Source organism: Notolabrus celidotus, chromosome 21, assembly GCF_009762535.1.
Source record: "Notolabrus celidotus isolate fNotCel1 chromosome 21, fNotCel1.pri, whole genome shotgun sequence".
In the NCBI taxonomy this organism is placed as follows: Eukaryota; Metazoa; Chordata; class Actinopteri; order Labriformes; family Labridae; genus Notolabrus; species Notolabrus celidotus.
In genome coordinates, this window is record NC_048292.1 from 5,318,690 (window position 1) to 5,370,422 (window position 51,733).

Below are 51,733 nucleotides of genomic sequence, written 5' to 3' on the forward strand. Positions count from 1 at the left end.
AATTTTTCACTTTAGTTTCAACATCCAAAATGTTGTCTTTATCATTTTTTAGATTAAAAATAGACTTTAAATGATTTTCAATCCATCAGATTCTGCTTTATTATCATTTTACAGCATCCCAACTTTTCTAGAATCAGTGTTGTGCATAAAGGAGTGATGGTTTAACTCTACATCTTGTTCAGCTGAGGCAATAAAAGATTTATGGGCTTCTAAAGACCGGTCTAAAAAAATCCACGTGTCACTGTAACACTGTATATGGTAATTAAATCCTTTCACCGCACCTCCACCCATATGAAATATAATAAGGGATTAGAAGATAATAACAACCTCTCTGTCGCTCTAAGAAGTCAGGAAGAGCTACAATAAGAGGAAATCTGTACAGCATGCTGATCACCATGAATCACGCTCCCTCGAGTCGCAGCTCAGATTCTTTGCTTTGTGTGTCATGTGAATAATGTAACCTCTAAAACATGGTGTACATTGTTTGTGAAGATACAGGCCGGATAGAGACGGTCACAAGGTGTGATTTTCTGCGCTTTGTTCCAGGACTTACTCTGTGAAAGAACACCTTGTTGAAGAGAGTACAGCAGAACAGGGAGATTTCACATTTCTCCTGCGAGGCGGAGAGTCAGTGATTCTTCACGGTTATGATGGGAAACTTAACTAAAGAGTACAAAGTTCAAAAGAGGTTCAAAGTGAGTGGAAACGTCCCTAAAACAAAGATGTGGAAGTTTGTTTGTCTTGTGTTTAAACTGCACAGCTGCTTTTCTTTAAAGAGTACAAAAGGGACAATCTGGTGAAGATGATGCTGTCATGCTTCTATAGACAGCACATCCTGGGAATCAACAACGTATGGATGCATATGCTCCTCTCTCTCTGCACATATGGACATCATCTAACACATCGCCTCCAGCCAAACCACAAACCAAGGCTGAACTGCGGTGAGGACCCCACCCATGTTTGGGTCTCCCCTGTACATTTATTTTCTGCATGATTATGTTTCTGAGGTTGCACGCAAGGCTACCGGAGCAGAACCTGGTCTAGAGTTTGACTATATTCAGCTGTGAGCAGACGGACTCCAGTAAGGTCTGAGCACCGTATATGATGTTGATCTTAACGGTGTCCACACACGAGTCTGTGCCCCTGCAGATTCTACTTATATTTTATAGCATCATTGTGGTTTACTGGAAGTAGACTCCAATGCAGAGGTAGTCTGCAAATCCTAAGTTAGACATGGTGAATTCCCTCGAAGAATATTTTCAGGAGGAGGCGATAGAAACAGAAGAGTGGAAATATTTAGCAACAGGTTACTTTGTTTTTTCCAAGGCTTATCAAAACTGCTGCAGTAGATTCAGTTTGCTTCAGTGCAGCTGCCATAAAAGACTTACATTTACTAATAATTTATATTTTTCATAAAAGAAAACTGTTTCCATTTCTTCTTTTAAAGGAATCAAAACTCATCTAGAGACAGGCTTGAAGCAGGAACACTCCAGGCTATAAGCAGCTTGGGAGATTTATATTTAGGAGCTAAAGGGAGGATGCTTTGTTTGTAGACTACTTTATCAAGAAGCTGCTGTAAAAAAATATTAATAACACAAGATAAACATCCCAGGAATATATATCAGATCCACATTACACATTACTTAAAGCTGCAGTGAGGAACATTCTGTTTGTGCTGACTTTGGCGCCCCCTTGTGGACAAAGCCTCCTATCTCTTTGCATGCAAGCGTCATGCTTTCCAACAATTGCATCTTCGGTTATTTTAACACTCAATCACCAATCTGAAATATCTGCCAGGGAGGATGTAAGAAAAGCTGTTTCAGTAGCACGCAGATAATTAGCTTGACTGACGCCTACCCCCACACGTGGATTTAGACATTCAAAATAACAATGTGGATTTAACGAGGCCTTTCACTGATGGTCTTGTTTGCTTTTGTTGCTCATAGCGAGGTATCAATGTTAATTTTAGTCGGTTTCATGATCAGATAAAAAAAAATCCTCACAAGAGCTTTAAAGTCCTTTGAATTCTCTGTAACACCACTGAACATTAGTGCATACAGCAACACCAACAAACACAATCCATTAAAGGCACCGCAGAAAGCTTCTGTGGAAGAACAAAACCTTGAATCTGTGAGTGAAACAACCTCTAAGAGCTGAGTAGAGTAAAGAGAATTCATTGACCAGAACACAAATACACTAGCAGAGAGTATTTCTCTGTTACAGAAACGTTTGAAAGACGTTCATGGCCACCGCTGAACAGACGCAGAGTGTGTGAAAGTGAAGGTTGTTATCAAAGACGTTCTTAGACATGATAAAACATGTACTGTATGTAGCAGGGTCATTAGGCCTTCATCGTCAGAGATGTGCAGCTGGAGAATCATCACACTCTTCTTCTGTGAGGACTTTTCAATATGAAGTCTCTAATCATTCTGGAATGTCTCACATAGGAATTCTGCCTTTGCACAGACAAGATTTAAAGCACCATCAGAAATATTAACACCATCACTTCTGTCCTCCTTTCAGCCATCAAACAAATGAACACTTCAAATCACGATCAAATCTGACATGTCGATCCCGCCCGTTGTTGATATTTGGTCAGACCATGTTCAGACTGGATTCCACCCAGTCACTGCTCACTGGATCAGAACCAGTGTTGCCAACTCCTCGGTGAGAAAAGAAGCTATTGGCTGTTCTAGAAGTCGCTAAATGACATCATCATTTAATTTGCATGATTGGAATTGTAATGGACGCCACAGGAGAGACATGTAACGTTGAGGGAGAGACAGAAAGAGGTTAAAAAACACCATAAATATGTTTAAAACTCCACTAAGGAGCCAAAGTAAAACATTACATTTTTCAACCATAACATTATCAAGATGTTTATTGTATATAATCTACATTAACGATCTAAAAGGACCAAAAAGATAGAGTAGGCGGGATCAGCCAGCGGTGTCTTCGTACATGCGTGATACATTAACAGTCTGGATGCTGAGGGGTGAACGTCTCCTGCTCTGAATGCAGCGAGGAAGGACTCACAGCAGCATTCACTGCTCGCTGAGTAGAGTAAGAACATCACATGCTTTCACCTCAGTCTCCAAAAGTCTCCTTTAACACCAGAAAAAGGTGCTAGATTTGTCGCTACAGGGGTCTGAAGACTCTCTAAATATAGCAACAAGGTTGGCAACACTGGTCAGAACTCAGGCCCACAGCACACAACAAAAACAGCTCACTTTTAGCACATGAATCAAACTTACCTTATTGATACAGCTCCGTCTCACAGTCCCCATCCTCATCGTCTTCCTCATCGTCCTCATTATCCTCCTCATGTAGAAACATAACATCTCCTCCATGTTAGCATCCTTAGTGCTGTATGTGGCTCTCTTCCTCGTCTCCATACTCCATCTTCGTACTTAAATTGAAGCAATCATTAATCAGCTGATTAGCTTAGACACTCAAGAACATAAAACTTAATGTATTATAGTAACTCTGAAGTGCTTGTATGATTATGTTGTAATCACACGGCAAGCAGCAAAGGTTTAAATTGGAATAATGAATTCAGTTAGCTTCTTTTAAATAGGAATTTGAGACTGATTGGTTTTTAACTCCATGGATATTTCCCATTTTTTTAAATGTATGAAACTTGTACAAATAAAACATAAAAATAAACATTAAAAGAAGAAAAGTCAAATATAGCCTCGACCTCTGACCCCTAAAGCAAATCTTCGTCTGTCGGTCCCTGTAAGGACAACAGTCTGTGCCACTGTTGTGCAAGAGAAAAGCATTCGTTGGCTCCCAAACACGCCGACATGATGACATGAACTCATTGGGAAGACATTCAAGCCGCTCAGAGTCGTGCTGTTTATAGTTCTGCATCAGATTTTATGGTACGCGGTGCTGGAGCTCGTGTCGTGAAGCTGAGGGGGCGCGCAGGATGCAAATTGATGCAGTGAAGTTTATGAGCTGGTTGTATTTATGGGAAAGGCTGCAAGGACGTGCTGGAAAAACAGAGTGTGTGTTTCTGCTCTCACTCACTCCTCCTGGTATCATGATATATGTAGTGTCTGCAGTAAGCCCCGCCAAAATAAAAGCCCCCTTTTGCGTTTCAGCTGCTTCATATTGGGTGTTAAATGGAAAGTGAAGTGCACGGATGCCCTGAAGCCTCGCTGTGGGAAGGATCCACAGCGTGCTGAGTGAAAGTGCTCGATCAGGGAAAGAAGAGGAGCGAGTTGTCTGAAGAAGGACTGCTGCATAATGAATGAAGAGGAGCTTGTGGTCAGGTACACTGAGCTCCTGCAGACAGCTGTCACATCATGTGCTCACAAGAACTGGTGCAAGAAAAAAAATCAAACACTGCCCCTTCACCTGGATGTAAACTTCACACCTGTGTGGAGGATTTTAGATTAAAAACAAAGCTGGACACGGAGAGGAGAGTGGGGTTTACCTTCAACCAGAGGGTGGAAGTGGATCACTCTGAAAGACTTGAAGGTCTTTAGTTTGATTTTTAACTCACATGTCTGCACACAGCTTCAATGCCTGTTTGGTGTCAGGTGAGAGGAGGGGGAAACATTTCCTGGTTCCTACCAACCAGAGGTGAGAGAATGAGTCTAAGGTAAAGGAAAGGGAAGCTGACTCCGCTGGTTTTGTTCAGTATTTGCAGTTTATGATAAAGTTATTTAAAGACGTAAACATCACCAGCATTACCTTTTAAAGACAACACTGATAACTGATAATAACCTGCTCCTGACAGCTGATACATGATAAAATTACATCTTTTTTTACACATTTCTTTGTTAGAATGTTTAGTGTCTGCACACCTGAGGTCAAGAGGCTGATATGTAGTGATCAACGATGTATATATATTCATATTCTACCCTTATCATTAAAGCTGCTGTTGGAAATCTCTGCGTTTTCCAATGTCTTTGTATAAAGCAATGTTATTATTCCCCGAATTCATGTTTTGACAGAACAATCATAGCTAATCTCCAATCCTCTGTCCTGATTGGTTAAGGGGCGGCCCCACTACGTCCTCCGATTGGTCCGGCACTATCATGACTGCACACACTGATCTGTGTTGGGGGGCTAAGAGGAAATCTGGTTGGGAGGGATAGTGTTGACATTCGAAGTCCCTCTCTCTGAGGTTTACTCTGGGGGTACCAACAGCAGCTTTAACACACAGAAACAAAGATCAGCTCTGACTCTTCAGCCGTCATTTATTATGTCACTGTGAACCGGAGCTCTCCTGTGCTGCAGCAATGTCTTCTTCAAACTCAGCATCCTCACTGGACTGACATCAGGCGCCTCCCCGTCCCTGATGTTGTTGTGGATCAGACTGTGAATGTGTGCAGAGATCACATCGTACAGGGCAGGTAGGGATGCGTGTGCAGAGTAGACTCAGGATACTGTTCCAAATATCAGCTGCTGAAACCCTTGATCTGCTACTTGGAGAAAGGTGGATCATCAGGTGCTGTACTTTCACTGAGTTTATCATTCGTGCTTTAGCTTTAGGTCGTCTCTGATAAAATGTCTGCAGCTCTTAAATCAGTTAATGCTAGCTGCAGCTGCTACTGTTTCATATTCCTTCAATACATCTTAGTTGAAATGACAACTTTTGATGAATTAAAAGACTAATTGTGTTAAACTTCAGGACTTTTTTCCCTCCACTTTTAACACCTTTGACACACAACTTATAAATCACATTCCTGTTATCCTGTGCCATTTTCACTCTCTTGTCAGCTTGCTTCTTCTTCTTCTTCTTCTTGTTCTTCTTCTTGTTCTTCTTCTTCTTCTTCTTCTTCTTCTTCTTCTTCTTCTTCTGTTTTTAATGGTAGACTGCATACCTCCACATAGTCGGCTTGTTAATAGGTCAGTAAAAGCAGCTTGTATCGGTTGATTTCATCAGATAAAATTATATTATTGGAATGAAAAATAACAAATTCCTTTCATTGGGTCAGCACGAAATACTTTATGCATCTCTATACACATAAATATATATATATGTTATGTATATTATTTGTTCTATTTCTATATAGCTTTATCATTTATCCTACTGTACATTGTATGCACTTTATTTGTGTATATTTTTTAGAGTTATAAGTTTAATTCTATTGTTTATTTTCTTATTGTTAAATACTTTAATTTAGACTATTTATTTTTAGGCATCTGGAGGACTGCTCCTTCCAAATGTCACTGTAACACCGTAACAATGACAATAAAGATATCTTATCTGAGGATAAACTCTATCCAGGACACTCCTAATGTGTATTTGATGAAGTCAAACACATTACCGTTTGTCGTTCAGCGTCTGGAAACACAGATCTGTTTACTGCACCAGATTATCAAGCCAGATATTTCCATGCTTCAGATCGTCTGGCTGAACATTATAACCTCTTTTCTTTTCTGCTAAAACCATTTATTGGAAAAATCTTCCTCCAGCCCATTGTGTTCCTCCTGTAGTCATAATATTGCACAATATTGTGCAACTAAAGTATGGCAAAGCGACAGGTGATCGTCTGAAGACTGAAAGGTCTGGTGGAGTTGTCACACCGGTTTGAAGTTTCCCCTGATCCAGTTGGAAGTGTGTCAAAAAACGGGAAAGTGTCAATTTTCCACCCGCGGCGATGTGATCCAGCTCGAGTCTCTGACCTGGAGCTGGAGGCAGCAGAAAGTCAGAATGAGCAGTATGAATGAGGCCTTTGTGTTACAGACATGGCCAGCAGGGACAGTGTGTGTGTGCATGTGTGCATGTATGTGTGTGAGGGCGAGGAGGTCCGAGCTGTTTCAGGACGAGCGTAAAAACATGATTTAGTTTTTATTTCCTGAAAAAGTTCCTGTGAGGATTTAATCCACGAGAACAAACAACAACCTCACTGTCATCAGGAACAAACAGCTCATATGGAAATATATTCAACTTCATACTTTAAACCATCCGTCTGATTCTTTGTGATGAAGGTTCAGTGGCGTCTGATCGTGTGTGTGTGTGTGTGTGTGAGAAGAGATCCTCATGGTCACCCATCGATCCAGTCCGGTGTCTGCAGCCTGTGAGGTGTTTTTCTGTCTCTGCTGAAGTCAGCAGGAAGTTCCCACAGACCCACGGAGTGTAAACACAGCTGTCTGGATCCGTGTGTGTGTGTGCGTGCATGTGTGTGTGTGTGTGTGCAAGGAGGTAATTAAAGGATTGTAGGTGGGGCGGAAAGCGAGGGCAGTGAGGTCATAAGTGCAATTTAGATGTAGAGGGGGGAAGGTACTTTAACGGTGTGACACCAAACTGTGTTTGAGTTTGATGGATGTCCACTCTCCGCTCTCTTCTCCTCTTTCTTTAATATCTCTCCACTCTTCATCTTCACATCTATTTATGTTCTCTCTCTTTGTGCGACATCTTTTATATTCTACTCTTTTATTTTCCTAACAGACTCTAACATGAGTCACAAACCTCTGCTGCCGTCTCATGAAACTTGTCGGCCTGTGGTTTGAACATGTGTAGTCATGTATGCAATAATCTTCTTCAAGTTATTAAGTAGTTAAAATACTGCTGACACAGCAAATACACATCACTGTGGCTACCTAGAACATAAATTAAGCTTTACTGTTAGGCAAACTAGTAGGCGAGTACCAATATGTGCACAAAATGTGAAGGGTTTATGACACAGGGAAAATTCAGGGACAAAGTGAGAGACGTTTCTATATTACTGTAAAATGAATTATAAATTTAGAAAGACAAAAACTCTCTTTAGAGCTAAAATTAGAATATATTGATTCATATTGATAATATTGATTCTCTTTTTACACCAAATTAAACTGACTTGGTCCCAACATCTTTAAAGGTGACATATCATGCAAAATTGACTTTTTAATGGTTCTCTACCTGAAATATGTTTCCCTGGCATGTGTACAAACCCCCCGAGAATGAAAAAAATCCATTCTGCCCCTGTTTTGATTTCTCCACCTTTCTGTAAATGTGTGTGAAACGAGCCGTTTCAGACTTCCGTGTTTTTGTTACGTAACAACAATATCCGGTCTGTCACGGAGTCAGAGCTCGGAGCTTGTTCAGCCCATAGACTGCATAAAATACAACTCAACCCCTTCTCCGTTTTTCATTCCCTGCACACATGTGTGCTAACAAGGAGCTTAGGAGGGAGGCATGCTAGTTGTAGGCTGTCTTAATAAACACAAAGGTCGGTTTTACTCCCCACGTCTGCAGATTTGAAGATCTAGTGGATGATTTGTATTTATCATGGATAAGTGCTAGCGCTAGTTAGCATAGCCACATAGCTACATGTTCGTAGCTGTGTACCAAGACACACGTCTACATACTGACAAATAAAACAACAAGAAACACTAAATCTATGACCAATCGTTCAGAAAGGTCCTGCTACAGGCGCCTCTCCGTCAGGATCAGATTCAGAGGGTTGAAGTAACGCGATCTCTGAGCAGCCGTGTATATTCAGCCAACATGTAAACATTAGATCAACGTGCTGGACAGCCGAGGCACATCCACTTCCTGAGGGGGCGTGGTCAGAGAGAAAACAGACTGTTCTGATGAGGAATGAAGAAGAGGGCTTTTCAGGCATGCCAAAATCTGATTTCAAAGTGGTTTTTTTCAGCATAAACTTTAAAGACATGTTTTGGGGACCTCTTAGACCAATATATGTTGATGAAAAAAGCGTGATATGTCACCTTTAAGCTTTGACGAACATATCACAACTGCTAGAAAGCCGTTAGCTGAGCTTTAAGAACATTTCTAAAAGTAGTTGAAGATCCATTTGTTCAGACAAGCCTTTGTTGTTGTTTTTTTCTTTTTTTTTTTTTTTTTTTTTTTTCTCGTCTGCATATATATTTTGTGTCATGTTCGTCACAAACTGTCAAATATTAATGCAATTTATTCTTGCAGCAAAAGAAAAGAAAGAAAACATTTTTCTTCTGTGCTTGTGACTGTGTGCATGCGACCATCACCATCCCTCTTAGAACTCTGGCCTATCTTTTATTGACAGCTAATATCATGTTCTGTAAAAGAGGGCGTGCACACCTAGGTGGGCCAAAAAAAATAAATAAATAAGAGAAAGTAAAAGAAAGATTACATAAGGACATACAAAGGGACAGGGAAAGAGAAGGAGAGAGAGACCTAAGACACTTAGATGGAGAGGGACCATCTCACCATGACGCCAAAAAAAAAACTCTGTGCGGTGATACTAATGATTAAGCAACCCTTTGTTGGTTTTTATGTATTGTGTCTACTTTTATGTAATTCATGATGTGTCTTGTTTTTTGCTTTTTATTCTGTTATTGTGAATCACTTTGTTACGCCTGTTCTAGAAAGGTGCTAAATAAACTTTACTTCCTTTCTTACTATTTCTAAGCTGAATATTTCACATGAACACAATAAACAGTACTCTGTTCAGAGGCTCTGTTAGTTTGAACTGTTTGGGTTAACTGTCTTTGTCAGGATAAAACACACAGAGAAATATTGCTACACACCATTAATGCAACACTAGCATTTGAAGCTAATACTTTGTACTTGGGCTGTAGCAATATACCGGTATGAACGATACCTGTCCTTCTAAGAAAATATAGAATATTGATATTCTGCTGAAAAGAAGTTCACAACAACACAAGTCTAGTTCTTTCTCTGAGGGTCAGGACTGAACTTTGGAGAAAATGCCTTCAGGTTTGCTGCTCCCTCGACCTGGAACACCTTACAAGAGGATCTTAAACTTTGTGGTCTGATAACTTTGAATGCTTTTAAGCGGTCCTTAAATGACTTGGAGGCGGATGCATCTGTCTGCAGATTTTTTCTTTAAAGGCACTATGAGGAGTTTTTAACTGGCTGGGAAATGGACTGAACCTGATACTGATGCATCATTATGACCCTCAAAACCAAACAAGACCATCCACAACAACACTGATACCTCCTCTGTTGTCATTTTTAATGCCTGAAACTGTTCTGAGGGGGTAGGTGTCAGATCAGATGATTGACATCTTGCTTTAGAAACGTCCTGTTATGTCTATTTCCATGGCAAATAATCACACTGTGTGATACATTTGTATGTTAAACACAACAGGATGAGGTTATTGTCTGAAGATACAAATTTTGCATGTACAGGATAAGAGATAAGAGGTATCATGTTGTCCACAAGGGGGCGCCAGAATCGATACAAACCAAAAGTTCCTCACAGCAGCTTTAAATGTAACCCAACCGTTTCCTGGAGGTATTTGTTTGTTGTGTAGCTGTTGTATACGTCTGCTATTTGTAACTCTGTAACTGTGCTGCTGCCTATCTTGGCCTGGACTTTCTTGGAAAAGAGATTTTTAATCTCAATGAGCATTAAATACAACAAATTAAAGTTATTTACACTGGTTGCAACCAGAAAAAAAAACATGAAATATGAAAAAGAGGAAGCTGCAGCAGAAGAAGACTCAGTAACCAGCTAGCTAGTCTTTACCACTGTGTGTCTTCTACTGCAGCGTGAATCATGTCAGAGAAGACGATAGGGGAAAGCGAGGGACTCTACCTGCATCTAGAAAAGGTCCCCTCACCAGTTTGAGAGTTTTTTGGATTTCATTAAAACAGACGGTGTGTTTGTGGACGACGTGTAACTCAGAATGACACGCAGAAGAAGATGTTTCCGTCACAGGGCTGTTACAAGGATAAAACGTAACTCTGAACATCATAAAAAACAAAAGATGACATGTGAGGAAGTCAGTAGTTATGTGTCGACCTACCTTTGTCTTATCTTTCCTTCATTTAACTGATTGTGTCTTTAATTCCATAAGTTAAACTTTTTGATTTGTGATACTTTCCTCTTAAACTGACTTTCTGAGAGTCGTCGGGTTTCAAAGAAACACTTGTGGGAAAACTGCGAGGGAGTCAGGGGTTAATGAGCAGAGCCGGGCGTAAACAGGAGGGCCGGGCCCTGCCTGGAGTTCAGTATCAGATAAGAGACAGATTAGGGGAGTGACCCAGCCTACAGACAATACAGGACCTCACAAAACCCTGTGTGAATGTTAGAACAGCAGGGGCCCTTTACTGGAAGCTTTGGACGAAGCTAAAGAAACAAGAAGAGAGAAAACACATTTATTAAGCTGCTAGAAAATAAAGTCTGTGTTTTATTATCACTATGGAGGCTTTGTGTTAAAGTACAGAAAAATATGAGAATTTGAAAAATACATAAACTGAAACTAAGCTTATTTCTAGTCAAAAAAAATATTGTATTTAATTTAATTCAAACCATATTAAACTGACGAGTCCAAACATAAATTAAAATTAAAATGAGGCCTGAGTCGCTGTAATGAGTGGGAACATTTTTCTTGTTGAGTTTCTTGAAATGAGAATAATCTCTTAACTCAATTAGCAACAGGGAATTTTCCCACTCCACTGATTGATGATTTTTGTCTTTCCTTGCAGCTCAGGTTTCAATTCAGAGACACTCAGAGAACTACAGTTCCCATTATGAAACTACATCTTGAAACTTTTGGACCCCCTTGACTTGTGAATATTATTATCCTTCAAACTAAACACCCAGGCTTTTGCGTTTACTTTCAGCCTTCAAATCCAAGCAAGAAGACATCCCAGTGCACCACACTATGTGAACAAATACAGAGACCAAGGCCTGTGATTATAGGTTTTTACTACTAGATGATACTGCAATAGTCACATGGTGCATGGTTGCATACAATCAAAAAATATATATATTAACTTCCCTAAATCTGGCTGTTATGTTGCAGAAGTGAGTGGATATATGTTTTATATGTACACTGTTTTGGAGGAAGAGTCCACCAAATAATACAAATATATATATTTATATTTATATCAGCAGCATCAGACAACATGAAACTCAAAGCATGATGTATGAACTGCTGCTGATAAGTAAAATGTGTGGATTGTATCTGTGCAACAAGAAGCTGCAAGCGTTCCACTACAGAGGAAGCAGCATTGTGCTCAGTGCTGCCACCGCTGGACAAAGGCGGTACTGCAAAAACACTCATGTACTGTAGGAGCACAGACTGAGAGCAGTACAAACTACAGACCCCAGTTTCCCCTGAGTAGAGATTTTGGGGGTCAGAAACAGGCAGGGGGGACGTTGTATGGTTGGTGTGTGAGTGTGTAGCTGAAAGCCCCGTGCAGGAGAGGAACTGGAAGCAGGTGTTAGTGTAAGAAATGTGTGTGTGTTTCTGTGTGCTTGTGTGTGTATTTTGGTCTGTGGTCAGCAGTGGGGGTAGTGGTGTTTGCTTTATAGTCACCTCTGTATAATTTTGAGGCCATGGCTGTGCTTGAGTCACTGAAGGTGGGCAGGAAATGCGTCTTACTTGAAAGCGCTCTCTGTAAGTAGGAGAGGAGAGGCTGCTCTGAGGCTTGTTTTGATGCAAACAGAAGCTTAAGAGTCAGGGGGAGAGAGGGCAGAGGTCAGGGGTCAGAGGTCACGCAGAGAATGAGAAGTCGAGCTCCTTAGAAAGGCTCCTTTTGGAGGAGAGCACCTTTGTTTAGCAGGCAGATTTATTTTGGGAAGGAGAGCAAAGTGAGAGAGAGAAAGGTTGTCGTTTATAGAAATAAAAATCAAATCAAAATGACCCCCTCTCCTGTTCGTGAAAGCCGTTATCCTTAAAGTCCTCCCGTGTTTGTGCAGCTCTGCCCCTCGGCTCCCACGTCTCCCACGTCTCATCATCAGAGGGTTAAGGGATGGGAGTTTTTTTTTCTGCGTTCATACATAATGCATCATATAGCGTGTCTTATATAAGTGGAGTTGGAGACGATTCACTCCCACACCTCATCTCTTGCTGCAGAAAACATGGCAGCTCAGAGGAGGTTCAAGCCTACACCAACACACGCCAACACACACACACCAACGTACACTCTCAAGCATCACAAGCACACAAACGAGTGCATCTGAAACGGCAAGGCCCACACGCGTGAGGAACATAGACAGTATATACAGCGGGACAGCGGCCAAACAAACCCCTTACATAAACACACAGGGGATGTAAATGTCAGAGGGATGTCGTGCATGAAGCTCAGAACCGCAGCGTTTTCTCATTTACAGAGAATAAGGAAGAGCTTTGTGTGAACGAGAACTCAGGGGGAAAAACCCTAAAGAGGAGTCATGTGCAACTTATAAGCTCCAGTAATGTATAAATGTGTGTGAGCGCATAGGAGTGAATGTATGTGCACAATGAAAGTGAAAGGGGATGACATTTTTGGTTTGATTCCTGCAGCCTGGGAGTGTGTGCAGAAATAGAGACTAAAAAACAAAAGATTAATAATTTAAATGAGACTAGGAGGATAAAAACGGACAGGATTTTGTGTCAGGTTGGCGCCACTTTTAGCACGATTGGTTGCACCAAAACACTGGAGAGAAATATCTTCAAAAAGCATGCAAAATGTTGACATGCAACACTAAAAGCACATGCACACACAAACACATCTTTATATAGCTTTCAAATCTCCTTATTCCCTCATCTTAATGTGTGTTTTTATTTGAATGTGTCAGATAAATTATGCAACAAATGCTTGTTTCAAATATGTGTGAATATAAGCAGATCTTAAACTCCTGAGTCGGTATAAATGTTAATAACATGACCTCCATCATGCTGCTTATTATGCTGCTGATGGACACAGATATCAAACAGCAGGTATATATACTGCATCACCACAGCACAGCTCCAAACATGGCGTATACTGTACGTACTGTAAAACAAAGCACAGCACACAGTGAGTTACGTGAGGCGACGGCGCCCTCTGCCTGTTCACTGAGAAACAGCAAGGAACCAAACAGAAGATCACAACAAACAGGAGCACTACAGTTGTACTTATCGCTTTGGTACATTTCACAAATCATCCTCGTGCATTTGCAAAACAGTAAGTGCATTTCTCAAAACACCATGGATTACCTGCAAAAGCCAGTATCTTGCTCAAAATCCTTAGTTCATCTCTCAACAGTAAATATCTGTGTCAATGAACATGTCAGTGTTATCAGAATGACAAGTCCTTGTGTCATTGTGTACAGATAAGACAGTCAAACTGCTTAGTCATGTTGTCAATATGACAGTGTACTCTGGAGGGATGTTCTGATGTGAAAAGGGGCCCTCTGCACCCCTGTGAAGTTGTCTTGCAGTCCTATGTTGAAAAAAATATAGTAATGGAAAACACAAAATTGAGTAAGATAAAAATGTCACTGTATAAAGTATACTTAGTGTAAATTGTAAAATGCAAGTGGAATACTTTAATATTGTATGAAGCATTACAGAAAGTATACAGTATTACAGTAAAGTGCCCATTGTTAGATTGCATACCTGTTCTGTTGACAAAAAGTCTGAATGATGGAGGACACAGTTGTTCTCCCAACATTTGGCTGCACCCTTAGATCAGCCTCGGCCATTGTAAGCCCATGATTGAGAACGTGGTCTATAAGTGTGGCTCTTATCTCATCAGGACATATGTCCTCTGCCTCTGTTTAGCCTCCCAACTCCTCCACCACGCAGCCTCTCTTCTTCTTCTTCTTCTTCTTCTTCTTCTTCTTCTTCTTCTTCTTCTGCTGCTGCTGCTTCTCCTTCTCCTTCTTCTCCTCCTCCTCCTCCTCCTCCACCACCTCCTCCTCCTTCTCCTCCTCCTCCTTCTCATTCTCCTCCTTCTCCTTCTCCTTCTTCTCCTCCTCCTTCTCCTTCTCCTCCTCCTCCTCATTCTCCTCCTTCTCCTTCTCCTTCTTCTCCTCCTCCACCTCCTCCTCCTTCTCCTCCTTCTCCTCCTTCTCCTCATCCTCCTTCTCCTCTCTGGCTGTTGACCCAGTCCAATTCCTTGTCGTTCCATTGTCAGACGTTGTAACATTGTGTTGTGCTCCAGCTATATACACATGCCAGTTGATGGTTCATGAGATGCACCTTTGAGCTATTTCAGAAAACTGGTTGCTCATTGGTTGATCTAATGCTTCACATATTTCCCTTCCTTAGAGAAAGTCAAGATTCACCTGGGAGCAATTTATCAATTCAGGACAGATCTAGAGAAAAAGTCTGATGAAAATGTTCAGAAATATGACTGACATTCTGACAACATGTTCAACCATGTTGCATGTGAAGACTTGTGCGATGAACTAATGCCTAAATGTTGAGGAGGGTGAGACTATTCAACAGAGACCCATTATAATACATTTTGATCAACATGACAGAAGCACTTGATAATGTAGGAAACAGCAGAGAATTGTACGTAATCATTTTCATGGATGTTCCAAATCTTTTGCAACTTGTTCAAAGAAATGAGAGACTGCCTTTTTTGATGTGCACAAGTGATGCAATGATGTGAAGATTGAACAAGTAGTTTTGAGCATTTCAATTCTGATCTGAGAAATGTACCAAAGCGACTGAGAAAAACTGTAAAGAAGTGCAGGATAAAGCATCAAAACAAGACTTTAAAGGGGAACTTGTTTGTTTCTGATATGAGAAGTTGAGTTATCTGTTGTTGTGTGGAGGCGGAGGATTCTGTTTTTTAAAGGCATGAAACAGGACAGGACTGGAACAGACTCCACTCATTGTGGATGCATAAAATCAGTGTGTTCAAACAGTAATGGACTCAAACGCCCTGAACAGTCTGGTTTTATATATCTCAGTTTCTCCAGCATACATCAGAGCAGCCAGCAGCTCAGAGGCAAAGCAGTCTGACAGAAACCATCAACATGGCTGCAAATTGAACCACTTAGAGGCAACACCCCTCTGCACACAATGTTCCCAACGACTGTAACTACCTACAGTGATGCATGTGCACTCTGCAGCCTGTCAACAGCAGACGTACAGATGAGTGATGCAAAGTGTTTATAGGAATAAGGAGTTTATACTGCAGGGAACAGATTGAAACTGCAAACACAGCTGCATAGGTGTCTTAAAATAGGATGCCGATCAGATGAATCAGCTGTAAATAGATGGTGAAACTACAAACCTCAAAGTGCAGCCTGTTGAAGCGTAACACTCAGGTTTGCATAGGTAGCTCCCTGCATAGGTATGTTTGCATGTTTTTAGTTTCACTATTTCTGCAAAAACAAACATGTCTTGAGAATGGAGCTGCTAGCTTTGCTTCACCTTTGAGAATACCTTCTAAATTGTAGTCATGTTTTCCCTCAATGGACTCACGTTGGACTGAAAATGAGACAGGAAGTCACATTGAAGCAGCAATATCAGGATATGCAAACTATTAATTGTGCAAATTATGATCCAGAGCAGCTTAAAGCAGACACTTAAGTCTTTAACAGCTGATGATTAGCAAGTTAATGTTGGTATTAAATGTTCACCAGGTTAACCACAGCTGTACATGTACATGATTTTCATTATGTTGCGTTAGTCTGAGTGTCATGGGTCCCTGGGTAGATTCAGCATCGTCTTTAACATCTTTGAAGGCGTGGGTGTTTCCGTACTCCAGAACCTGCTTTTTCCTACAGGACATGTTCGGGTGATTTTCACCCTTTGTTTGTTTCTCTCTCCTGCAGCTGTTTGTGTGTCAAGGAGACTGTGCCTTCACCAGGGAAGTCTCAAATGTCCCAGGAATGGGTGGACCGAACACCAAGTTTCCAGTTTCATCATTTTACAATTTTTGGTCCCAAATTCCCAATTTCCAGTAATTTTGGAGCATTATTATAGGGTCCCCATATGATAATTTTTTTTCATTTTGTTAGACATGACAGTTTAAAATAAAAGAACACTTCCCTCATTTGTCATGTATTGTCATGTATTGATGACAAGTACTTTTTATTGGGTATATCATATCTTGTAAAAAACACCCAGTGTTAGTGATGGTGTTACTACTCATAGTGATAGTGTTCTAGAACAATGCATCACATATCTGTGTTTCACAAAGACATGACTCTCTATCAAGCTTCTGATACCAATAACAAAAAGAAATTAATGTTAAGCACCAGTACATAGAAGGGAATAAATAAGTAATAAAAAATAATTCTTCACTTCTTTTAATCTTATCAATCTTTCTACTTTCCACTTCTCATATTTGGAATACATCAGGAAGTTATTCACTACCCTTCATACCCTCAGCCTTCCTACACCAACTTTAGGCCTCACAAGACACACTTTTTGTTTTTTTATTTTTATACATGTTTATATATATATATATATATTATCTACTCATTTAAATTATTTTTTTAATAATTATTTATTAATAAATTATTTGATTTAATATTAACACCTTGACATTAATAATTAGGACACTGTCTTTCAGCGGTATCTGTTTCATTATCATTATTGATATAAGATATTTATTTAATTTAATTATTTATTTTCTCCCTCTTTAATTGCTTATTTTTTAAAGGTTATTTCTGCTCTATTTTTTTTATAAACATCAATTGTTTTTCTTTGTTTGTTTTTGTTGCTGTTGTTTTGTTTTTTGTTTTCCTGTTATTATTATTATCATTATCACTTCTTTGTCTGTTTTTTTATGTTTTCTATATTCCTGCCTTGTTTACTTGTTATTCTGTCTTCTATCACTTATAACAATAATAATAATAATACATTTTATTTACATAGTGCTTTTCAGAAACTCAAAGACACTGTACAACTGTTAAAATTAACACAAGCAAGGAACAAGGAACACAGATCAAACAAAACAACAAATCACAAATGAAAAGGTAACTTAAAAAGGTGAGTTTTTAAAAGAGATTTGAAAGCAGAAGGGTCAGAGCAGTTTTGGATATGTAAGGGGAGTGAGTTCCAGAGGATGGGGGTTGGCTATGGAGAAAGCTCTGTCCCCCCAGGGTTTGGTGCTTGGTTCTGTGAGGTGGAGACAGGAGGTTGGCATGTGAGGAACGCAGGTTACAGGAAGGAGTGTGATGGTGGAGGAGGTCAGTGATGTAGGAAGGGGGCCTGGTGGTGGAGGGCTTTGTGGGTGAGGAGGATGTTGGAGGACGGGTCACCATTTTCTTGTAAAGCACATTTCTTGCACAATAAAAAAATATATATTAATAATAAAAATAATAAAAAGACTCCACCCGTCTAGATGTAACAAAACTCTTTAATCCACACACGCACACACACATACTGTTTACTAACAACTGTATTTATTTTAAGAAATTATATTATTAATATGTTCATTAAATTAGGGCGATTCTTTTATTTGGACCCTCCTCTAAACAAGTATTTACAAATTTCACAGTGAATTTGGTACTTTTGGTTATAACATCATGAAAATGTGCATATTCAAACTGCTAATGATAATCTTCTCAAGATAAACTCTGAAAGGAAGGAAACTGAATCACAGAGCCTCAATGAACATGAAGGGGTTAATGAGATTAAGGCAGGGGAGAGGTGATGGAGATGTTTGACATCCACTTCAGTCAGTAACAGTGCAACGACGCGACACCGTCACAGTCTGCGGGTCGAACAGAGAGAGTGACAGCATGCAAACAATCAGACATGAGTCCCTTTCATCAGTGCGCTCTACCTACTCATTCATTTAAAAAGCACTGAAGACACGCAGCATGAATCCAAACAGAAGGAGACGTGCAAGAAGAGTCCCAGCTTCACAGTAAATTTCACGCCAGCTCCTCTTTCTGTGTCGTCCTCTGGAGAGATGGAAGTCTGAATAAAAGGCTTGGAGGTGGAGAGCTGTAAAAAGGAGAAGCACTAAAAGTCTCATGAGGACGGGAATGTCAGGAGGACAGGTTGAATGTGTGAGACGAAGGATCCGATCAGTCCTGCCTCTGAGGCACGCAGCCCTCCATCTCCAACACCTCGGGCCAGCCCTCGAACTTGTTGGTGTCTGCGCTGTTCTTTATGTGCTGCAGGGAGACACACAGAGAACACGTTTTAAACCAACGCTTACAGTCTGCAGCGTCACTGTGATCTTAGTCAGACCAGCCCAGGAGGCGGGGTGTGACATCCAGGTGAGGGGACAAATTAAAAGGTACAGAAAGAGGGGAATGTGTGTGAGAGTGTGTGTGAGAAAGGTTGGGCTGTTCAGTTTCCAGAGAAGCTCACATGATGACATCACTTTCAGGAGGATCAAACAAAGGCTGAGACCACACCTGTGGTTCAGGGTTTCCCACACAGGCAGCTCAGGTGTATAATGAGCCGACCAGTGATCCACAGTGTTCACTGTTAGACATCCAGACAGACGCCAGCCAAGATTTAACTGTTAGAGGATTCTCTCTGTTGCTGCTAATGTTTTACAAGCCTCTAGGTGTTGTAGGTATTGTTTCTTAGAACAATAGTTTAGATAACTTCAAGGACTACATTACAAAAACACAAAAAGTACACCCACACACGTCACATCTACCTGCTCATGTTAAAAAAATGCATGATGGGGCATAAAGTAAGAGAACAGGGCTGTGTGTTAAAAATAGAAGGGAACAGAGTGCACTATTTCTTCAAGCGCTACATATAATGTGGCAAACTATGCGCAGACCACCGGGTAATGTGGCTAAAATTGTGGCAAGCATTGTGTTGAATATTGTGGTCAATTAAAGCTGGGGTAGGTAGTCAGATTTAGATACACTTTTTGTTATACTGGTTAAAATGATCTTTATGTCCTGATGGCAATCAATACATAATGTGTTTTTAAAAAAGAGTGAAAAAAGCTGCTATCTACAGCCGGAGTAAACCTGGGAAAACACCAACCAATCCCTGCCATCAGGAGCCAAATTATGAAACCAATCAAATCCCGTCCTGCCGTTCTGCCCGCCTCCTGCAGAGTACATTTCCCCGGCGTGCACTCCTTGTCCCCTGCCTCCATTTACTGCCCCTCTCGCTCGACCTCGGGCCTGTCCCCTCTGACCCGATGAGGTCAGGACTGTCTAAAAAGCTCTCACTACGGGGGTAAAAGCAAAAAATCTAATGACATTCAGTAAGTCCTACAGAAAATATTATGTATTATAACTTTTCTCCTGATATCGTGTCACCGGTACAACTGGATAATGCTAGCATGACAGTTGAGTGCTAACAGCAGCCATGTTTGTTTTTGTTTTTAACTTTCACTATGAGAATGTTTTGGTGTTTTCTTACCGCTGAGTGAGACACGAGTTGAGGACCGGTTTTGAATCAGTCACGATCAAATGGTTTGTGAATCAGCGGCGCTCGTGCATGTGAGTGGGGGCGCCGTTTACGAGGAGCTCCGAGGGGAGAGGGGGGGAGGGGTTAGACGGGGTCCTGAGGAAATGCTGCATTCAAGTTCATGCTAGTTTTCCGTGACTACCAACCCTAGCTTTAAATACAGTACCAGTAAATTTGTTAAATTGGAGATACATTGCTTTAAATATCTGAACTTGTTCCTTCTAATAGATTGAAGGGACAGTTCTATGGAGGTAAAGGAATCTTTCTATTTTTGATTAACAAAAATCGAACCAACATGTCGAACCAGGAAGTCAAGCTGAGGGATAAATAACACATTAATCTGTTCTCCACATCATGACATTTTATTCTGACACACCAGGAAAAAGAATCCCAGGTCATGTTTAACCTGGAGCTTTTAATATTCTCACTGAGACCTAAACCAAACACACCTTCTCTAAATCCCTTTCTCTCGGTCAGTGCTGCAGGTCCAACCTGACACCTCATCATATGTCACAGGTAACATATCATTTAACAGGCCGCCTTTCTATAGACCCAACCTGGCTCACACACACACTCGCACACACGGCTCCTTTGTTTGGACTCACCAAACCGGTTGGATGTAAAGGAGGCTGAAAAACACCAGATTTAAGCATCAAAACCGCCCTGAGTAAATAAAACCTGGAGCTCTGTGCTGCACTTGTTTTGCTGATATTGAACGTGAAACCTACTTTGTTTAGTGAGACAATGCAAACAGAGTTTGTGGGTTTGTTACCTGCTCAAACGGACTCTTGGTCTTGATTCCTTTCCCTCCCACAAAGATCCAGTTATCCCTGAAGCCCAGATTAGTTATCGCCGTGCTGCCCAGATCAGAAACCAGCTTCCTGGCTTCATCATTGAGTCTACAGAGATAAGGAGATAAATATTACCTCATGAACACACCTGCAGCAGCACAATCAGAGTTAGAGATAACTGGGTTAATAATAGATAGAGGTGATAGAGAAGAAAGAAGAGTACTTTGTTGCAGGATCATCAAATGAGGCCATCATGACAACCGTCCCGTCTTCTATTTCCTTCAGGAACTTAATAAACGGAGCCACGTCTACACAGGAGGACAATCAGTTAACATGAAAAGTGTTTATGTTTATAGGAATGAAAAGGTCCTGGATCAAACTCACCTCCAGCCCACATGTCATAGAAGTCTGTCTTGATGACGTCTCCAGTTCTCCCTGAAAGAGAGAAAACAACGATTGAACACTTTCATTGAAACGTTCACTTAATGAGACTTCTGTTCAACATGACAGAGTGTGATTGGTTCATGAAGATTCTTAGTTTAACCTCTAGAGACCATCTCTGTCTTTATATCATCTAACAATAAAAAACCACCATGCTTCTGATTCCTTCGTTTAAAGCTCCTGTGAGTAACTTTTGGGTTTGTGTTGACTTTGGCGCCCCCATGTGGACAAAACAGTTGTTGCAGATTTTGTCCTGTGCACATGCAATCAGCATCAACTCTTTCAACGGTCAAAGGTATCACTTCTTGGGGCGCTGGTGGCCTAGCGGTCTAAGCGCCCCACGTACAGAGGCTACAGTCCTCGTCGCAGGGGTCGCCGGTTTGATTCCCGGCCGGTTGACCATTTCCTGCATGTCTTCCCCCGCTCTCTACTCCCCACATGTCCTGTCTCTCTTCAGCTGTCCTATCAAATAAAGGCTAAAAGGCCAAATCACTTCTGGAGGATTTTTGCTGGACATGAAAATGGTATTTCATCACCTGGTGTTACACCCTGCCACAGGGTCAGATAGAGCTGGGCGATATTGAAAAAGATGTTATCACAACAACATTTTAATATCAGTAAATATTGATAAGTATTACATACTTATCAAATCATTATTTCATTTAAATTTAAAAGGCAGATTGTTTTTCTCCTGAGTCAAAGTTGAAGAAACCAGATGGTTTGTTAGCTTGTATCTGGATTTAGTTCTCTGATAAACTTCTTGAATTCCTCATTTTTGCCGGTGGGGACAGGAAGCAGGTCTCTTGTGTAAGATGAGGCTTTTGTGAAGTCTTAGTTTGTAGATTCTTATTTGTCTCAGGTTGAGATATTTTTAATTATTTGATTTATATTTACAAGAAAGATATCTCAAATTGTATTCTCTGTCAGTTTGTAGAGTATTGTTTTGAGTAATGCACTCCCCCTTTAAGGTTTCTAAGGGTTACGGGCGGAGTGATATCATTTCCCACAGTGCAGTGAAAGCATCAAGCTAATTCACATTAGGGCCCTCTCTGTTTCCAGTGGTTTGGGGATGTAATTACAGGTTCAAATATATACATTTTTTTAATCACACATTTGTGTATTTATATTGTAAAAAATTATGTCGCAATAGTTATCAAATTATCACCCAGCCCTAGGTTCAGATGTTTAAAATAATCAGACAGAAATAGTAACTTTTCCTGTTGATGGTCTTGTTTGAGTTTTCAGGTCATAAAGACACATCAGTTTGGATTTCAGTCTGTTACATAGAAGCAAAGGGAGAGGTGGCACCAAATCCAGGACCTGAAGTACTGAGTGCTGGACAGAGACAGCAGATGTGAAAGGTAGACGAGTCCTCACACCAGAACCTGCTCCAAATATCATTTAATGAGAAGTATCACCAAGACGTTGTGCTATTTGGAGCAGCTTCTGGTGTGAGGACTCGTCTACCTTTAAAGTCTGTTACATACTCAGATTAAAACTCCTCACAGGAGCTTTAAACATCCGAACACTCAGGAGTGAAACTCAGCTGTGATCTCACATTAACTTTCAGCTCTCAAAAGAGAAGCGTGACTTAGAGGTGTGAAACTCAGGTTTGCATGTTACCGTTAACCAGGGCGATGTTGATCCCTCTGCCTACGTTGTTCTTCACTCCACTCATGAGCCTGAAACAAACAAAGGAGACGATGTTAGGTCAGCCTGTACTTCCACACAGGTTATGGCATTTCCTACAAACTATACAGAGCCACGTCTTGTCATTTAGCTTTAATAAGAGGCGCATAAATGTGTGGTAAGTAATACATAACATGGGGCTGGTGTATAAAGAGATAAAAGATTACAGCATAATAAAACTGTGCATGTTTATGGGACGACTTTGCAACACTTTGAATGTCAAATGTTCAACATGTCTCTGTCTGCAGGACTTTTAAAGGTTTGATAAGGTAGTTGTCTTGTTATAAAGTGATAAATTGTTTAAATAAAGTGTAGTAGAGATTGACTTCATCTTAATCTGTTCCTCTATTCAAAGATAAGCCAACAACCCGCAGACTAAACCACACACAGCTTCTGCTGATCTCAATAACCGGGCAGATAAAACACACAGAGGAACATGTTGTCATATCGAGCGCTGCGGTGAGTCACTTATGTAATGTTTGTTGAGCTTTAACCCCAACCAGGTAAATAAATGTTCATATGCAGTGATATCTCTGTCAAGATTTCAGATTTCAGATTACACGTCGTCACTCACAGCTTGTCCTCCAGACACATTCTGGGCCCGACCACGCTGGCAGCTCCGCTCGCCATCTTGAAGGCGAAGTGACCGATTGGACATGCTTTGGACAGGCCGCATTTATACCTGAAGGGCTTTGTCGCTGTGAAACAGAAAGTTTAATTTAAACACCAGGAAACAGAATAAATCAGGGGACGTGTAATGCCTTAACACCGTGTATTTTAAAAACTATGTTAACAGTGTTTTTTTTAATTTGTTAGGAAGTCAGATAGTGAATATATTTCTTCAACTGTGTGGTTAAAATGATGCTTTTCAAAGTATGTTGGCTGTATTTTTAAATAAATGCAGAATCTGCAGAAATGAGCGTGACAAATTATTATGCAAGTTGGTGATAAGAGCATATAACTTGTGAAAATTAAAAACTAGGCACCATTTTTAATGTTCTATTGATGTAAAATAATAATATTTACTATAACTGTATTCAAACTTCAACAAAAACAACAGTTTTCTTTGCATTTGTGTACAAAATAAAACTGTTAATGTCTTAGAGAAACACTTTAGATTTGAAATGTTTCTCTAATGTTCAATACAGTGACCTCTGACCCTCACTGAAAGAAAAGGTGGTTATATTGGACATTTAAGAAACACTTACCATTTGAAATGTTTCAAAGAAATTAACAGTTTTATTGTGTATACAAATGTAAAGAAAACTGTTGTTTTTGTTGTTGAAATTTTCTTTAATATATGTACATACACATATACATGTGCCATGTGCATAATTATGAATTTGCGTATATCGGTATGTGTATAGTATGATATGTCTCTCTCATTAGACGAGCTGTTATGCTCACTGTTTTTTTTTTTGCTGTAAATAATCCGTCAAATTTATGTTTTTGGGTTGAATTTGTTTTGTCTGGTGTTTTGTTGTTGTTGTTGTTGTGCCGTTTGTCTGTTCTGCTTTGTCTATTGTTTTATTCTATTTGTATTTGATTTTTATTTTTTTGTGTATTGTCATTATTTGTGTGTCTTTATTTGAAGGTTTGTAAAAACGAATACATTTCAAATCATAAAAAGAAAAAATTGAAATGTTTCAAAGACATTAACGGTTTTATTTTGTACACAAATGTAAAGAAAACTGTTGTTTTTGTTGAAGTTTGAATACAGTTATAGTAAATATTATTATTTTCAATCAATAGAACGTTAAAAGTGGTGCCTAGTTTTTAATTTTCACAAGTTAAATGCTCTTATCACCAACTTGCATAATAATTTGGCACGCTCATTTCTGCAGATTCTGCATTTAGTTAAAAATACTACTTGGTAGTACTTTGAAAAACATCATTTTAACCACACAGTTGAAGAAATATATTCACTATCTGACTTCCTAACAAACTTGAAAACGATTTGAAAACTGCGATTATCGGCGCCGATATTCGGCATTTTGACGCATATCGGCATAAGCCTTTTTTTAAAAATCCAACAGCCGATAAGAGATCAATTTAAAACTGGATTATTTTGGCTCTGATGCAGCCGCACCACCAGGTAACTCCAAGTAGAGCATACACCTAAACTAAAGTGAGTGCTCGGGTCGGAATCTTTTACAATTTACTAAATCACGTTGCAGAAATGACACCGTCTGCAAAAAAAGTAGCCTAGCTTGCGTTCCATTTCTCCCTGCAGTTTCTCTTCGCAGCTGAGCAGCATCTGTTGTGGCCCCGACTATTACTAGTGATTTAAAACTCATACAACCCCACATCAAAAAATCTGAAATATCCCCATAAAACAAAGATAAGTGAAAGATTAACATTTCAGTTATATTGACATTTTGGTAAACTTTATTTACTGTAGAAAACTTTAAGGAGCTGTTTATTTGTTTAAGTTTTCATTGAACTTTCTAAGACATGCTGCTGAGCCGGGGAGCTCCCTGCACTTTGTGTTAGAATTTTAAAACAAAGACGTCTATTGTCTAAGATAAAAAAAACCTTTAACATGTTGCAAATCTGAAAAGCTGTTTAACAAACATAGCTTAAAGGCATTTACACAAAGTTAAGTTTTGGAGTTTGTATTATTCATTTGCAGTAAAAGGTAAAATATTGGCGTCAAAATTTTGAATATCAGCTTCAAATATCAGTTATCGGCCTCCTTGACTACAAATAATCGGTATCGGTATCGGCCCTGAAAAAACCATATCGGTCTATCTCTACTGTTAACATAGTTTTTAAAATATTCACAAAAATGCAACTTGCATAATAATTTGGAACACGGTGTATGTAGGCTGGAAGTGGACAGATGCAGACTCAGATGAAACAGCAACAGTCTGTTAACGCTCCACCAGAAGGACTCTATGTATACTCTGAATGAGAGGAAGTGTCAGCTGCTTTCTACGGGCGCTTTAAAACACGAGCACAGGATTACTGTCCCGGTGTTGACTGATGGATGTATAAGAAAGGGAGGACTATATTTCAAACAGATCAGCTGCTGAGAAGCACATCAAACTATGAAGTGAGGATGATTTAAGAATACTCACAGCCTTCATTCACAGGCATACTTCTCGCTGAAACACAAAAAACATGCATGTTTGAGGAGATGGTACAAACAGACGGAGAGAGCTGCTGATTCAAACGTCATGTTGTGTTTCAGGCTTAAAACAAGAGCATGCTAAACACCATCACAAGCCTCTAACATTAGCTACATAACGTGGTGTCATGTTTCCTCTACTTCACTTTCCTGCTGGGGCTCCAACTCTACACGTGTAAGAAATGTATGCTCACAGATGACACTGCTCAGCTTAAAATCCATGTTGATTTCCAGGAGTTGAAAAGCCAGAAAGACAGCCAGGAGGAATGCAAAGATGAGCGCTGCAAACTTTAAAACACCTGGAAGAACAAATACAGAGACATGGAGAGAAGACGTTGTGTTCAAACATGTCAGAAATGTGGTAATTATGGGGTTTCCAACATCATATCAAATAAAAAAATGTGGGTTTAATGTTTGTGGTATGATGACACGTTCACTTGGCGTGTGAACACTCGTAAAGAGGAGCTTCCAGATGCATTACCATCCAGATGCAGTCACATATTTCATTTATGAGAAGCTAGATTAAAGTCAAATGCCTCATATTGCATTAATATTGTTTACACATTAAGACCAAAATCTCTCACACACACTGAAGAGGGTAAAAAAAAAAGGTGCCCAAACTCAGACACTGTATAGGAGTGGACCCCTCCTCTGTCTCCCAGTTTGTCAGGTTGGGGACTGTGTCTCTGGGACAATAATGAGCAGCACAGGGACTCCACAAGGAACTGTTCTGGCTCCACTCCTGTTCACACTGTACACAGTGGACTTCAAATACAACTCTGAGTCCTGCCACATGCAGAAGTACTCAAATGATACTGCGATTGTGGCGTGTATCTGGAATGAACAGGGATCTGAATACAGGGACCTGTATCAAACAAAAGCCTTCAGTGACTGGAGTCACAAAAACTGCCTCCTACTGAACTCCTCAAAGACAAAGGAAATGATAGTAGATTCCCGAAGATCCAGGCTCTGCCATCAGCTAGTCAACATTCGAGGGATGGACATCGAGGTGGTGCCAACCTACAAATATTTAGGTGTACACTTGGACTGGTCCCTTAACACAGATGCACTCTACAGGAAGGGACAGAGCCGCCTCTTTTTCTTAAGGAGGCTCAGATCCTTAGACATCTGCAGAAAGAGGATGCTTTTATCAGGCTGTGGTGGCAAGTGTGTTATTCTATGCTGCAGGATGTGAGGCAACTGGACAAACTAGTGAAAAGAGCTGCTGGTACTGTGATTGGAACCAGGTTGGACTCACTGGGAGGCTGTGGTGGAGAGATGCACACAGAAGAAGCTAGAGGCCATTCTAAATTACACACATCATCCACTTCATAACTTCTTTGTGGAGCAGAGAAACAGCAGCAGTGGACGGCTCATCTCTCTGTCAGGATGCTGAACTCCACTCACTACCTCCCCCCTCTGCCCTCCTGGACTGTAACACACCCACTACATACAAGGACTCTACCTCAGCTGCTTTTTGCACATTAACCGTTTACTTAATCATTTACTTATCTCCAATACTGTCTGCACCTTAATATCATTTGCACTATTATCTATTCACATTGTCCATTTTTAAACTGTCACTGCACTACCTGCACTGTGTACATAGGCTGTTTTTTTATAACTGTATTTTATTATATTTTATTGTATTTTATATTTAAAAATATATATACAGTTGTGCTCATAAGTTCACATACCCTGGCATAATTTATACAACACAGTTTGACAAAAATTTTGCTTCACCCAACCACTAACCATGAGTGGAAAAAATAGTTTTTTCTATTATCAGTCATATTCTCTGAAAAATGGCCAAAAGAATCCCAAATTCTGGCAGGGTATGTAAACTTATGACAGGGTTCCCACTCTTTTCAAGAGATCATTTTCCAGGACATTTTCAGTGATGATCAAGCTGGTATGACAGTCTATATTTAGTTCCTAATTTAGTTCCTAAATAGCCTAATATGTTCCTCTCAGTGGAAGTCTACATTGAAGACGTGCAGTCTGTGGCTATCCATGAAATCATCTCTTACCTGCTTAAAAATGATGGGAAATTGATTATAGAATAATACAACTGCAGATGTACAGCACTTCATTCGTGAAACCAAGTAACAATGATGGGCAACATCTCAGCTTTGAGATGAAAAACAAGTAAAAAACAAAAGAGCCAGCAAAGGAATCTGGAAGCTGCCTTACTGAAATAAATAAATAATAATCATAATGAGAGGATCAGTGCATAAATTGACCTAAATAGATCTGAATGACAAAAATGGCCTCAAATGTTGAATGGGGATGTGTTTTTTTAACCTTGTCAGGTCGCACACAGTCATGTTGGAATACTTTTCCAGGACATTTTACTTTTTCTCCCATTTTCCAGGTGTTTTCCAGGACACGTGGGAACCCTGATATGAGCACAACTGTATATATTGTATATCTATATATCTATATTAGGGATGACCACAATTAATCGAGTATCGATTAATTGATTGTTAAGAAATTACTCGAAACACGTTTTTTTTTTAATCAATTTTACGTCACGTGGAACAAACATCATGTGGTCTCATATTACACTCATCTATCAGGGAGGTGTTTTAAGTTTAAAGCATGTTTGGATGTGAATCAGCTGTTTAAAGGTGTTGCGCACAGCGGAGACGCTCAGCTGGGGGCTGCGGCTGCGCGTCAGGTCTCCACGTGCGCTTTTTTAAAAGAGGATCAATACAAAACTGCTGCCAACAACAACACGGACACAAAGGTTGACAACTTTACATGGGACATTTCCCACCTTTGGATACGAAGGCAACAGACAGGTGGGAAATTCAGGTACGCTACGTTTACAGACCAGCAACATCAGAGCCGTCTGAGCTTTTCTGCAGCTGGACTGATTAGGACCCGGTTGCACTCCCGGCTGACACCTGATTGAATACACATGTTTATTTTTCTCAATAACAACGAGTAGACAGAAAACTGGACACTGTGAGTCTGAAGTACTTTTCTGTTAGAAGTCTCAGGCTTCACTTTATAAGATTATGTCCGCGTAAAATATTTTAATGAGCCTGATCGTTGATATTCTGCGTGTCAAACATGTACCCGTATTCAATCCCGTCAGTTATATGCATTTTGTTGCTGTAGAAAATACAATTTAGGGGGAAAACAACGTATTTGACGTAAGAATTATGTTTTTTTTAATCAATTAATCGATAATTGATCATTAAAGGCCCTGTGAGGAGTTTTCAACTGGCTGAGAAACAGACTGAAAATGATACTGGTGCCTTTTTATAACCTTCAATAGCAAACAAGTCCATCAGCAGCAACACTGACACCTTCTCTGTTGTAATTTTTAATGCCTGAAACCACCCTGGGGGGGTAGGTGTCAGACCAGATGATGGACATCTTGCTTCAGAAACAGACTTTATTTGACTGTTTTTATGGAAAATAATCACATTGCCTGATAAAGTTGACTGTTGAACACAAAAGGAGGAGGCTTTTGTTGAAAACACGACTTTTTCATGCATAGGAGAAGAGGTAAGAGGTATCACTTTGTCCACAAGGGGGGCGCAAGAATCGATACAAAACAAAAGTTCCTCACAGCACCTTTAACATTTCCAAAAATCGATCACGGAAAATACTTTAAATGTACATCCCTAATCTATATATATCGTATATATAGTGAAAATAATGAAAACCTTTGAATCTTTGAATCTTGAATCCTGAATCTCTCTGCTGCAGGACTGAGAGATACAGACAATCATTCATCCCTGCAGCCATTAGGCTTCAGAACTCTCTAGCCAATGGGAGATGAGCTGACAGACACCTGAGTTACTTGTTTTATGTGATTTTTATAAATTTGATCTGCCAGACCCCTGAATGTCCCCCTTTTATTTAATTAATAAAGTACATTATATTCTCTGTATTCTACTGCGACCACAGAGGACCCCTGAACGCACCAGCTAGCTGTAACATGATGTGGGGTTCACTCACCGCCAGCTCTGACCATCTTTGCGACCTCCTGCCTCTTTATCCTCAGATTAAAACCTAAAAGGGAGATAAAGAAGGATGACATGAAGAGTTTGAATGATTATTAATATTACACATTGAGTAAAATCCTCACAGCTAGCATAAGGGGCTACTTAACGTTCACGTTAGCAGGGGTCGCATTGTCAAAGTCTCTCTCTCTCTTTAATAATAAGAGTGTTACCTGAGGGCAGCAGGCTGTTAAAATACTCACACCTTTAGTGTGTTTGATCAGGTAACAACACACAACAACACACACCCTGAGGGCGCATTTTAAGAAGCTAGCTAGCTTCATCTGTAGACTAAAAGCCGTTTGTTGGGTTACTTCCTCCTCTCTCACCGGGTGTGCTAACTGACATGGACACAGATCCAGAGTACACTCAGGTCTAATGATGTTAATCTGAAGGGATCTTTAAGGGAAAGGTGTGGAGGTTTGTTCCACACCTTTCTTACCTGTTCAATCGCCACAGCAACCTCCCGGCGTGGAGTGGATCACGGTCTCACACACAGGGGGAGAGGAGTCCTTTAATGACAGCTGAGCGAGCTGCAGGAGGAATGTGGAGGAGAGATGAGTCACTCTGTTGGAAAATCCAGAGACGAAAAATACCAGAGAGTGGAAACTGGAGTTCACGAAAAGAGGATGATAGTGGGATAATTGTGACTTCAGGTGTTTGTTTCATAAGTTGAAGGAAACGATTAGCTATCTTTATGTAGGCTTAAGCGGGTTTTAAAACATGGTTCCACTAAAAACTCCTGTGATAGATAGATAGATAGATAGATAGATAGATAGATAGATAGATAGATAGATAGATAGATAGATAGATAGATAGATAGAAGTGTACAGAGTGTGTATACATCTGTAATAGTTGCCATATTTTATTTCATTTGACTTTATTTTGTTTTATTCTATTTTATTTTATTTTATTTTATTTTATTTTATCTTATTATTTTTATTTTATTTATTTTATTTTATTTTATTCTATTTTATTTTATTTCATTCTATTTTATTCTATTTTATTTTACTTTATTTTATTCTATTTTATTCTATTCTATATTATTTTATTTTATTCTATTTTATTTTATTTTATTATATTTTAATCTATTTTATTATATTTTATTATATTTTATTTTATTTTATTTTATTTCATTTTATTCTATTCTATTTTATTTTACTTTATTTTATCCTATTTTATTTTATTTTATTTTATTATATTATATTATATTTTACCTTTATCATTGCTATTATTATTTTTCTTACATTTTTTAACTATGTTAGTACATTGTTTGTTTGTTTTTTGTTTGTTTTTTTATTTATATAATTTTATTTTATTGAGTGTGCAGGTCCAAATACATCAGTACATCCTGTGATTCAAATAATTAGTCATCTTGATTCCAAAGAATAAAAAATAAAATTAAAATAAAAAACACAACAAAGAAGCAAAAAAAACTAAACAAAGAAATCAAAATTCATTTCATAGATCCTGTGTTGTTCATTCACATTACAGTTACGTTAATTTGATCTCACAGGTAGTGGGTATCCCTTACACCCACTCTGACATATTTACACTTGTCCACCCAGTACATTGTTGTATTCCCCTGTCCCATGTTGTAAGCTGCTGTAACAAAAGAATTTCCCCCAATGGGGTAAAAATAAAGTATATCTTATCTTATCTTATCTTATCTTATCTTATCTTATCTTATACATCACATACATGCAGGGGCGTCGTAGTAGGGGGGAAAGTGGGACTGACTACCTAGGGCCCAAGTGGGGAGAGGGGCCCTTAATGGGCCTGAAATAAAATTAGTTTTCTACTATGCGTTTCTTTTGTTTTGTTATAACTGCAATAAGATAACTAAAATTGTCTGAATAAATAAACAAAGATTCAAGATCTTTCCAGGGGGCCCAGAATTCCTGGTGACGCCCCTGCATAACCATGTGCCATCCTTGATTTCCAGTGCAATATCTCAACAACCATGTGCAATATTGTAATTTATTCCATAACATATTTTATAATTATATTCATCTACTCTGGTTTAGGCTAATTTATTTGTGTACATCTTGAAAGTACTTCTTTACCTTTCTTTGTACAGATAGTATTTCTATTTTATTTAGAATTTTTAAGGTTAGTTTTTAGGTTTCTATATTTATTGTTCTTACTGTCTTGTTGTTAAGTACCAGTGTTCCATTCACCACGTCAAATTCCTTTTGTGTGTGAGCTCACTTGGCAATAAAGCTTTCTTAAATCTTGATTAACAATCTAATCCCTTACATTGATGGAAATAAACACAAGTCATGAATTAAAATGTGTTGTTTGGGTGATTTTATTTGATAAATATTGTAGCAGTTTTGTTGTCTGTATGAAATCTATTATCTAAAATTCACGTTTATGTAAAAAAAAAACAAAAAAAAAACGTGTCATCAAAAGTATAAACAAGCAAAAGATGGAAAGTAAGTAGAGTGGTGAGAGGTTTTCTTTCAGGAGTGAGACATCTGTAAATATTCCATCTTTGTTTCCGCTTCTCCAACTTCCTGGTTTTTCTTCTTCTCTGCTCACGTTAACAGAGGCGACAGGCTGCAGCGCCACCTGTGGTCTCCTGGAGAGATGCTGCCGAAAGTTTATGGTGCATTTAAACCACATATAAAAACTTGTTTTAACTTAAACTGATGATTTACAATCATTACATATTTTAGCAGTTTTTTTAAAAAGAGATGCATGTTTTCAGTTTTGTCCAGTTCTAACATTGAACATAAGATAAAAAGTCTTACAACACAGACTAAAATCAAAATAAAAAATACTGTACAAATCACAGAGCAAATTAAAGCAGTGACATAAAGTTAGCTCAATAAATTAAGACAATCTGTCGCAAGACATTCAAATCCTCAAGACGGCAGCTCCCAAGAAAATATCAGGGGTAAGTCCAACAAGTCTTCTCTTTACTGCTGGTGTCCATTAAGGATATTCTTCTTCTTCTCATCCATTAAATGTTGTTATTTGTCATTCAAGAAGATCCTGTGCAGACAAAGATAAAATAAATGAATGCACTGGAGGAAATCAATATTTTGGATGTGCTGAGGTGTCAAAAACTCTCACATCATCTGAGTCCTGTTGGCAGACGGTGCCGTTGCTGCTGGTGGCGCTCTGAAGATCTCCTGTGATGCTGTTTTCATCGTCCTGGATCTGAAGGTTGGAAAAGCGATACACAGGAGCCCTGCAGATGGAGACATGAAGCCATAATGAACAGGTATTAACCATGGTCACCTGAGGGCTAGTTCTGGTGTCACACAGAGGGTAAGCAGCTCAGGTGCTTTTATGCTGACGTACTGTTGGCATGAAGTCATTAGATGAGGGTATCTGACAAATCATCATGTCCAGGGTTTTTGAGTATCATATGGTTAAGTTAGGTGTGTTTATGCAAACCAAGGATGTTGAATTAATGTTTAAGAAATAATAATTGTATTTATTTGAAATACATTGGTAATGTGGATAGAGCTTAAACTAAGGCACACATACTGTATAGAATTGTACTGCTGCTATTAAATTGGAGTAGATCATGGGGCATGTTTTTTGGGGTTTTTTAACTGTGGGTTTGGTTTCAATTATTATTATTTAAATGCGTTTATTTTATCTATCTGTTAATTTATATTATCATTATTTCATTTATATATTGTGTTTCATGTAAAAAAAATGGGGTATTTGTTTTTCATCCAAATGTGACAAGTCTTGTGTAAAAATCAATAAAATACTAATAATAAAATATATATATATTTATAGGAAAATTCTTTATTCACAAATGTAGATAGAAGAATCAATAGAGACAATGTAGAAGGTACTCCTAATTTTATAGTATTAAAAAATGACTTAAAAACTGTTTTTAATCCAGAAAAAAAGACTCTGAATTACTTGAGTTTCATTTCAATTGAAGCCCCATATTTCTTATTGGATTTAATTTAATTTAAATTTTTAATTCAAATTTAATTTGAATTAAAGCCCCACATTTATAATTTAATTTCAATTTAGATTTAAATTTGATTTAAAATGACTGAAATTTGTAGTAATCGAAATTTAAATTTAATTTGTAGTTTGATTTAAACTTAGAAGGAAATTTGATTAAAATTGATTGAAATTTAAATAAATCAAAATTCAATTTTAATTTGTTATTTGATTTAAATTGAATTAACTTCACTTTTGTTTATGTTTGTTTAGTTTTACCAGTGCTTTAGGGAGTACATTTTAAGCAAACACTGTATGTTAGATAGTATGTTGCTTAATATTTATGTGTCATTCATTGTTTTAATGTTCATAAGAAACTTCCATCGAATGAAGGCGTTGTGATAGACCCATGAGAGTTTAGATCAGTTAACCTGTTTCTGTACATCACCCTCCTGACAGCAATGACAGCAGAGACGACAGCAACCAGGACGATGACTCCTGCTCCTGCACACACCAGGATCAACACCAGCCGCTCTCTCTAGGAGACAAATCAGACACTCCTGAAAACATGAACATTTAAGAACACAGAAGAAACACATCTGAGGAGAGACAATCCACCAACCGGAGTGTCAAAGTGAGTGACTGGAGATGAAGACCTGGCAGGCGGACTGGGGCTGGGTTTCACCCCACAGGGTCTGATGACCGTCTGCACGGCGAGCAGAGGAGAGAAGCCCCCCTCACACCTGTCACTCGGGACCTTACGATACCTGCACACAGGTAAGTGTGTGTGAGTCTCCACAGAGAGTTTGTTTCTTTGATTGAATAAGTGTGCAGACTTTGTTACCCTGCTGTCAGAAGCTCGTCCTCCTCTCTGTTCAGACACAGCTCCAAGGATGTATTGATGGACTGCCTCAAACACTCTGAGGTGTTCTCATGTCGATAGTAACCGTAGTCACTGTGGAAAAGGACAGGTCAGTTATGATTCTAACATATTAAATGAACAACATACCAGAGTATATCAGGTAACATACCATAAGTAATCCTCTCTGGTGCACAGGCAGGGGCTTTGCTTCTTGCTCACCACGAAGCCTTTCCCGTTTCTGCACACAGATTGTTTCTTCAGCCTCCTGTACGTCTCTCTCACTCCCAGCACACATCCCTTTCTCTTCGGGTCTCCGTCATCTGAGGAGTGAGCCAACCACTCTTCATAGTCCTGCTCATTACCTGTGAAGCAGATTATGACTGATCAGAGTACAGACAGACAGAGCAACCTCTAGATGGCATACAGGCGTATATATTGTAGATTTCCCAAATTATGTTGTGCAGCTACTGTCCACACAAAACATGCTTGGACCCAAGTTTAATGCATGTTCATGAGTTTTATCTGCAGAAAGATTAATGCTGCTTTTAAACTTGAAATAACTTTTATTGTCACACAGGCTATAATCCATGCTTTCATTTCTTCTAGATTAGATTACTGTAACGGTCTTTTAACAGGTTTAAATTAAAAAATCCATCATCAACTCCATTTGGTACAAAATTCAGCAGCAAGACTTTCAGCAAAAACTAAAAAGAGAGAGCATTACTCCTGTTTTAATGACCTTACACTGGCTGCACATTGCTTTTTGAAGAGATCTTAAAGGTGACATATCACGCTTTTTTCATCAATATATATTGGTCTAAGACGCCCCCAAAACATGTCTTTAAAGTTTGTGCTCAAAAAAACACTTTGAAATCAGATTTTGGTCTGCCTGAAAAGCCCTCTTCTTCAGCCCTCCTCAGAACACTCTGTTTTCTCTCTGACCACGCCCCCTCAGGAAGTGGATGTGCCTCGGCTCTCCAGCACGTTGATCTCATGTTTACATGTTGGCTGAATACACACGGCTGCTCAGAGATCACGTTACTTCAACCCTCTGAATCTGATCCAGAATCTGATCCTGACGGAGAGGCGCCTGTAGCAGGACCTTTCTGAAGGATTGGTCACAGATTTAGTGTTTCTTGTTGTTTTATTTATCAGTATGTCGACATGTGTCTTGGTACACAGCTACAGCTACAGCTATTAACATGTAGCTATGTGGCTATGCTAATTAGCGCTAGCACTTATCCATGACAAATAAAAATCATCCACTAGATCTTCAAATCTGCAGACGTGGGGAGTAAAACGGACCTCTGCCAGAAAGGCAGCGGGACCTGTCTGAAGGATTGGTCTCAGATTCTGTGTTTCTTGTTGTTTTATTTGTCAGTATGTCGACGTGTGTCTTGGTACACAGCTACAGCTATGACATGTAGCTATGTAGCTATGCTAATTAGAGCTAGCACTTATCCATGGTAAATAAAAATCATCCACTAGATCTTCAAATCTGCAGACGTGGGGAGTAAAACCGACCTTTGTGTTTATTAAGACAGCCTACAACTAGCATGCCTCCCTCCTAAGCTCCTTGTTACCACATGTGTGCAGGTAATGAAAAACGGAGGGGGGATTCAGTATTATTTTATACAGTCTATGGGCTCTGACTCCGTGACAGACCGGATATTGTTGTTACGTAACAAAAACACCGAAGTCTGAAACGGCTCGTTTCACACACATTTACAGAAAGGTGGAGAAATCAGAACACATATTTCAGGTAGAGAACCATTAAAAAGTCAATTTTGCATGATATGTCACCTTTAAGGTTTTTCTCTTTTAAAGCACTTCATGGCCCCAGAATATATATGTGAATTGCTGTCACCCTAACAGCCCGGGTGCAGCCTCAGATCCTCAGGCAGGAACCTCCTTAAAGTTCCCGTAATGAACTTAACAACTAAAGGTGAGGGAGTGTTTGATGTTTGCGCTCCTCAAAGGCGAGCTGCGTCAGTATCTTCTTTTAAATCACGCCTGAAAACATATTTTTATTGAAAGGCATTCTTGTAATATTTTCCATGATTCTACATTTATTTTTAATTTATTTTTATTAATGGCTTTCTTTTCCTTGTTTCTATTTGTTTTACAGATTTTTAATTGTTTTATTGTTTTAATTGTTTTAGTAGTTTCTCTTTTACTCAGCTGTTCTTTTAAGTTGTTCCTCTTAAATTGTTTTTCTTTGTTCATTATTGTTTCTTGACACATACAAGAAAATTTGATCATATCACATCGGTTCTCAAAACACTTCATTGGCAAAATCATACTACTAGTCCAAAAACATTCAACGGTTCAGTTCCCCATTACATTTCTGACTTGCTCACAGTGTATAACCGAACCCTGATCCTTAGGTCAGCAGGTGGAAGGCTTATAACAATACCCAGAGTCAAATCAAAGTCTGGTGTTTTTATGTTTTTAATTCTCCATGTAAAGCACATTGAGCTTACGTGTAATTAAATGTGCTTTATAAATAAAATTGCTATTGCTATTAAAATCTGCAACAGTCTCCACTTTTGTTTCCACAAGCAGAGGATGTTGTGTTGTGATTAGGTGGTTTTGCAAAATCCTTCAGATTGGACAGTTGGAAGAATTTCCAGGTAAACAGTTATCTTATGATCCCACTTCTGGAGTTAAATTTATGTCAGACTGAGCATTTTCATTCCCAGGTAAAGTCAGAACAATAGTGCTTTTTTCGTTACCATTCTTAGCAGGGGCAGAAAATAACATCAGTGCCTGTACCTTAAGGGTAAACTGATTAAATCTGACACATCTGACATTGCTTTGTCCCCTTGTCTCATATTTAAACTGCTTTTATAAAATGAGGAACATATTTCCTGAGATGAATCATGGGTTCTTAGACACTGAGATCATGTCTGTGTAAGAGTCTGCAACAGGAAACTGATCCACCTCACAGAAGACAAGGTGGTGATACGCCCTCTAGAGGCCGTTCAGCGTGCAGAGGAACATCAGAGCGTCTCGACTCACACTGTCTTGTGATGAGGCTCTGGAAGTCGATGGTTACAGCGACCCACATGGGCTGGTTGTCGTCCTCGGGTCTGAACCCCCACACGCTGACATTCATGGCCTTCGTCCCCGGCTCGGACGCCAGGCCTGCGAAGAAGAACGACTGCTCTGTGAAGTTATACGACTTCCAGCACCGGCCTTCATCCGTGGAGAACCTGGGGACGAGAAATGTTCAAAGACAGGTTGTTATTTGGAGCAGAGAGATGTAAACATCCTTTGTTTGTGTGTGAACATGTACTCCAGTACTTTATAGTCTTGACTTGTCCTTCACGCTGGGCCTCCACAGCCACAATGAGACCCCCAGAGTCCAGGATGCTGTAGTGGTGCGGCCCCCTCAGCGTCCCCCTCCAGGTGTAACCTCCATCTGAGGAGACAAACACATCTGGGTGTTGGGACGAGGACAGAGAGTCACCGACAGTACCTGTGGAGCAAAAACAACATCCTTTAGTCATCTTAACATCAGACTAAAGATTAAAGAAGTTAAAAACTGAACAAAGACTGAAGACTTTGTGAAGTGTTGATGAGTTACCGTGTGCGATCACTAAACCAACCGCCGTGGGTTCAGACAAAGCCATCATGGGGACGATGCGGTTGTTTCGACTGTGTTCCCCATGAATGTGAAGGTTGCACTGAGGAAACAGAAACATGTTCATTCAAACTAACTCACCTGTAGAATAAACCGCACTGTGCACATAATTATTAATATAAACATACATTCTTGACTTGCTTTCCACACTCCACATTGTCCGGTTTCTGAAGTTGTCTCCACGCTCCTCCTCTGTTAAAGGATATGACAGATCTGATACGACCATCTGTAACAGAACACATCATTACAGTTTAATATTCATGGAGAGTAAGAGGTTCATCTGAGAGGAGCAGAATCAGGAGAAATAAGTCCTGTGAGGAACTACAGGTCTGTGGGATTTAAGCGCCCCCCTGTGGACAAAGCAGTCATTGCTGTTTCTGCCTTGTACCTGTGTAAGTAGAGTTTCTTGATAAAACATTTCATCCTGCTTCCTTTAACAGACAATATATCACTGATCGATAACATATATATATAGATATATATATATATACAGTGAAATATACATATATTTTTATATATCTCTATATACTGTAGATATGCAGTATATATATACACACACAAATATTTGTAAATATATATATATTAATATATTCACACATATTTATATAAACATATGTGTGTGTTTACACATATGATATATATATATATACATTTATACACATATATAGAAATATACCTATAAACATAGAGATAGTTATAGATATATACACACATATTTATATATATATATATATATATATATATATATATATTTTTATATATATATATAAACACACATGTATTTACACACATATAGATATATGTATATAAACACAGAGATAGTTATAGATATATACAAACATATATTTACACACACACATATATATATATATAAAAACACATGTATTTACACACATATAGATATAGATATATACACACACATATATTTATAGATATATAAACACATGTATTTACAGACATATAGATATAGATATATACACACACATTTATATAAACACATACATATATAAATATATATATATATATATATATATATATATATATATATAAATATATATATATATATATATATATATAAGCACACACATATTTATAGATATACACACATATATTTACACATATATAAACACACACACATATATATATACACACATATGTATATATCTATAAACTCATATATTTATAGATATACACACACAGACATTTGCACACACATATATAAACACACACACATATATATATGTATATATAAGCACACATATAGATATATATACTATAGGAACAGTCTCTCTTGTTGTTGATGATGTTGTTTGCTTGTTTAGGTCACAACAAGTCTTAAGTGTTAATGTAAGTCTGATTTATAACCAGTTTAAACTCCTCACAGGAAGTTAGTTGTTTCAAATGTGACTGATTTCCTAAAAGCTTAAAGGAGGAATTTATCATTTCATTGCAACACATAAAAGTTAAAATAACTCACCTTCATCTAGTTTGTTGGTGAGGTAGACTCCTCTCAGAGAGGTGATGTTGGTGAAGTCGCTCTTTCTATGCCCGTCAAACAGGTGGCGCTCCAGGGACTTGGAGAACAAGATGCCGCGGTCGTCTGACGTGTACATGGTCCCGAAGAAAGTGTCTGAGGAGAGACAGAGTTCAATGTTACCAGCTGTGTGAAATACTTGATTCTGATTGGTCCAAACCAAATAACATCAGGGATTAATGATGGATGTGGGAAGCTCCAGGGAGGATAAACTGATGTTAACACGGACATGCATCACCTGCAGAGGGAGACAGCACCTGGGAACAGGTGTCACCACGCTGACTCACATCTTTTAACATCAGCATGACAACAGCGAGTCCACATCAATCATATCTAAACTGTGAAGCTCACACACACACACACGTGTCAGCTGGAGCCATGAAGGGCAAGCTCAGCGGGGCTAGATGATGGACAGGGTTACACCTCCACTGTGTGTGTGTGTGTGTGTGTGTGTGTGTGTGAGTGTGTGTGTGTGTGTGTGTGCTCTCGTTACACCCTGATCCAAAGATACGTTTGTCAGCTTTTGCAGTGTAAACTAAATCTCCTTCCCCTCCAGCCAAAGAAAGATAAAGCCCCGTTACCCCATATCTCCTCCGGTTATCTAAGGAGCACAAAAGTCCCATCAGCTCCCCGAGCAGGGAGAGAAATATCATCATAAAGAGAACAAGAAGTGCATGAGAAGGAGAGAGAAAGAAACCACTCTGATGGGGGGAGGAGAGAGAGAGAGAGAGAGAGAGAAAGAGAGAGAGAGAGAGAAGAAAAGAGCTGCATGCACAAACACACACTCACGATGATGGAATGATTTGTCAGCAACACAGAGAACTTGTGAAACCAGTCGCGCCTTCAGCGTCCAGCTTTCCATTACAACAAAAGACGCTGAGAGCCGTTAACTCTGCGAGCATGTTTTTAACGGTACCGTGTGTGTGTGTGTGTGTGTGTGTGTGTGTGTGTGTGTGTGTGTGTGTGTTACCTCCGGGGTTGTCCACATGCATGAAGAGCATTTCCTCATCTCCGTCCAGGATGGAGTAAAACTACAAAGACACACACAGAGATAGGGAGAGGGAGAGGGAGGAGAGGGAGGAGAGGGGGGGCATGTGGGTGAAAAAATCTGAGACTGCAAATGAAATCAAAAACTTTGTGATGACTAATTTAATCCTCGTCTAATCGCCGTGAGAGAGAGTGTGTGTTTGTGCTGTCAACAAGATCCAGAGGGTGTGTGAGTGTAAATGTGTGTGTGTGCTGTTTCAACAGGAGATGTGTGTTAAGTGGGTGTTGGGACAAAAGGAAAAGTTGCCATTGATGTTTTCACTTTTCCTTTAACATTCAACGATGAAATATTTCTGTGCCTGTGCGACTGTGTTTATTTACTTTCTACAAGTTTCACTCGAAGTGAGAAAGAGGAGTGTGAAAGGATGATTGTTGGAATAACATCCTCACATTTCCAGCTTTGAATAATTGAAGACTCAAATCTACAAAAGATGAAGCTTGAGAATTCAATTATGACAAAATATTATGCAAAGCTCGGTCTGAAATTATGATTTAATGGAGGTGTTATCAACTTTTTTACAGTGCCTGTTAGAGATGTTCAGAAGCAACTCATCTCACAGTCATCTCAACACACATTTCAATTTTGTCTAAAGGTCAGAAAACTCTCAGAAAACAGACAAACTGAGCTCAGTTTATCTAACACGGCTAGACCCAGGATCACAGAGTGTGTGTCTACCACTAGCAGATCTAGCACCACCAGCCTTCAGTCCTCCTTGCAGGTTAACGTCCACATGCCTGTGCTGGTTCCTCATTGCTCTGGTGGAGTGGTTATGTGTCAGTTTAACCAGACACAGCCTACATACAACTTTATCTCCATTTACTAGATCAACATGCTGACAAACCACACCGTGCTAACATGTGACATCTGTCCCCTGTGCTTGTTTACATCCAGGTAGTAGAGCTTTACAGTGTTATGGCAGTAGCTGGAGTTTAAGCCCTGGTAAGTGGAGAGTTGCTGCTCTACAGCTTAGGCACAACATATGACCAACATGTCTGGCCTACATTAATGAAAAGATTAAGAATTTGTTTAACCAGTAATTCTGGTGTTGATCAGGCACAGGTGACAACGTTCAATCATTTAATTGACTCTTCATACTGATAACATTTCCCCAATTCTGTCTGTATTGTGCACAATTTATCTTCTACATAAAAACAGCTGTCTACTTTGGGAAACGTGTTTTTCTTACTCGTGTATACTGAAGGTTTTATGTTCAAAGCTCCTGTGAGAAACTTGCAGTTTGTGCCAATTTTGGTGTCCCCTGAGGTCAGAATGCTAACTTGTATCTCTCTGCTGATGTTTTCCTGTGCATGCATGGTGTTTCTAAAGAAAAACCTCATCCTGACCTCAAACATGTCACTCATTCAGAGCGTCAGTCTGCAGGCTGTTTCTGCAGCTTCCTGTCAATCCCTGTCTGACACCTACCCTGCACCAGCGTCTTCATGCATTAGAAATAACTGTTTAAATACACACATATTCATATGGATGGTCTTACTTGCTTTTGCAGCCTATGAGGAGACATTCATAGTGATTCCAGTCTGTTTTGCACCAACAAAAAATACTCCCTACAGGAGGTTTAAATTCACTTTCTCACAGCACCAAGAAAATGTACCGCTCTGTTTCTGAGTATTTAGAAACCTATACAACAGTTAACTCTACTGTGTGTTTCTTTCATCTAACTGCTTCATGTTGAAGTCAGGGTGTGAATGAGTCACCTGCTCAGTGGAGGCAGAGGGCAGCAGGGCCCGGCTGAAGGTGTCTCCCTGGTCTGATGAGAAGTACATGACCCGAGGGGATCTCTGAGGGAAGACGAAGCATCACTGTTCAAACACTTCCAGTGAGCAGGATGAAGTGAGTTATCTTCAAATTAGATATTCTGTGAAAGAGGAGTCATTCGTTCACGCATCTTACCGGATCTTCCATCACAGAGAAGAAGAGGAACGCTCCGATGTAGCCGAAGCTGAAGATGTCCTCATGGATGATGGTGAAGGTTTTACCCAGATCTGTCGTCCTCTTTAGGACCAAATCCCCACGCTCCTCTGCATCAACTGTTGGAAGAAGAAGAAGAAGAAGAAGAAGAAGAAGAAGAAGAAGACTTATTGACTTGAATATGAGATATACAGTTACATCAGAGAAGATTAAAACATTGTAAGAGTCGTCTTTATGCAGATGATACCATGTTATTTTCATCTGAACTCTCAAACAGTGAAGCTTTTTTAAAGCGACAGACTGATTTGAACTCATTTAAATAAACTCTGGTTTGTCTCTGATTGATGTTGAACCCCTGGAAAACCAAACACATGTTTATCTCATTACAGAAGATTGAACCCATGGATGCTATCTCCATTCTTAAAATATGAAGCCAATTCGGAAGTGTTAAAAACTGCAGTTCCTCCAGTGTCCACTTGAGGCTGGAAACCACATGCATGCCCATTCAAAAAGCCGATAAACAACATAAATAAGCATGTTTACAGCCTAGTACAAAAGAAAGTTGACTTGAGTCACAATTTCAATATGGCGACCACAGATGATAAGCTTCAAAGCTGTGCTTCAGAAACACATCAGTGACGTTACGGCGACTACTTCCATGATTTATGTGCATGTCTTTCAGATTCCTACCTGCTTCTGTGCGGCTGAAGCTAAGGAACAGATTGTTGCCGGCTCCCCTGATGGAGAGAGGAAGGTAGGAGAATGTTAAAAACACAGGAAATGTCACAATTTTTCCACAGACTGCCTTTCTTCTCCACAACATCCTGCGTGTCGTATCACATGAACTCATTCAGACCAATCAGCACAGCACATAAGGCATTATTTGTTAGCTTCACTGGCGTGTGGTTCAGCTTCCTGTTGATCCTCACCATGAGAAGGAATGCACTCCATCGTGAACTTTTGTCCACTTGGCGCCAAAGTCCAGAGAGAGCCACAGACCGCCCTGCAAATCAGGAGGGAACAGAACAAGTGTTTACCTTTACTTTAAGGTGTGTGCCTGAAATGTGTGTGAGTACAGGTTCAATCACACCCAGGTAAGGAGACCAGACATGTTCAAAATGAGGATAATATGTGAAAGGAAGGATTTAAAGACGCACATCGATGCTGAGGGCCACGAGGTAGTCCGGGTTCTGGTAGTGGTATGTGATTGGCTGAACCGGGTGGAAGGGAAGCTGGATGAACTTGAAGGTTGCACCTGCGTCAGTGGAGGTGAAGATGATCCCGCCTTGATGGTCTAAAACAGGGATGTCTGCGGTCAGTATCACCTGTCAATCAAAGACAAATTAGAGGAAGATTACAACACGAGTTTACGTTCATGTTTGAAGCTCTGGCGCCCCCTGTGGACAAAGTGACTTGTGTATGAAGTGTTTTCTGTCTTTTATCAGTCAGTCACACATATTTGCGGTGGTAAACATTTTTAAAAAAAGCTGTTTCTGTGTTGTGCTGTGTCAGTTTGTCCATTTCCTGTGACATGTCGGCCACAGCGCTGTGAGGACAGGGCAAAAAGAGTCTGACAGCAGAGTGAAGAGTGAGACGTCTTCACACTTTCTGAAGTAACAACATCTCATGTCAACATAATCACTAAACCACAAATTCTACACAAACAGCAAGCGTCCAGTCATACTGAGAACTTACAGATGTCCCAGGTCCAACGCTAACCCCAAACTCCTCCCTGATGAAGGTGTTGTTAATCCGGTCGGATATGTCATGGAAGGATTTTGCATAATCCGTACTGATGAGACAGAAACAGTGAAAGTTTAACAGGATATCTCAGATAAACTTCCAGAAATGTAATGTGCATCTTCAGGGGCGTGTCCCAGAGGGGGCCAACAGGGGTGGCACTAGCCCCCAAAATAAATCCGGTCTCCTCCCCGCCAGTGGTGACAAACGCTGGATGTCCTGGTTGTGTTTCCAGGTAAATATCTGATATTGAAACTCACCTGCGATAAAGTCGTGAGGAGCCTCCCTCCAGGAACGAGTCTATTGGAGCGCTGAATGTTGAGAGCACCAAGACGACCTTAAAAATTAAGGAATGAGGTCGACGTAAAGAGACAAGAATGTTAATCTGTTCGTCTGAGCTGTGAGGAAGCTTGTTGAAAGTTTTGTTTCCATGTCTTAATGTAAAGATACTCACTCCTGTACCATCGCCCACCCACGTGAGGATGACGTATGAGCCGTCATCACCGTTAAACCCTGTCTACAGAGAGAGATGGAGAGAGAGATACTCACACAACTGACAATTTCACCTCTGGAGTGTATAAAAAAACAGTCTTAACCTAACTTATAGATACATAATTGTTAATTTGCCCAGTTAGGGACTTAAATAATGACATTAAATGAAAAAAGGAAGGTAACCTCCAGATGTGCAGAAATGTTTGGGAATGATTTTGCCTAAAATTACAGTTTAAGTTCTCTTTATTCACCTTAAATTAAAGATATATGAGAGACACAAGGACAAGACCACCTCATCAGCCAGGAATACATGTATGACTACAAATATTCTTGGTTTGCTTAATAAAACTTACACCTGTAGGATTTTAAGTTTAGAAACCTCTCTGATGGACATTGCCCTTTCTTTCATTGGAACACACCTCACCTCGTGCGTGTTGTCATCCAGGACTTTGTGCTCTGCGGGGGTCAGGGGGGTCTTGCAGGACGTGAAGGGGGGTCCACGTGAAGGTCTCGGGGTACCTGAGGAGCTGCTGCTGCTACTGCTGCTGCTGGTGTCCCTTCTTGGTCGCGCGCGCTCTCCACCCTGACTCACATCTTGCTGAGTCCGATGGAAAGTCACCGTCCTCCCCCCGCGGCTCCTGCTGCCTTCAGCCCCGTGAAGAAGGACGCACAGCCCACCCAAGATCACCATCAATCTCCAGATCATAGTCCGAAACACAATAAAGAGAAGCTCACTAATAAAAAAATATATGAGCCAGTAGTGACCGAGATCTCTGCCGATACTGCCTCGGGTTGTTTTAGAAGCGCTGGGAAGTCAAGTGGGGGTGGGACATGCTCGGACGGGTCATTAACATAGAAAGTGCTGTGTGAAGTGGTGCGTCCTCCAGCAGCAGGTGTTACAGCCCGCATGCTGGTGACCTGAGCTGCTGGGAGGATTTATATTTCAACTGGATTTGATGGAAACGCAGGTTGTCTTCAGAGAGCAGTGCAAAAAAAAAAGAAAAAAGAAAATCTAGGTTTGGTTTCAGAGAAGACAATTTGCGATAAATTGTTGTTCAGTTGAAGAGAAATAGAAAAGGGGAAGTTCTGAAGGCGTGAGAGAGCATCATCTTTCATCTTCAGGATGTTCAGCTAAATGAAAACGTTTCTTTAAAGCGAGGTGCCAAAGTGCATCACTATAAATGTTGCACTTTTACGCATGACAAAATCATTTTTATTATATACAGCACATACCCTTTTTGCGTGGGTGTATGAAGTGGAGTTTAGCAAAAGGTCTTCACCACTTGCCTGTTGTGCTTCCATCTCTTAATAAACATATTTTCTAAGGCAGGTGCCCAAATTCATTTGGATAGGTTTTTTTTGTTTTGCTTTTACGCACGACACAAATCTGGTTCTTCTTAGAGCAGTCCGTCAAATCAGTGAGGGTATGGTGTGTTTGACAAAATGCATGACGTCATGCGCACACCTGTAAGGTTACCAGCTGATAAGAACGTGTGTTTGGATATAGTTATCTCTTTTACGCACGACAGACATCTGATTATCTTCCTGCAAAAGAGGGCACCTTGTACACATGTGCAATTATTTTATCTTTGTAAAAATGTCATTCTTTGTGCAGACCTGTGCCAAAGTACGTCTGGGTTGGGTTTACACTTTCACGCACATCAAACGTTTTTTCTCAGCACTACAGTTTTAAAAGGAAGCATATGTGTATGTAGTTGGTACAGCTGAACGCAAGAGGGAGTCGTATCCTCATCTGCAATCTTTCCACGTCTTTTGGGACAGGTGCCAAAATGGATGGGTTAAGTGCTAAAGAAGAAATTTAAAGTTTGTGCTAAACTGACTATTCTAGACTCTACCTCTGAACTCAAAGACTCTGACTGTCTCCTCTTAGAAAAGAGATGGATCATCCTGACATTAACAACAGTCAAATGAGACCAGAGAAAGAAACACACAGCTTCTAATGGAGAATGGACAACAACCATGGTTCAGCTTGCTGCTTATGGAAGAGAGACAGGTTTGCTGGACAAACTGGACAAACACAAGTTTACCTGGGGCCCTTACAAAGCTTGACTGTCTGTTTCTGCAACTTAAGAGGTAAATCTAACAGATTTAAAATATTTGGAGGATGGATAGAAATTTCAGTCTTTGTGGGTTTGTTTGCTTAACGGTGTCTTTTGCTTGTTTACCTTCTGTCTTTTGTCCAACATGCTATGTCTTTAGTGCACATAAGTGTGTGTTCATGTAAGACTGAGTTATTTTATTTCCTGTCTAAAAAGATAAAAATAATAACAATAATTAAAACCGCAAACGGATATGTGCGGGCCCTCGTTCAAGCACCGCCTGATGTGCGCGACTCCCTGATGTGCACGACCGGCTTATTTAAGCCACCGCCTGATGTGCTGCAAGTGTTGCTGTGCTGCCTAGGCTGAAACTGTGAGCTTACCTGTGCAGTTATCAGCATAGTGTACATTGCAGTACCACCTGTCACCAGTAGGTGCTGCTGTGTCTTTAATTATGTTCTGAAGGATTGTTCATCACAGATCATTATAGAAAGAGTTGTGATCACAAGCATGTGAAAAACAAGTTCTGAGAGTAAATACTCATTATGTCCAATAGGTGGCGCTGTTCAAATGACAAACATGTGTATGTATATGAGTTCAGGCTGGGCCCATGATGAAACATGTCAAATTTGGAAGAGATCGGGTATTGTATGTAAATGTCAGTACCGTGTATTTCCTGTGGGTGACGCTATGGCTGTAGTAGATAATGAGTCCATAGGTGTGTTGAGGGATGGACCCTGATCATGTGTATGTAACTTCAAACAAATTGAACACTGTATGAAGGAGCTATAAGTATTTCCTGTTTCATGGCGAGACATCAGAGTTTGAGGCGTGGCCACGCCCACATCCATTGACTTAGGAAGAGTCCTTTGACAAATGTTCATCTGCAGTGTGACAACTACATTGTGAGCAAAGCAGAAGTTGATTGGATAAAAACTGTAGGACATGTGATTTTGTGCTGTCAGTAGGGGGCGCTATATGATATTGGTGAATATTTGCCTATAAAGGCGTTCAGGCTGGGGCACTTATCATGCATGACCGGTCTGGGCCTGATCCATAATTGCAAATGAGAGATATAACTGTTTAGAGTTTTTCAAAATGTCCTCCAGATGTAGCGAGGTGCCACGCCCACACCGATTGACTTAGAGAAATTCTGTCTGATGACTTTTGATCGTCAATCTGTCCACTTCAAAATGTGCGTGGTTGGGAGTTGATTGGAGCAAAATTGTAGGAGGACTTTACACGAATACATACCCAAAATAATGGGGTCAAAAACAGAAAAATCAAAATGGCCGACTTCCTGTTGGGATTTCACCACGACGTTAAGAGGATTTTTTGTAGGTCTTGGCATGATACCTACCCAAAAAAATGTTCATGCATGTATGTTGAACCGTATTATGGGACTGGCCCTTTGAAATTTTGAAATTCAAGAGGGCACATCAGAGCCAGACTGAGGTTCACCCGTGAACATTTAGAAGGTAAAGATGAGTTTTGGAAGTCCATCCTTTGGTCTGATGGAACTTTTTGGGCATATGGATGTTGTTCATGTTTGGCCAAGAAAGGGAGAGTCCTTCAACCCTTAGAACACGGTCCTCAGAATTAAACATGGTGGAGGGAGCATCGTACTGTGGGGCTGTTTTGCAGCCTCAGGCACAGGGAGCCTTGTTCTGGTGCATGGCATCATGAAAAAAGAAAGTTATGTTGACATTTTGAGGGATAATGTGAAGAACTCTGCTCTTAGTCTAGGCTTTGGTCGGTGCTGGGTCTTCCAGCAAGACAATGATCCAAAGCTTACGTCAAAATTGGTCAAACAGTTCTTAAAAGACACCAAAACCAAGTTCCTGGAGTGGCCCGTACAGGGCCCAGATCTAAATCCTGTGAAGAATCTGTGGCGGGTGCTCAAAGTGAATGTCCATGCTCAGAAACCATGTATTTTGGACCAGCTGGAACAATTTGCATTGGAAAAATGGGCCAAAATCCCTCCAGAGACATGTGCCAACCTTGTAGAGAACTATTTGAAGAGGTTGTTGTCAGGTATGGCTCAGAACAGGCGCACTATTGACTACTTAGGGCCAGGGGGCTAATAATTTTGGACATGCCATTTTTACCTTTTCTTGTTTCAATTCATTGCATCAATAAAAGATCCAAGTCAAACATAGTGAACATTTGTCTTTGTTATTTTGGAAACACATAAACTATAAACACTTGTTTTTAATGGTCATTTTCATGGAGAAATCAAGGGTTTTATCTGATTACACAAAGGGGGCTAATAATTTTGACCTCAACTGTATGTAATTAAGTTGAGCAGAGAAAGAATGGAGTGGACACCAGTTTGAAGAAGACTCCACTCACTTTGGTCCCGTCAAACTAGAACAAAGCGCTCTAGTTTAATCACTTCCACATGTTTGTTTTTTTGGAACAATACAAAAGATCAGGTTAAGACACACAAGCTTGTAATCACAACTCTGTGGTCGTCTGGGTTACATGTGCCTGAGGTGAATGGAAACCACACATACAATGAAACCAGGTCAAAACAGGCAACTAGCAACGGACACTTTGTGAGGACTTAAGTAAAATCGTCTTGTTATGACTCACTTTCGGATGACTCGCCCCTTTGTGGGTGTGTGTGTGTGCACGCAATTCTTCAAAGCAAGCTGGCCACACTTCCTCGTACTCCGGGGCAGGGAGAAGAAATGAGTCCAGCAGGAAGAGGGTAACAAGGAGTTAAATGTTGCGCCACTGAATTTGGCAACATAAGGTCAGAAAACAAGCCAAGTCTGAGACACACTGGTCTTTATGGGAACGTCCCTTAGTAGGTCAAGTTATGAGAATGCTGCATCATAGTTTTGGAAAGCTGAAAAGCACAAGTGGGTTTGGAAGACTGAAATTTATGTAGCAGCCTAAGGACACATGACAAAGACTCATTTGTATTTCCGTGACTGGAAATGTGCTGTAATGGTCTGAAGAAACCACACTGAAGAAGACAGGAGTTTGTCTCTGACTGACTAATGATGACTTGGTATAAGTGTGCAGGACACTCCATGCTGAGGTGTGTGTAGTTTGCAGAATATACTTCCCTGCAGACCTTGTGCAGAAACACCAAGAAGCAGCAGGGCAGGATGACTGGACGTATGTTAATATGAACACCGCACCACGTCCTCCCATGGCAGGATGTGAAACCCAAGCATGCACAGAAGTGATCTTGCTGATGGGAGCCGTGACACTGACCTCCCTCTCTTGACTTCCTGATAAGGCCTGGTCACTCCCTTTGGTGGATCCAGTCCTCACCAAAACAGATTCTTGTGTGGGTTTGAAGCAGACACTCACAGTTATGGAAAGTTCAATGACTCTTGTGTTAGTGGTTGTTGTGTTTCCTCTCACTGTTCCTCCTCTACTCTGATAATCCAGTGCACACAGCACTGCAGGAGCCTCATTGGTCAACCGAGCTGTCAATCATGACATCACGCCCCCTCTTTTTAACTTCAAAAATCAAATTCAAACTAAGCTAGTCAGAAAAATTAACACTGTGACATAAATCAGCATGATAACAACTAACTATAGGGACAGAAACCATGTTTGACAAACAATTATTGGACCTGTATTTGAGTTTTAAAGTTTGACCCATGTCCCATCTGTTAATATGGAGGAGGCGGGGCTTAAGAACTATACTGCAGCCGGTCACAAGGGGGGAGCTCTAAGAGTTCAGGCCTCACTCTGGATGGCTGCTTCTCTGTTTGTTTGTCTACAGAGGACAAGCAGAGTTGGTCCTCTAGGGCAGGGGTTCCCAAAGAGTGGGTCGGGACCCTGTGGGGGGGTCGCAAGAAACAAATGGGGGGTCGTGAGATGTCTTCCAGAATGTTGGTTTTTTTTTTAAGTTATCTTAAAATAGTACATTTTACCCATTATAGTAAAAAAATATTGACAAACTTGAAATGAAACCTTGAAAATAGAAAATGTAATGAGTTTTAAGCCTTTCTTTTTGCTAGATGACTCCTAAGTTTAGGGTTAGTGAACAGTTCATTATCAAAAGCATCAGTAGCAGCAGGTTAATTCATAACAGCACAGGAAACAGCCACATGTAGTTAGGCTAATTTCCTGCAGAGCAGCTAAATGAAGCCACATTAAATCCCTTTGAGGGACAGTGAGGGTCGAGTCTTTGGCACCAATATTTTGGGGGTCTTGGGCTGAAAAGTCTGGGAACCCCTGATCTAGGGAAACACTGTTGGCGTTGTTGTGAGGCTAATTTAATTAAGGTTATAATCCAACCGCGTGACGAAGAGAGGGAACTGATGGATTAATCTACAGAGCAAAAGGTCAGTCCAAGAACTCATGACTAACAAGCCTCCATAGTCTGTGACACAATCACATTTCACAAAGCTATAGAGGAGCTCGTTCGGGTCCTTGGCACA

At 40.0% G+C, this 51,733-nt stretch overlaps 2 protein-coding genes across 2 annotated transcripts; both read right to left on the bottom strand.

Annotated features, from left to right (window-relative positions):
- Positions 1-17,969: 17,969 nt before the first annotated feature.
- On the bottom strand, positions 17,970-30,653 carry fam3c (FAM3 metabolism regulating signaling molecule C). Its single transcript, XM_034673896.1, has 10 exons — positions 30,538-30,653; positions 30,052-30,105; positions 26,271-26,375; positions 26,027-26,053; positions 23,521-23,644; positions 22,881-22,939; positions 21,201-21,251; positions 21,040-21,124; positions 20,798-20,924; positions 17,970-18,755 (listed from the first exon to the last, which is right to left on the bottom strand). Exons 2-10 carry the CDS (start codon positions 30,065-30,067, stop codon positions 18,666-18,668), a joined length of 684 nt encoding a protein of 227 aa, XP_034529787.1. The 5' UTR covers positions 30,068-30,105; positions 30,538-30,653; the 3' UTR covers positions 17,970-18,665.
- Positions 30,654-32,481: 1,828 nt separating this feature from the next.
- si:dkey-159a18.1 (sortilin) lies at positions 32,482-46,301 on the bottom strand. The gene is made up of 21 exons (XM_034673728.1): positions 45,689-46,301; positions 45,227-45,289; positions 45,033-45,109; positions 44,728-44,824; positions 44,190-44,357; positions 43,962-44,035; positions 43,723-43,769; positions 43,015-43,151; positions 42,819-42,902; positions 41,029-41,089; positions 40,002-40,154; positions 38,653-38,750; positions 38,468-38,567; positions 38,185-38,359; positions 37,900-38,093; positions 35,048-35,240; positions 34,861-34,971; positions 34,639-34,783; positions 34,448-34,554; positions 33,177-33,294; positions 32,482-33,095 (listed from the first exon to the last, which is right to left on the bottom strand). Exons 1-21 carry the CDS (start codon positions 45,968-45,970, stop codon positions 33,081-33,083), a joined length of 2,499 nt encoding a protein of 832 aa, XP_034529619.1. The 5' UTR covers positions 45,971-46,301; the 3' UTR covers positions 32,482-33,080.
- Between the last annotated feature and the right edge of the window lie 5,432 nt (positions 46,302-51,733).

What these genes read in the sequence shown, in the direction of transcription:
- si:dkey-159a18.1 (XM_034673728.1), bottom strand. Translation starts at nt 45,970, where the DNA reads ATGATCTGGAGATTGATGGTGATCTTGGGTGGGCTGTGCGTCCTTCTT. An exon ending in GCGTTGGACCTGGGACATCT is followed by an intron (nt 44,358 to 44,727) that starts GTAAGTTCTCAG and finishes TTTGATTGACAG; the next exon opens with GTGATACTGACCGCAGACAT. An exon ending in TCTCTGTGATGGAAGATCCG is followed by an intron (nt 42,903 to 43,014) that starts GTAAGATGCGTG and finishes GTCTTCCCTCAG; the next exon opens with AGATCCCCTCGGGTCATGTA.
- fam3c (XM_034673896.1), bottom strand. An exon ending in CTATGACATGTGGGCTGGAG is followed by an intron (nt 21,125 to 21,200) that starts GTGAGTTTGATC and finishes CCTCCTGTGTAG; the next exon opens with ACGTGGCTCCGTTTATTAAG. An exon ending in CCAAGAGTCCGTTTGAGCAG is followed by an intron (nt 18,756 to 20,797) that starts GTAACAAACCCA and finishes GTCTCCCTGCAG; the next exon opens with CACATAAAGAACAGCGCAGA.